Here is a 72089-nt window from a genome sequence, read left to right on the forward strand (position 1 = left end):
ACGATCCACTGAGTGCACCTTCCCAGAATCACTTGAACAGCCAAGTCGCTGCACTCAGCATTTATGGCCCCAGTTCAGCTCCCTTCCTACTCTCTGTTGCATCCACTATGGTCCCTTGCCCACAATTTCCTCGTGTAAACAGTCATTTATTACACATAATAAATGTAGTGCTGGGGAACACAGATATCATGACCTAAAATATCAACGTTTATCCGACTGACAATGTTGTTAGAGTGAGAGAGTGGCGTGCCATCTCTCAAGATGATGCAGTCATCGTGAAACTCTATTGGATGAATTTAGAGAACCTCTATTCGGCAAAGAAAGTGTTATACATTGTGGTGACACAATTGTAAATCTCAATCAGGGAATATGAGAATAAGATAAAAGGGACTCTGGGATGTACAGAGGTCATTCTCCACTTCAACAGATAAAACCGCAACAGCTCCCAACAAAGTAATTATTTATCACTCAATCACAACTAATTTTCTGACCACAAAGTCACATGTTCAGGTGAAAAACAGATGAATTTAAAGGAAATACGAAGTCAGCAATTGGAGCTAACCCAGCCTTATCTTGACTATATAGATACGGTGTCACTATGGACGTATGACTTGGATTTTTGCTGGTCTCTAGAAGTGGTTCCAAGTCGAACACATATGTGCCTCTCTCAAGTGGTAGATCCTTTACTGATTATCTGTAATCAATTTACTCTTGTATTTTACTGCCATGGACAAATGTGGGATGTTAGTTCACACATAACAAAATGGCTACTTGTTCTTTCTAGGGCTTTGTCTTCCTTTACGTCTTGTGCTATTTTATGGATGACGGGTTCATATTTTATAAGACAGCCTCAAGCTGGAAGATAAATGACGTTTATGATTCACCATCATGATGATTCACCATCATGATTTAATCACAATGTATGGTCCATAGTCCTCGACTGGTAATTGATACTGCAGCATTTTGACACATTCTAAGTAATTTTAGTTCAAATTCTGAACTTTGTATCATCCTTATGTTAAACTGTCTTTAACCTGAAGATGTGACATTATGGTCAAGAAACTAGCTGTGATTGAGTGATTAATAAATCTACAGGTGGTAGCAGTTCCAGATTTATCATCTGAAGTGGATTAGTAGAGCTGTGATTGCCCACATACCAGGTAATGTGTGAGTTATCATTCCTTTACTCAATACGGGACGGGAATGCGAAAGAAAATCGATAGTATTGTTGCAATGCAAACGCCACCTTGTCTTGTGTATTGACTTGCAGAGTATGTGTATGTAGACGTGGATGTAGGAAACTACGAACACTCTTCACATTCACGGATACTTGATACACGATTTTCAGATGGTAGTGGCCAATGTTTGTGGAGGAAGAAAAATAACAGTGTAGGATATGGAGCTAAGTCTTAGGTTTCCTGCAAACAATAGCATGTACCTAATCTTTTAGCTTCTCATTCCAGGTGCATGTCCCTTAGTAACGACACGTTGACGGTGGCCTCTAACATTGGATGCAGGAGAATATGGTAAATTGAAATGGAACTGGATAATTACTTGTCCCACTAAAGAGGTTTAAAGTGTTCTACTCGATAATTTAGACCGAGAGTCTGACAAAGACCCTCTAATGAACAAGAAAGAGCGAAGGAGATGGTACGAGTGAAGTGTAACTGTGTCGAAGCAGAGCGAGCTCAAACTGCTGCGTCGCAGAGTTGGCCAGACTGGGATCGCAACTCGCACCGCTGGAGGGCGTAATTGCTCTTTTCCGGCTGCGAATGGATCGCGCAACCCAGCCACTACGTTTCTGCCGGGCAGAAAGCCCTCCAAATGGGACGGCACTTTATCACTTCACACGCCTACCAACTGTTGCAAACGATTGCGAACACTAATTCCATCAGCTGCGGTGATAACTGAACAGCGCCAAACGATTTTCCTATTTATGGATAGAATGGGGCAACGGTTGCTTCTGTCTCTTCTCGCTTCGTTTCCCTGCGGCTTATCTACAAAAACAATCTGAACATCTGATCTATTAGATAGTAGGTAATGACAGGAGAATTTGTTGTAGGCCGAAGACTGCAGATTCCTGCTACAAACATAGTCCGGAATAGAATCATCATCATCATCATCATCATCATTTAAGACTAATTATGCCTTTCAGCGTTCACTCTGGAGCATAGCCCCCTTATAAAATTCCTCCATGATCCCCTATTCAGTGCTAACATTGATGCCTCTTCTGATGTTAAACCTATTACTTCAAAATCATTCTTAACCGAATCCAGGTACCTGCTCCTAGGTCTACCCCGACTCTTCCTACCCTCTACTGCTGAACCCGTGAATCTCTTGGGTAACATTGCTTCTCCCATGCGTGTAACATGACCCCACCGCCTAAGCCTGTTCGCCCTGACAGCTACATCTATAGAGTTCATTCCCAGTTTTTCTTTGATTTCCTCATTGTGGACACCCTCCTGCCATTGTTCCCATCTACTAGTACCTGCAATCATCCTAGCTGCTTCCATATCCGCAACCTCAACCTTGTTTATAAGGTAACCTGAATCCACCCAGCTTTCGCTCCCATACAACAAAGTCGGTCGAAAGATTGAACGGTGCACAGATTACTTAGTCTTGGTACTGACTTCCTTCTTGCAGAAGAGAGTAGATCGTAGCTGAGCGCTCACTGCATTAGCTTTACTACACCTCGCTTCCAGTTCTTTCACTATGTTGCCATCCTGTGAGAATATGCATCCTAAGTACTTGAAACCGTCCACCTGTTCTAACTTTGTTCCTGCTATTTGGCACTCAATCCGCTTATATTTCCTTCCCGAGGAGAACTCTAAATAAATAACATGGGGAGAGTTCCTTGAATTTTCAACGCGATTGCCCAACACTGAATCACAAGCATCTATTGCCACAGCAATCAGATAGGTCACTTATTTATTTATTTCATCTTACGTTCCTCCGGATTATTTTAGACAAAGTTACTCCATTAGCGAACGAGTAGCTACGTAATTCGTAGAACGCTGCAAAAACTAGAAGAAAAGACAAAAAAGGCCTTTAAAGTAGTATATACAAACAAAAAGGAATTACTGGGAAAGGCTCTTTCCTATTGTGAGGAATGCGTGTGCAGCGTAAACATTAGTTTTGATCATTACTTACATTCTTACGCTGGAAAGTTGCTGAAAACCGCAAAATAGAGCACTACCTTGAGGATAATGCTCAAAACACGTGTTATTAACCAACTGCATATCGTTTACAATTCACTCCTTTACAATAAGTCCATATAATTAGCCGGCCGGGGTGGCCGAGTGTTTCTAGGCGCTACAGTCAGAAACCGCGCGACCGCTACGGTCGCAGGTTCGAACCCTGCCTCGGGCATGGATGTGTGTGATGTCCTTAGGTTAGTTAGGTTTAAGTAGTTCGAAGTTCTATGGGACTGATGACCTCATCAGTTAAGTCCCACAGTGCTCAGAGCCATTTGAACCATATAATTAAACACAAAAACCGTGGCAGGTGGCTCTTGTTTGGTATTTTTAATATTCTCTATAATTTGTCTTGTACACCCTTCAGTTCGGTGCATCCCATGTAAAGCGGATATGAATCTGTGCTCAGTAAGATGAGGAGGAAAAGCGAGAAAAGTAGAAAACCATTGGTTTTTCTAAATAATACTTCTGTAGGATAAGTTCATCATTACCTAATATAGGCATTTTTACTTCACATTCCTTTCACGGAGCATTGGTCAGTGAACCTGGGAGGGATGCGAGAATCAAGCCTAGCCGTTCATTCACACAATTCAGCTCTTATGAACCCCAGTAATCTTTCATTTTCAAGGAAGGTTAGCATTTGCAGCATGAACACTACTGTCGCCTTTTCTTCGTTTACAGGTTGTAATATGTACACACGGACATTATCCACATGATGCGACTGGAAGTAAATCGTCGTTTATCAAACAAAAGTAAATGGTTTCCTTTTACTAGATTTTGGTGTTGTAACCTCCCCACCGTAATTTTAAAAGAAAGAAAATGGACAATACTTAATAGAAATGGGGGCCGAGTGTAACCTCCCCGCAAAATTTATAATAATTGACAATATTATTTAGGGATGCTAATGGACATTGCTCTATGCGTAACCTGCCCACAATGAAATGTACTGACAATGGCAACAAAAATGTGAAATACGCAATCTGACTCAAATATAAATTCTTCACAAAATCTAAAGTCCGTTCAGTGACAAGAAAATACAATTAAACCGAAATATCGGTCTTTGGCCCTGTGTAAAAACAATCAGAATTAAAGTCTTACCTCAGAATAAATGGATGTCACATATCTGCTCTTGTTGTTGCGCACCACTTGGAGGAACTACATTGCAAATAATAATATTCTCCTTTTTTTTTTTTGTAATTCTAGTGAAATTTTTCTTCAAAAAGAAGTGGAATGAAATGGGAAGTGCAACGAGATCTTTAGTTCAAAAAAATTAAACTTTTGAGAAAATGCTTTTGAAATAAAAAATTATTATTGGGAGACTTGTTGGAGAATAATTACAATAAATAAAATTTTTCATTATCTAATGATTATATTAATTAACAGTATACCTTATTCCTCATCTTGACCATTGTTGCCGACCGCCTACATCACACAACCGCACTGGGCTGCTACTACTGACCGACCGCTCTGCATGACGACTACAGACTGAGTACTGCTCTCAACTAGACAGAGCTACAGACTCGCAACGACTGACTGACTGCTACTCTGCATAGCGACAACTAACTCGCAAAGACCACTACTGACTGAGAATCGCTCGCAACACTCGCGCGGTCAAGCGCATACTCTCTGGTCACAGATGCTACAATGCCTCGCCATCGCTGCTGCGTTACATACGTGTTTCATAACCCTCCACTCGGGGGGCAAAAATTTGGCAGCGATGGTGAGTCATTTGGACTTGCCAAGCGCGGCTAAATTTTTCTTTAATTAACAAAATCCTACAACTTACAGAATATTTAAATGTTGTGCACACGCACTAAGTACAAAATATATCAGACAAGGACAAAATGTGAATACTAAACATAGTAGCAAATCAGAAAAGTATATACAAATTATTTGACAGATAACAAAGTGCACAGGCACTGAAAAAATTCTTTAGCATATTCAGAACAAATAAACAGACTGGCAAAAATAATTAGATGTAGTACATAAAGTATATGTTGTGCACACGCACTAAGTACAAAATATATCAGACAAAGACAAAATGTGAGTACAAAACATAGTAGCAAATCAGAAAAGTATATACAAATTATTTGACAGATAACAAAGTGCACAGGCACTGAAAAAATTCTTTAGCATATTCAGAACAAATAAAGAGACTGGCAAGAATAATTAGATGTAGTACATAAAGTAAATGTTGTGCACACGCACTAAGTACAAAATATATCAGACAAAGACAAAATGTGAGTACAAAACATAGTAGCAAATCAGAAAAGTATATACAAATTATTTGACAGATAAAGTGCACAGGCACTGAAAAAATTCTTTAGCATATGCAGAACAAATAAACAGACTGGCAAGAATAATTAGATGTAGTACATAAAGTAAATGTTGTGCACACGCACTAAGTACAAAATATATCAGACAAAGACAAAATGTGAATACTAAACATAGTAGCAAATCAGAAAAAAGTATATACAAACTTTTTGACAGATAAAGTGCACAGGCACTGAAAAAATTCTTTAGCATATTCAGAACAAATAAACAGACTGGCAAAAAATATTATGTTGACAAGTGTACATGCACTGAAAAATGTCTTTAGCATTTTCACAACAAATAAACATAATGGCAAAAAAAAAATTCATGTCCAAAGTGCACATGCACTGAAAAATGTCTTTAGTATTTTCACAACAAATAAACATAATGGCAAACATCATGTCGACCAGTGACATAAGTGTACTCACACTGGAGTTTAGCGAATCGAAAATTGTATAACCTATGAACATAAATGATGTTACCAAAAAAAAATTTTTTTCTTTACGTGACAAGAATCAGGATAGGAAAGGGAAGGATTGCATCATGGTTGTAGCACTTTAGATTGCACACAGCTGCTCTGAAAGTCCATATCTTTCCACAGTAGTACAACACCAAGTGACACAACTTGAAGTTCTTTTCCCATCAGAATTTATCAGTGTAGCCAAGACACTGAACTGTCGTAGTAATGTTCCATGTTTTCATTTTGGCAGTACATTAGGTACACCAAACAGTGGCACCATAATAATGTCTTCATCGCTCATGGTGGTGGACAGCATGTCGTGTCAACACCACACTCTTACAAGGCACACCAACGTAGAATTAGTGCAAAACCAAATATAGTGCTCCATGATCACTGGGATAAACAGGACAAATGGACATTGCAGTAATTCAGGGTAGTCAGCTTATGAGGTGAAGGACATCAAGTCACATAATATTGACAATTACAATCTTCATTGATAGTTCGTGGCATTCATAGCCCAGTTATTGAACATTTCTGTACCAAGTATGTAGTATTACAGAAAAATGTTCATTAATTGTTTTACATAGAATCAGTAGCCTTCTTTTCCTGGTTACAAAATATTATGAAATAATCGCATTCTTTTCAGTTACAGAGTATAATTAAGAATCATTAACCTTCTCCTAATTATAGTTAATTAATCATTTGTCATTAATTAATCATTTGTCTAATTACAGTTAATTAATCATTTGTATAATTACAGTTAATTAATCATTTGTCGTTAATTAATCATTTGTCTAATTACAGTTAATTAATTAATCATTTGTATAATTACAGTTAATTAATCATTTGTCGTTAATTAATCATTTGTCTAATTACAGTTAATTAATTAATCATTTGTAGCCTTAATTAATTACAAAGCATTATTAAACAGTACCATAGTTAATTAATTATGTGTCATTCCAATCTATTAAGAATCATTAGTCTTTTCCTAATTACAAAGCATTATGAAACAGTCACATTTATTTCCAATTACAAAGTATGAACATTGAAAACAAGAGTTAATTAATGGCATAATTAATAACAATTTCGTTGATTGACATTAATTATTGGCACTCAGTGGCCATCAAGTATTGAATAGAATAAAACATAGTTCATCATTCAGTATTATTCAGATCATTACAAAGTCATTATTAAAAATCAGTTAATTACAGTCAAATCATTAGTAATCACAGGCATTACAATAAACAGTGGCAGTTATTAGCTAGTGACAAAGCATTATTTTGAATATAGTCTCATTAAGAGGTCATTACTCGAGTGACATGCTATTCAGAGTTGATCAGTATTATTCAGAATTATCATAAACTAGTGACATTATGTGGGACTGGTAATACATTTTTTTGGTAGCAATGCATTGCGTTGGGATCGATAATTAATTGCTGAGGCATAATACTTTTTGCTTTTGACCTATTGCTGCAAATGAGGATAGGTAACGTCATTCGTCATGAGTCAGCTGTAGCAAGATTATGTAACAAGGCAGTACATGTGATCACATTTATAAATGATAAACACAAATGGGTAAAAAATATAAAAATGCAAGTACTAGAACAGGTATAATAAGTAACAGGTTTAGTAAGTGTCATGAAAAACTTCTCCTGGAAAAAATACAAAAACGGATTATTGACCTGAAAGAAGAAACGCACACTATGCTGAAAAGTAGTGAACTTCGAATTAACAAGTAGTGAAATGTGTATAAAATGTGTTCCATAGCTGTCCTTTCCAAAACTTTCCGTCATCCTACTATGCAATGTAACACCTGCTGTCAAAGCAAACCGCAACAAATACTTAAATAACTACATAACATAAATACATTACTTCAACATTATTCTCATCTGTAAAGAAAAAACTTCATTATTCATTATCCATATTATCATAACTTCATTATCATCATCACCTGTAAAGAAAAACTTCATTATTCATAACAGCATATTCTTCATCATTATTCGTCAGCATTCATTATCATCTGCAAAAATCACTTCATTACTCATTACATAACTATTCCTTATCTCTAGCATATTTCATCACTAAAACTAAGATGTGTAGTTCAGTCTGACAGCCTGCATCAATCACCTTGTATTCTGAAAGAAAAAATTAGTTAAGAGTGCTATTCTGTGATGAGTATAGTATATTCTTGTTAATGCTTGTTAATCCTGATCCATTTACTCTTCCTCATGAAGTTATTGCATCTCCTTTCGTTTATCCCGTAGGTGAAATTCCCATTTCTGTTGAATTTATTTCTTACATGCATCATTTCTTTCTGAAATTGATGAGCAGAGATTAATGTCTTGCATTTAAATCATATACCCACTAAATAATGACTGGTTTATGGTGACACAATTAACCATACAGCATAACATGACAGAAAACGTAATATGTTAAAGACGTTGACAGTGTTCAGATGCAAAAATGTACACAGAATAATACAATGCAGTGGCAAAAAAAATGTGAAACAGTCACGATGTTGAGATGTCATAAGGCAAAAAAAAAAATGTCAAAGTCGACTGGTGTGTGTTATATCTTAACTATTTCATAGTGCATACAAACAAAACTGGAGTACAGTCATATACACAAAAAAATGGAAAATGTGCACGGTCTGATGTGTAACGACAAGAAAAGCGACCTGCTAACCTTACCTTGCCGGGCACTTGCCAAGAAAAAAAATACGATAATCATCAATAAGTAGTCACATAAATATAATTGCAGAAATAGTCGTAAATGTGTAAATTCATCTGGAAAAATATGCATGGTCTGATGTGTGACGACAAGAAGAGCGACCTGCTAACCTTACCTTGCCGGGCACTTGCCAAGAAAAAATACGATAATCATCAGTAATTAGTCAGGTGAATTAATTGCATTAGTAAATGGCATCATAGTGTGTTGAATCATACAGTGGTTTCACTCAATAAACGGTTTAATGTTTGAGATATGGTGATTGCCTTTCGATTTTCTGGTTCTCAAAGTTTCGACGTGTACAACATTGGGGTGAGGGATGCTGCGAATCCGATACGGACCTGCGTATAGAAGTTCAAATTTACTGCACTTACCTTTTAATTTGCTGGATAAATAGTGTGTACGTACTAATATCTTCTGTCCAACGTGAAAGTCGCGGCGTGTACAAACCTGTTTTTGCTGTCTTCTCCGGCGCTCTGCGGCACGTTTGATGTTGTTCAGCGCAATGTCAATTATTTCGTGGTGTCGTAGGCGACGATTTTTGGGGAATTCTATTAATTCTTTAATTTTGTTCGGTGGTTCAACGTTTTTCAGTATAACAGTCGGAGATAGCATAGTGGATTCATTTGGAATAGAATTAATTACATCTTGGAATGAGAGTATGTGTGTATCCCAATCAATATGTCTTTTGTGGCAGTATATTCTGCACAGCTTACCAATTTCCTTCATTAATCTTTCACAAGGGTTCGAAGAAGCGTGGTACTTGGATATATAAATCGGAGAAATGTTTCTAGCTCGTAACATGCGTGTCCATATACTACTACGAAATTGTGATCCATTGTCGGAAATTACTTTCATTACATGCCCTACAGGAGATAGAAAATGTTTTATAAATGCATTTGAAACAGTTTTAGCAGTAGCTTTGCGTAATGGAGTGAAAGTAACAAATGTTGAAGTGAGTTCAACAGCGACAAAGATGTAGCAAAAACATGGTAGTGAGGTCGGACATGTTCTTTTGTGTTCCGATTCTACTTTGTTACTATCCGTAATAGTTTGCACGTGTCAAAATTAATCATTTGCTGAAAAACATTTGTTTGTGTTTTGTGAGTGTCGTAAATTGGTAGTGACAGCAGAAGACAACACAGCTGACGGACAGAAGCATTAGCTCGTGCAGCTGACCAAAGCATGTGAAAGAAAAAAAAGAATACTATGTCTCGTAATGACGACGAAATGAAATTTTCAAATGCAACTTGTTGAATGTACATGACGCTGAAATTTGCTTTGCAGAAGTTGGTTGCGATGTCTTGCTGATTGTTGCCGAGAGAACGCGATAGTGCGTCTGCTATAACATTTTGTGTGCCGGGAATATGAACAATCGTAAAATTAAATTCTTGTAAATATAGTTTCCATCTACTTAATCTGTCGTGAGTAAATTTAGCTGAAAGCAAAAATTGTATAGCTCTATGGTCTGTGTAAACGGTGGTATGTCTGCCATAAAGAAAGTGCCGAAATCTCGTAAAAGCCCATACAACACATAATGTTTCCAGTTCTGTAACGGAATAATTTCGTTCAGCAGGTGACAAAATGCGACTTGCAAATGCGATGTTTTTAATTACTGTAGAACCATCTTCTTCAATTTCCTGAAAAATATGTACACATAAAGCGGTGTTAGAGCTGTCAGTGGCAATGGAAAAATTTCTGGTGAGATCTGGGTGCGATAAAAGTAGAGCATTCAATAAAGCATGTTTCAAATAACATTCTCGTGAACAAAATTCTGCGTGTCAAAAGTAATGTTTGCGTTACTGTAGTATGCAATCTGCGCTGTATCTGGTTAAATTCTATCGTTCGTCCTGTTATTTACGGGAGGATGCTGTGGCATATCCACTATATGAACTGTTCTGTTATTTCTTACTGACGTGTTACGCTATGGATGACACCTATTGTCTGTTCCATTCATGATTATTTGTTGTTGCTGATGTTGTTGCTGCTCATAAGATCGACTGTTATTAAATGTACGCTGAAAATTGTGCTCATCATTCTTTTTACGTCTGTCCTAATAATCATTCCTATACGGTGTATTGCGATAGGAATTGAAATAGAGTGTTGTCTGTACGTAGTTATTTCTTTGCTGCCATGCGTTACTATTTGTTGGAGCTGAGACTATACATGCACGCGGCGAAACATTAAAGTTTGGTTGACCTTGTAGACTGCATTGTTGGTTAGGTATGCTAAGCGGCTGACTTTCATGCTATTGTGGTGAAAAACATCTATTGTTACAAAAATATGGTTCCGACTGCTCAAAATTTTATACATACTGATGATTACGATTTTATCTGTAATTAAAATTACGGCGGTACTGGAGTGCCTACTGAAAATTGTCACATTCGGTAAAAGATTTGTCATATCCGGTTTTCATTACATGTTTCTTAATACTAGGTAGAGCAATAGTTAAAGAGCAGTTTGGATAGATATAAAGGATAGTAGAAGAAAAGGCAGCAGTGCAGAAAACTAAAGATGAAACAGCACTACTACAGCTCGGGGCCCTATGCTCGCTACGGCACATATTCATTAAAGCGTAATGAATCCCCTGAGGTCTATTACGCACTGCAAATCAATTTTAGCTTTTGCGTTACAGGCAATAGCGGTAAAATTCCAAAGGCAAATTGTTGTAGCCGTGCTAATTCAAGTTTCCTCATTACAGGCAATGCTGATGAAAATGCAATAGCAAATTGTCGCATCAGGTTCAAAGCTAGTTTCTGCATTACAGGTAATAGCGGTGAATGTACAAAAACAAATTGTCGTATACAGCTCAAAGCGTGTACCTGTGTTCTGTCATTATTAAACTCTTTACATTTTCTTGCGGATAAAAATTGCACATAATCTATGTTCTCGTCACCGAATTTGAGAACACGTTCAGGTTTGTATGTGAATCTGTTCGTCTCTGTCATTTCGGTTTTCAAGTTGCGTAGCTTTTCAGATTTTAATTCGCGTGGCTTTTCGGATTTTAAGTCGCGTAGTTGCTGTAAATTGCTCACATTATACACGCTGCGTGAGTCTGATAAATGCTCGCAAAGTGGCGGATTCTGTAACGTATTGATGACTGAAATAGTTTTCAACTCTGTTACTGTAATACTTTCGTCAATTTGGTTGATCTGTCGTGCAAATTTCTCGTCAGCCTCCGTATTCGGAGTGTGTGAAACTTCCACTGACTCCAAATCAACTTCGTCGCGAATCTGTACTACGTTTTTAAGGCATTCTTCAGTGACTGCATTAATTTCGTGTATCAATGTTGAGTTTGCCGAACATTGTTCGGTGACTGCAATAATCTCGTCTTTATGTGATTCGGTTGTGCCTACACGTGTGCTACTGAATTCTTGTGCAACAGTGCCAACCTTTTCATTACTGTTATTAGCACAAGTCTTAGTATCATCACGTAGTTGTTCCTTACTGTCCTGACATTGCACGGTAACAGCTGTAATCTGCTCGCTAGCTTGTTTGTTCTGTTCATTCAGGTTATCGTGTTTTTCCCTCGGCTGTTTAATATATTCAGAAAATTGTTTGTTCCGTTCTCTAAATTGTTTGTTCTCTTCTTCCAGTCGTTTGTTCTGCTTATCAAGTTTTTCATGAAGTTGTTTACGCTGTTCATTAAGTTGTTTGAAATTTTTGTCCATTTTCTCATTCTGTTGTTTGATATCTATCAATATTGCCATAAATTGCTCCAAGGTGACATTACCTACTCTATTCTCAGTACTGTTTGATGGTGTTTCTACAATTGTCGCGTTTTGTATGACCATTTGGTCATTCTGTAATTTACAAAAAGGTTTGTCAGTCAAATGTATACTATCAGTCATTGTTTCGGAATTAAATACATCTGTCCTACTTTGTGTGATCTGTTCATTTTCATTAGACAGATTTGACTGTACATTACTTGAATTTTCCAAATCGGGTGTGTTAAGCTCTACAGCGCTCATTACCATAGAGCATTCTGCGTCATCAATTGTCGTCAAGTTAACAGACGAGACAATTGAGTTCGTTTGTTCATCATTAAGGTGAAAGTCATCATTAGTGGTTGGAATGCACTGATTGTTAGTGAACGCAGGATTGTCATCATTACGTTGCGTATCACAATTACTATCGGTCACGTTGTTTAAGTCGGTAATTTCATTCACAATACTTCGCGATACACTATTCACAGTCTTTCGCGGCATTTTTACAATAGTCAAAATTTTTCACAAAACAAATAAGCACAATGCAAAAGCAACACACAAATACAACAAAGCAACAAATTGCCGTTGACCTGTAGAGAGAAAGTCACAATATTATTAAAAGCGTTGCGCTAAATCCTAATTATATCTAAGCAAACAAGAGCAGATATCTGACTGTCGCTCAAAAGACTCTCAACGAAATTCGATCCTGGACTGGGTGTCGCCTAGTGTAACCTCCCCACCGCAATTTAAAAGAAAAAGAAAAGACAATACTTAATACAAATGGGGAGCCAGTGTAACCTCCCCGCAAAATTTATAATAATTGACAATATTATTTAGGGATGCTAATGGACATTGCTCTATGCGTAACCTGCCCACAATGAAATGTACTGACAATGGCAACAAAAATGTGAAATACGCAATCTGACTCAAATATAAATTCTTCACAAAATCTAAAGTCCGTTCAGTGACAAGAAAATACAATTAAACCGAAATATCGGTCTTTGGCCCTGTGTAAAAACAATCAGAATTAAAGTCTTACCTCAGAATAAATGGATGTCACATATCTGCTCTTGTTGTTGCGCACCACTTGGAGGAACTACATTGCAAATAATAATATTCTCCTTTTTTTTTTTGTAATTCTAGTGAAATTTTTCTTCAAAAAGAAGTGGAATGAAATGGGAAGTGCAACGAGATCTTTAGTTCAAAAAAATTAAACTTTTGAGAAAATGCTTTTGAAATAAAAAATTATTATTGGGAGACTTGTTGGAGAATAATTACAATAAATAAAATTTTTCATTATCTAATGATTATATTAATTAACAGTATACCTTATTCCTCATCTTGACCATTGTTGCCGACCGCCTACATCACACAACCGCACTGGGCTGCTACTACTGACCGACCGCTCTGCATGACGACTACAGACTGAGTACTGCTCTCAACTAGACAGAGCTACAGACTCGCAACGACTGACTGACTGCTACTCTGCATAGCGACAACTAACTCGCAAAGACCACTACTGACTGAGAATCGCTCGCAACACTCGCGCGGTCAAGCGCATACTCTCTGGTCACAGATGCTACAATGCCTCGCCATCGCTGCTGCGTTACATACGTGTTTCAGTGTGTAAATTAACTGTGCATCATAAGGCCACTATATTTGTGGTAAATGATGATTTATTTTGAGAGAGTATTAATTCCGACACGGGAGTTGAGAAACTTCGTTAATAAAATGATAAGCTGTGTATCAAAATCGGAAGAAAAGGAAAGCATTCTTCAAGATGGTAGGATGTTCATTAGCAGAAGCTGATTTGTTTCAGAAACTTGAGAACAGAGCCCGAGAAAGGCGTCTAAATATTATGACAAAAAGACAGTCAGTATCTCACTCATCAGCGATTGAAAGATGAGACAGGTCGCTGTACTTAGTCGTTCACCATTTATTCGACGAACAGCGAGTATCCGACCAAGCAGAGAGAGCCGTAAAGAGTCGAGGGTAAAGTGAATAAACATTTAGTCGTTCAGTAGCTTTTGTATTTATGCACTTAAAAATTTCATGCACAAACCTATTTCAAAATACACGAAATGGAAACTCAAATGAAGAAGGTAACTTTACACCTATTTCGGACCTTTGACATACTAAGGAAAATAGAAGTGAAGATTGTCTTTAAAAGTCTCACGGAATGGGGTTTTCGGTTCCATATTGCAGAATTAATTCTCAACACAACAATATCAAATACGGACAATTTTTGAGGTGTATGTGTTGTAGGGGAATTTTTTTTCGAAGAAGACATATTTAATACCTAGGCATCAGAAGCTCGGAATCATAATCAGACCCAACAAAGGTTAACTCTTAAACAGAAGATTCCAGCAACCACCCACTTTTTACACTTCTGTTTATTTATTTAAAAAGCGCCGTTACCGGTTTGGAATTGACAGGTTCATCTTGAGACGGCTAATTCACGTTTTACATTGGATTTCGCCTTTTGTTGCACCACCTGATGAAATTTCTTTGGGGTGGTGGTGCTGATGAAGAATCCGTGACATTATGTTCCAGAGCAGGTTGTTTATCATCTTGCACCAGCAAAACCTGTATAATGCACTTTTTGTATATATAATTTAATTCATCACTCACATACTAGGAAGTTTCATCCCATACCATTTTGAGACCCGTTTTTGAAAGGAAGGTGAGCTGCAGAAACATACACTCCTGGAAATGGAAAAAAGAACACATTGACACCGGTGTGTCAGACCCACCATACTTGCTCCGGACACTGCGAGAGGGCTGTACAAGCAATGATCACACGCACGGCACAGCGGACACACCAGGAACCGCGGTGTTGGCCGTCGAATGGCGCTAGCTGCGCAGCATTTGTGCACCGCCGCCGTCAGTGTCAGCCAGTTTGCCGTGGCATACGGAGCTCCATCGCAGTCTTTAACACTGGTAGCATGCCGCGACAGCGTGGACGTGAACCGTATGTGCAGTTGACGGACTTTGAGCGAGGGCGTATAGTGGGCATGCGGGAGGCCGGGTGGACGTACCGCCGAATTGCTCAACACGTGGGGCGTGAGGTCTCCACAGTACATCGATGTTGTCGCCAGTGGTCGGCGGAAGGTGCACGTGCCCGTCGACCTGGGACCGGACCGCAGCGACGCATGGATGCACGACAAGACCGTAGGATCCTACGCAGTGCCGTAGGGGACCGCACCGCCACATCCCAGCAAATTAGGGACACTGTTGCTCCTGGGGTATCGGCGAGGACCATTCGCAACCGTCTCCATGAAGCTGGGCTACGGTCCCGCACACCGTTAGGCCGTCTTCCGCTCACGCCCCAACATCGTGCAGCCCGCCTCCAGTGGTGTCGCGACAGGCGTGAATGGAGGGACGAATGGAGACGTGTCGTCTTCAGCGATGAGAGTCGCTTCTGCCTTGGTGCCAATGATGGTCGTATGCGTGTTTGGCGCCGTGCAGGTGAGCGCCACAATCAGGACTGCATACGACCGAGGCACACAGGGCCAACACCCGGCATCATGGTGTGGGGAGCGATCTCCTACACTGGCCGTACACCACTGGTGATCGTCGAGGGGACACTGAATAGTGCACGGTACATCCAAACCGTCATCGAACCCATCGTTCTACCATTCCTAGACCGGCAAGGGAACTTGCTGTTCCAACAGGACAATGCACGTCCGCATGTATCCCGTGCCACCCAACGTGCTCTAGAAGGTGTAAGTCAACTACCCTGGCCAGCAAGATCTCCGGATCTGTGCCCCATTGAGCATGTTTGGGACTGGATGAAGCGTCGTCTCACGCGGTCTGCACGTCCAGCACGAACGCTGGTCCAACTGAGGCGCCAGGTGGAAATGGCATGGCAAGCCGTTCCACAGAACTACATCCAGCATCTCTACGATCGTGACCATGGGAGAATAGCAGCCTGCATTTGCTGCGAAAGGTGGATATACACTGTACTAGTGCCGACATTGTGCATGCTCTGTTGCCTGTGTCTATGTGCCTGTGGTTCTGTCAGTGTGATCATGTGATGTATCTGACCCCAGGAATGTGTCAATAAAGTTTCCCCTTCCTGGGACAATGAATTTACGGTGATCTTATTTCAATTTCCAGGAGTGTATGTTACAGCTATACCTATCTTGGGAAGATTCAAAACGTTCGGTCCAGAGCCGACATCGAAAAGGTCAACGAACACATATACTAAATTTATATTTTTCGAATCCTCGAATTTATTTGTATTACATTAGAAGAAAAGTAAATTGAGGATAATATTGTAAATTTAGAATGAACTGCTGTGTCTATCGTCGAAGTACCATCTCAAGAACCACACTTCCGTCGTTCAGGTCTTATTCATCACGCAAGGCGAATAATCAAAGCTATCTATTGGTTGAAAATTGTTTCGTGATTAATTGGAATCATGACTACATAAGGTGACTGCGTTTTGTGATTTTTGAAATTCTGAAATTGTGGAAGAGACTATGGTACTGTGTCCCTTGTCAGGAGGGAGTACAGTGTTTATATTTCAGTATTGTTTAAAACGTATCAGGAAGTCGAATGCGATATCTTTCACGTAAATTTCACCCCAAAATAGCAGTGACCCTCCATCTTGTTACACTCACTGGATAGTTTGTCTAAGGCGTTCAGCCTGACCCGGTTGCCTCCAAACACGTCTTTAGCTATTTTCTGGTTGAAGGCGAAAGCGACACTCATCGGTGAAGAGAACGTGATGCCAATCCTGAGCGGCCCATTCTCCATTTTGTTGACCCATCCGTACCGCGCTAGGTGGTGTCGTGGTCGCAAAGATGCACCTCGCCATGGACATCGGGAGTAAGTTGCGATGCCCCTTGCGGGGCAGGTCAGGCCGCCTTGGTGTAGGTTTTGATTACATTCGACGCCACATTTTGGGACCTGCGCGCCGGATGCAGTAAGTTGCGCATCATTTAGCCTACTGAGCACTGTTTGAGTCGTAACACGACGTCCTGTGGCTGCACGAAAAGCGTTATTCAACATGGTGGCGTTGCTTTAAGGGGTTCCTAAGAGCCGTAATCCATAATTATCGGACATCGTCTGCAGTAGTAGCCCTTGGGTGGCATGAGCGAGGCATGTCATCGACAGTTCCTGTCTCTCTGTATCCCCTTCAGGTCCGAACAACATCGCTTTGGTTTACTCCGTGACGCCTGGACACTTCCATTGTTGAGAGGCCTTCCTGGCACAAAGTAACAATGCGAACGAGATCGAACCGCGGTATTGACCGTCTAGGCATGGTTGAACTACTGACATTCCTGGTGGAATTACTGAAACTGATCAGATGTCGGACCCCCTCCGTCTATTAGACGCTGTTCATGCATGGTTGTTTACATCTTTGGGCGGGTTTAGTGACATCTCTGAACAGTCAAAGGGACAGTGTCTGAGATACAGTATCCACAGTCTACGTCTATCTTCAGGAGTTTGGAAACCGGGGTGATGCAAATCTATTTTTGGTGTTTGAATTACTGTACCTATCGTCATCAATAAGGGGACCTAGAACCCATAATTTAAATGAAAGACATTGATCCTGCCAAAAGCAGATAAGCGATTGTTCTTGGTGTTGTAGTTCTCTGAGACAGTCACAGTACGTCCCTGGTGACGGTAGCTCTTCTGCGCAGCTCTGTCGCGTGATTTAGCGCAACACAGTGCTGCCATAACGTACGGCCAGCTGCTGTAGCAGGCGATTCGAATCGCCCTCTGCCGAAATGTAGACAGGATGCATAAGTATTACAATTCGAATTTTTGCATTTCTACTGACAATACTTGGAGCTGAGATGATACTGAGACAATTAGCCTCATTGTAAATGAGTGCCGTAACATTTTTTCCCCCAGTGGCATTAAGAGTCTGCGTATGGCAGTGGCGCCCAGTGTATTGAGACTTCGAATATTTGTAGGTAGTCTGGTCCTTTGAATATTCATATAGTGTAAATCTTTGCGTAAGAGTGTTTTTTTTTTTGTTAAATAAGTGTAATATTTCCTAGGCTATAACCCGACCATGTGTTATGCGTCAAATGCATATTATACTGATTAAAAAGAAACTCCTAGCATGAATTCTCAAAGCCTGTGACTTTCTACGAACAACACTGGCATTACTGTAATGCCTTAGGCGTACCTTTGTTGGTTGTAGCACTTTGTAATGGCCATAAGTCACAAACATATGTTAGCGAACGAATTTTCATAATACCGATGTTGTTCGAACAGATAGATAACGGACTACAATGCTTAAATAAAAACGGAGAAACGCCACTTAGAACAACTGTGCTGCGTATAGAGCTATCGGAAAGTTCAGACAAAGAAAATTATTAAAAAAAGGTGACTCTTTGAATTGTTATCATTGCCAGCAGACAAGCAATAAAATACAAATCACAATTTTTAATAACTTATTTCTGTAGCTCGATGCATTCAGCTATCTGCAATAAGGCTAAGACTTCGCATAATCGTCACGGAAGAACCATGTCTAGTTTTAGTCAGCAGTGTGTGCATCTTCTTATTCGGACGGAACACATGCACTCCTCAGATCGAAATTAATTCTGTATAAGACAAAAAATGTGGATTACACTCGAGTTGTACTGTCCGCGAGTCATTTCCTGAGTCACATTCCTTCCTTTTAGATTTTCGGTACCGTTATGTGTACACATTAAGATTCAGGCAGGAATTTAATTTTTGTTTCTACGACACATCCTCTTCTTAAAGTAATGAATTCAAAATACAGTATATTAATGCTGTTTATAGTGACATGCACTCAAGAAATAAATCGGCTACACGTGTCCGTAAGCCGCGTGCACTATCAGCAACAATCCGGCGAAATTCGAATGCAGCCAAACCTCGTCATCCCCGCGCGGAAAGGGCCAAGTCAGCGATCGGAACGAGAGACTTGGAATAGTAAAGCTGATCGGGCAGTGCTCGCCAGGAAAAAAAGGGAAGAGAGGAGGGTCCAAATAAAGAGATTCCCGGCAGGGAGAGCGGTCCTCCGCAGCAGTATTACGTAATCCCGGGACTGGGCGGGCTCTGCCGTGCAGAGCTTTTACTGAGGGCCCCCGGCTAGGACCAGTCCTAGGGGCGGGCGGAAGAGGTGGGCGGCCGCCGCGTGTATATTTGACGACGGGGAGGGGAGTCGAGGCTATTATCGGAAATGGAATTACATAAGGAGCCGGCCGGCGGAACATGACCAGCTTTAGCCGGCCTTATTGATGATTGAAGGCAGGATTATTAGCGGCTTACAGGCCAGAAATTGATAGCTCCCGATACAGTGGCCTAGCCCCGCAAGGAGATGTTGCAGCTCCTCGCCCAGCCTCGCCTATCGCCTTAGGATAATTCGGCGCGGGTCGCAACAGCTGCCCCGTGCGGCGGTAGCTGTTGAATGGGTTACGTGAGAAAATTAACTCCGTACCTCCTAACACTTTGCTCTGAATTTTTGCAATCCTTTCTTATAAAGGGAACTATAATGGAACTGATAGGTTGTTTGGCCGTGTTCTAAGAGACAAGAGACGAAATAGAGAGGACGCTGATGGGTGGTTAACGGGAAAGACGATCCTGGATGGAAGATCCTGTAAGGACAACATTTTTACCTTAAGACAACTAATGGAAAAGAGGCTGGAAAGGAATTTAATTAACCATTCACTGCTCATATATCTCGAGCAGGCGTATGACTCAGTGCCACTGAAGAAACAGTTTGAAGTACTGGGGAGGAGTGAACTTGGAAAGATGGAAAGACACACGTTGTAAGTATTCCATTTATTCAAGTGCGCGAAGTGTGTACTGAAAGAGGGAAATAAAATTTCGTCACAACCTTTCAAAATTTGAAGAGGATTGAAGCAAGGATGCTTCTTGCCTCCCACATACCGGGTGATCAAGAAGTCAGTATAAATTTGGAAACTTAATAAACCACGGAATTACATGGGGTTTTATTAGAACCACCCTATATTGCTGGACGCGTGAAAGATCTCTTACGCGCGTCGTTTGGTGTTTATCGTGTACTCAGCCGCAACTTTTGTCATGCTTGGCCTCCCAGTTCCCCACACCTCAGTCTGCCATTATTGGCTTTGGGGTTACCTGAAGTCTCAAGTGTATCGTGATCGACCGACATCTCTAGGGATGCTGAAAGACAAAATCCGACGCCAGTGCTTCACCATAACTCCGGACATGCTTTTCAGTGCTGTTCACAACATTATTGCTCGACTACAGCTATTGCTTAAGAATGATGGTGGACATATTGAGCATTTCCTGTAAAGAACATCATCTTTGCTTTGTCTTACTTTGTTATGCTAATTATTACTATTCTGATCAGATGAAGCGCCATCTGTCGGACATTTTTTGAACTTTTGTATTTTTTTGGTTCTAATAAAACCCCATGTCATTCCAAGCATGTGTGTCAGTTTGTACCTCTCTATCTACGTTATTCCGTGATTTATTCAGTTTTCAAATTTATACTGACATTTTGATCACCCGGTACATGTGACGTAGAAAATGTTACGTATATACACCTTGTGCTATGTAGATGAGCAAGCAGTGGTTTCTAGTGAAGAGAATGGTATCTGCTTTGAGCTAAGAAAATGATTAGAGAAATGTGATACGTGGGAATTGAAAGTAAGTTCCCAAAATACTGAATATCTATTCAATTGAGAAAATGGACGACGCATAACAATAGACGGCAAGAGCATCAGGGCATGAAGAAATTTAAATATTTGGTAGTATCCTAGCGCGAGACAGAACAAGTAACTGGAAAATCCATAAACGAATATCCCATGGGAAAACAGCAATCTAGAAGATAAATCCTGTATTATGATCTTTTCATAAGTAGGAATGTCAGAATATGCTCTACAGAAGTATTGTAGAGCTTATAAAAACTGAGGGAAGCAAAGTGTTGGGAACCTACAGAAAAAAATTAAAACAAACACATTTCTCTAAAAATAGGACTATCTCAGAAGATTGTGTACAATATCTCGACGAGACTGCGTACAAAATATAGCGACTGAGCGAGAGACCCAGAATTGAAGAACGTCATATCACCTGCTGTGATAATATAATGTGAATGGCAGATGACAGATAACTTAAGAACACCTTGCTGTAACATCCTGATGGAAGAAAGAGAAGAGGAAGATCGGAAGTTACCTGATTATACGGGGTAAACGAGGCCATGGAAAAGAAAGAGATGTCGATGAAGACGAGGAAGCATGAGAAGGTAGAAACCCATGGCGACAGACATGTGTGATGCAGCGACAGCTATATGAACTTCACGGGAGGTGTAAAAGACTCTCACAGTGTACGTAGAATGTCGCAGTTTCTCCTCCAGGGCTACTGATGCTGCGTTTCAATTAAAATTACCTTGAAAGACTGTCCACTGTTTTACATCTCGAAAGCAAGTGAGGTGTTCACAACTTCCCCAGATCTTAAGGACACAAGTTCATGTAGTCAATTGCCTTTAATAACTAAAATTTGTTGATCGGAGTTCAAATAATTTCTACGCCTGACACATACGTCGCGAATAAGAGGGAAAGATTTTGATTCCATTCTGTATTATCGCAGTATTTTTCAACTGCTTATCATCACTTATAACGCAAAATTTAATTTCTATCCTTCTAATGAGAGAAGTTCCGTTTCGACACTCACTTGGAGCTTGGTGCAACGATAAGCGGATAATAAGGGCGACTGTGACAGTTAGAAATCTATAGAAATGTATTGCCATAAATTGTCGATGGCACTAGGCGTCCTACCCTTTGTACAAATAATCCCGTCCTGGTATCACACCGAGCTCTTAACGTCTTTGGTGCTTGTCGCAACTTCGACTACTCACCGATTCAAACAAAGGTCTACCCAATAGAAGGTTTAATTTCACTAGCTGCTTACGAATTAAATGATCCCGACTGAGTTACTAAGGAAGTATTTGACATGGAGTGCTATTATTTTCCGATGTTTAGTTGTGAGCTTTACGGTGTGGCAAGTTCAACCAAACTCAATAAACCAATGCACGGTAGGAAGCAAAATAAACGAATTTTCGCTTTTAATTTGCCTGAAAGTTATTTGAACTACTCTGAGCGACCGCTACGGTCGCAAGTTCGAATCCTGCCTCTGGCATGGATGTGTGTGATGTCCTTGGCTTAGTTAGGTTTAATTAGTTCTAAGTTCTAGGCGACTGATGACCTCAGAAGTTAAGTCGCACAGTGCTCAGAGCCATTTGAACCCATTTATTTGAACTACTCTGCTGAATTTTTCGGTCTTTTCGATTTCTTCATCGTACTCTTGCGGACATTTCTCTTTAGCCATTATACATAATTATGATACCACTCGCGGCTCATGTAAGCATTCCTTTCTTTCGTAGCATGATTTCTATTTCGACGGTCTGTATAATTATTTCCTCCGTTTGCTAAGTTTTAGTCGGATATACCTTCCTGATGCCTATATTTTTCCGTGCAGCGTCAATGGGTACCCATTATAGAGATCAAACTCGCCTTCAACAGAACTGTCATCCATAGTATTTAGTACGGCAGTTTCTCTGTCTATAGAGTGTAATATTCAATATCCTACTTCCTCACACACTTAATTCTTCAGATGATTTTATTTTTACTTTTCATCCCAATCATCATCAATATTAATTTGTTACCTGGGTATTTATCTTTTTTCTAGACATGGTCTAAATTTATATATGATTTCTGAATCCTGAATTCACAATGATGTAACACATCTCACATCTACATCTATGTCCTAATCATTTAAAATATAGTCACTCCTCTTCTGATTCTTTAAGATCCTGGTTGATATTGCTAACTGAAACGTAATCTTCGAGATTTTTCTTTTCTCTTTTCACTACAGAGCATGTTTCCTTCCGCTATATGTTCTCGTTGCTCAGTCTGTCATTGGTTATTTTACTCCCTAGACAGCAGAATTCCTGAACTTAATCTACTTCGTGATCATCAATTCTGATCTTAAATTTCTCGCTGTTCTCATTTCTACTACTTCTAATTACCTTCGTCTTTCTTCGATTTACTCTCAACCCATATTCTGTATTCACTAGAATCTTCATTCCATTAATCAGATCATGTAATTCTCCTTCACTTTCACTCATTATAGCAATGTCATCAGTGAATCGTATCACTGATATCCCTTCACCTTCAATTTTAATCCTACTCCTGAACCTTTGTTTTATTTCCATCTTTCCTTCTTCGACGTACAGACTGAACAGTAGGGGTGAGAGACTGCATGATTGTCTTACACCCATTTTAATCAGAGCACATAGCTTTTGATCGTGCACTCTTATTATTCCCGAATGGCTCTCGTACGAATAGTTTATTACCCATCTTTCCCTGTAGGCTTACCCCTATATTTCTTAGTATTTCGAATATCTTACACCCCTTTACATTGTCGAACGATATTCCTAGGTTGACAAATCGTATGAACGTGTCTTGATTTCTTTTTAGTTTTACTTCCATTATCAACCGCAGCGTCAGAATTGCCTTACTGGTGCTAAAGCCCAACTGATCGTCATCTAAAACATCGTCAATTTTCTTTTCCATTCTTCTGTATATTATTCTTGTCAACAACTTAATCTGATTGTGCGATAATTCTTGCACTTGTTACCTCTTGTAATCTTCGTAATTTTGTGGATGATACTTCTCCGAAAGTCAGACGTATACATTCTGCACACCAACGTTTAGATCCCACTTCCCCCAATGATTTTAGAAATACTGATCGATTGTTCTCGATCGCTTCTGCCTTATTTGTACTCAAGTCCCTGCTTCTAATATTGGATCCCCTGTCTCTTCTAAATCAAATCTAGTTTTTCTTTATCACATCAAGGAAATCTTTCTCTCATAGAAGCCCTCAATGTACGCTTTCCATCTATCCGCTATTTCCTCTGCATTTAACATTGGAATTCCCGTGCACTCTTAACGTTACCACCCTTGCTTTTAATTTCACCGAAAGCTGTTTTGCCTTCCTACATGCAGAGTCATTCCTTCCGACAGTCATCTATTTTTCTATTTATTTACATTACTCATGTAGCCATTTTGGCTTCACATGCATCCCTGCAGTTCCTATTTATTTTATTCCTCTGTGGCTTGTATTTCTGTATTCCTGAAGTTACTGATTATTTTCGCACATCCTACTTTCATCGATCAACTGCAGTATTTCTTCTCTTACCCATGGTTTCTTCGTACTTTCCATCTTTAACCTACTGTTTCCCTTCCAACTTCTGTAATTCCCCTTTTTAGAAATGCACATTCCTTCCAGACTGAACAGCCTAATGAATTATTGCTTATTATTGTGTTCATAGCCTTTGAGAAGTTCAAGCGTATCTCGCCATTCCTTAGTACTGCTGCATCCCACTTCTTTACGTATTGATTCTTCTTGACTATACTCTTAAACTTCAGCGTACTCTTCATCACTACTACATTGTCAACCGAGTCAATATCTGCTCCTGGGTACGTCTTACGATGCAGTATTTGATTTCGGAATCTCTGTTTGACCACAGCGTAATCTAACTGAAATCTATTCATATAGCTCTGAGCACTATGGTACTTAACTTCTGAGGTCATGAGTCCCCTAGAACTTAGAACTATTTAAACCTAACTAACCTAAGAACATCAAACACATCCGTGCCCGAGGCAGGATTCGAACCTGCGACCGTAGCGGTCGCACGGTTCCAGACTAGCGCCAACAACGCCTCGGCCTCTCCGGGTAGGTCTTCCTGTATCACACAGCCTTATTGTGCCTCCTCTTCTTGTTTTTCTTGAACGGAGTATTCGCTATCACAAGATGAAGTACATTACAGTACTCAATTAGTCTTTCTCCTCTCTCATTCCTTGGGCCAAGTCCGTATTTTCTTGTAACCTTTTCTTCTACTCTCCATACAGATGAATTCCATTCACTGTCACTGAACTATTCATAGTAACACACCGTCTGCCTACTTTCCTATTCATAACGAATCCTACTCCCGTTATACCATTTTCTGCTGCTGCATGTATTACCATACACTCGTTTTGAGGAGAAATCGTTGTCTTCTCCCCATCTCGCTTCACTGGCTCGTACTGTATATAGACTGAGCCTTTGCATTTCCCTTTTCAGATTATCTGTCTTCTCTACCTCATTGTAGCTTCTGACATACCAAGCCCCAACTCGCAGAACGCTCTCTTTTCGTTGTTATTCAATGTTTTTCTTATGGTCAACTCCCCCTTGGCAGTCCCCTCCCGGGCATCCGAATTGGAGAATATTGCGGAATGTTTTGCCAATGGAGAGATCGTCGTGATGCTTTTTCTGCTACAGGCCACATGCTCTGTGGATACATGTTATGTGTATTTAATGCAGTGGTTTCCATAGTCTTATGCATTGTCATACAGTTGATCACTGGTCATTCTTACGCGTTAAGGGGCAGTATCCCACCATAAGGGCAAGATAGTGGCCCAAATCCCTGTCCGCTCATCCACCCTCTTTGACAAGGCCGTTGTGAGAATGAGGGCGACTTCATATGCCGGAAGTACTAAGGAACGAAGAGATACGCTTCAATGTCTACAATTCTGTAGATATTCAGATAATGAACAGCTCAGTAGGCAGATGTGTTGAAGTGGAATTGACATCTCTAAAAAGGACAATCAAAGGGGCTGGAAAGAAAAACATGAGTACAAAGAAGGTAGCTGCCAAGGAACCATAGGTAACTGACAAAATACTTCAGTAGATCGACGAAAGAAAGAAGTACGGAAATTTTCAGGGAAATTTCAAAATACTGCAATACAAGTCGTTTAACAATGAAGTAAATAGGAATATGCAAATGTGGTAAGGCGAAATTGCTGCATGAGAAATGTGAAGAGATCAGCAAATATAAGTCGGAAGGACTGATTCAGCATATAGAAAAGTCAAAACAACCTTCGTGGAAATTAAAAGCAAGGGCGGTGACGTTAAGAGCACAGTGAGAATTCCACTGTTAAATGCACATGGAGAGTGTGTTGGTGGAAATAATATATTGAATCCTTTTATGAGGGGCAGCAACTGTCTGATGAGGTGATAGAAGGAGAAACAAGAATTGTTACAGAAGAGAAAGGGGAAGGAATAAACGTTCGGAATTTAAGCTTTGGAAGGTTGGAAACCAAACAAGACGGAATCGAGAGATAATAATCCACATTAATATTTAAAATCGTTGGGGGAGTATCAACATACGTACTATTTATGTTGATGTGTATACTGTATTACTCTTGCAATATACCTTCTGACATTGGGAAAAACATCATCTACACAATTCCGAAGGTTACCTGAGCCAGCAGTATGAGAATTGTCGCACAGTCAGCTTAACAGCTCATACGTCAAAGTTACTTGTGAGAATAATACACATAAGAACGGAAAATGAAACTGATGTGTTAGCTGACGTTAAGTTTGGTTTTAGGAAAGAAAAAGGCACTAGTGAAGCATTTCTGAGGTTGTTGTTGATAACTGAAGCAAGACTAAAGAAAAATCAAGACACGGCCTAGGATATGTTGACCTAGAGAAACTCTACGACAATGTAAAATCGGAGCTAGGGTATGTCGACCTGGAAAAACTGTGCGACAATGTAAAATCGGAGCAAGATGTTCGAAGTTCTGAGAAAAATAGTGGTAGGGTAAAAGGAAAAACCGATAATATACAATATATACAAAATCCAAGAGGGAACGGTAAGAGTGGAAGTAAGGAACAAATTGCTTCGATTATAAAGGGTGTAAGACAGATTTGAAGTCCTTCACCCCTACCGTTCAGTCTACACATAGAAGAACCAATGACTTAAATAAAAGAAAGTTTCATGAGAAACATTAAAATTCAAGGTTAAAGGATATCAGTGGTAAGATTCGCTGATGCCATTGCTGTCCTCAGTGAAATTGAAGAATTACAGGATCTTCTGATTAGACGGAAATGCTTAAGAAGTACAGAAGATGGATTGAGAGGAAATCGAAGAAAGACGATAGTAAATGAAAAATAGGATAACTGAGAAGAACGAGAAACTTAACATCAGGACTGATGAGCAGGAAGTAATTGAAGTTAGGGAATTCTTTTACCTGGGCATCAAATTAAACCATGACTGACGGAGAATGTAGGGAATAAGAAACAGACTAGCACTGGAAAAAAGGACGTTTCTGGCCAATATAATACTATCAGCACAAATATAGGCATAGTATATGTATAACATAGTACAGAATATATATATATACATATATATATATACACTCCTGGAAATAAAAAAAAGAACACATTGACACCGGTGTGTCAGACCCACCATACTTGCTCCGGACACTGCGAGAGGGCTGTACAAACAATGATCACACGCACGGCACAGCGGACACACCAGGAACCGCGGTGTTGGCCGTCGAATGGCGCTAGCTGCGCAGCATTTGTGCACCGCCGCCGTCAGTGTCAGCCAGTTTGCCGTGGCATACGGAGCTCCATCGCAGTCTTTAACACTGGTAGCATGACGCGACAGCGTGGACGTGAACCGTATGTGCAGTTGACGGACTTTGAGCGAGGGCGTATAGTGGGCATGCGGGAGGCCGGGTGGACGTACCGCCGAATTGCTCAACACGTGGGGCGTGAGGTCTCCACAGTACATCGATGTTGTCGCCAGTGGTCGGCGGAAGGTGCACGTGCCCGTCGACCTGGGACCGGACCGCAGCGATGCACGGATGCACGCCAAGACCGTAGGATCCCACGCAGTGCCGTAGGGGACCGCACCGCCACTTCCCGCAAATTAGGGACACTGTTGCTCCTGGGGTATCGGCGAGGACCATTCGCAACCGTCTCCATGAAGCTGGGCTACGGTCCCGCACACCGTTAGGCCGTTTTCCGCTCACGCCCCAACATCGTGCAGCCCGCCTCCAGTGGTGTCGCGACAGGCGTGAATGGAGGGACGAATGGAGACGTGTCGTCTTCAGCGATGAGAGTCGCTTCTGCCTTGGTGCCAATGATGGTCGTATGCATGTTTGGCGCCGTGCAGGTGAGCGCCACAATCAGGACTGCATACGACCGAGGCACACAGGGCCAACACCCGGCATCGTGGTGTGGGGAGCGATCTCCTACACTGGCCGTACACCACTGGTGATCGTCGAGGGGACACTGAATAGTGCACGGTACATCCAAACCGTCATCGAACCCATCGTTCTACCATTCCTAGACCGGCAAGGGAACTTGCTGTTCCAACAGGACAATGCACGTCCGCATGTATCCCGTGCCACCCAACGTGCTCTAGAAGGTGTAAGTCAACTACCCTGGCCAGCAAGATCTCCGGATCTGTCCCCCATTGAGCATGTTTGGGACTGGATGAAGCGTCGTCTCACGCGGTCTGCACGTCCAGCACGAACGCTGGTCCAACTGAGGCGCCAGGTGGAAATGGCATGGCAAGCCGTTCCACAGGACTACATCCAGCATCTCTACGATCGTCTCCATGGGAGAATAGCAGCCTGCATTGCTGCGAAAGGTGGATATAAACTGTACTAGTGCCGACATTGTGCATGCTCTGTTGCCTGTGTCTATGTGCCTGTGGTTCTGTCAGTGTGATCGTGTGATGTATCTGACCTCAGGAATGTGTCAATAAAGTTTCCCCTTCCTGGGACAATGAATTCACGGTGTTCTTACTTCAATTTCCAGGAGTGTATATAGTATGTATTTTGAGCACAGATTTGTATGATAGTGAGACATATGGACTGTGGGAAAATCGCAACAGAAGAGAATCGAAGCATTTGAGATATGGTGCTATAGAAAATTAGATGAACTGATAAGGTTAGGAATGAGGAAGAGCTCTGCAGTATCGGAGAGGATAGGACAATTACAAGGAGAAGGGACAGGATGGTAGTACATCTGTTAAGAAATCAGTTAATAATTTCCATGATACCTACGGGAGCCGCAGAGGGAAAAAACTATAGAGGAAAACAGAGACTGGAATAATTGAGGCCATAGGTTGCAAGTGCTGCACTGAAATGAAAAGGTTGGCACGGGAGAGTAGTTCGTGGCGCGCGGTATCAAACTAGACAGAAAACTGATGACTGAAATAAAATGTCGCAGACGTTACCCTTAGACCATAGTGTGTTATGCTACCTTACATTTCCTGAATACTTTCGGAAATTAAGCTTTTTATTCTATGCCTGAAACTGCGAAAAATACAAAAAGGTTTTAAGTCAAAAAAATTTCAAATGTTACAGCCACGTTAGGGTTACTAATGTTTTCCCGCTATCTGAAATTCTCAAGTCGAGCTTGGTTTCAAATTTTACAGATACTTACAACAATGTAATGGTCACCATTCTCTTTCCCCGTATCAGATTTCCTCTTAACTCAAATGTCCTCACTGTGGGTGTATTGAGACCTAATACTGTTTGTTAATTATAAATAAAATATTTTTACTCCTAAAGTACTGGTGCACATTGCTGTGAATTCGAATTAAATGACATCCGCTATACTGGATGCTTAAAATATAATTCAAAGGATAGGTATGAAATATAAATCGAATATGATGTAAGAATATTTACGTTCGCTAATTTGCAAGTAATATGTAACTTATAAATACAGTTTAATCAGGAATGGGTGTAGAGATAGTAATTGTGTATATGAGGGGAGGGGGAAGAGTTAAACCATTGTATCTCACCATGCTACGGAGTATGTGGTGCATCATGGCATAGGTGTTTGCTGTGGTGCCAGCACTACATATACACTACTGGCCATTAAAATTGCTACACTACGAATATGACGTGCTACAGACACGAAATTTAACCGACAGGACGAGGATGCTGTGATATGCAAATGATTAGATTTTCAGAGCATTCACACAAGGTTGGCGCCGGTGTCGACACATACAACGTGCTAACGTGAGGAAAGTTTCCAACTGATTTCTCATACACAGACAGCAGTTGACCGACATTGCCTGGTGAAACGTTGTTGTGATGCCTCGTGTAAGGAGGTGAAATGCGTACCGTCACGTTTCCGACTTTGATAAAGGTCGCGATTGCGGTTTATCGTATCGCGACATTGCTCCTCGCGTTGGTCGAGATCCAATGACTGTTACCAGAATATGGAATCGGTGGGTTCAGGAGGGTAATACGGAACGCCATGCTGGATCCCAACGGCCTCGTATTACTAGCAGTCGAGATGAGAGGCATCTTATCCGCATGGCTGTAACTGAGTGATTGTGCAGCCACGTCTCGATCCCTGAGTCAGCAGATGGGGACGATTGCAAGACAAGAACCATCAGCACGAACAGTTCGCCGACGTTTGCAGCAGCATGGACTATCAGCTCGGAGACCATGGCTGCGGTTACCCTTGATGCTGCATCACAGACAGGAGCGCCTGCGATGGTGTATTCAATGACGAACCTGGGTGCACGAATGACAAAACGTCATTTTCTTCGGATGAATCCAGGTTTAGTTTACAGTATCATGATGGTCGCATCAGTGTTTGGCATCATCGCGGTAAACGCACATTGGAAGCGTGTATTCGTCATCGCCATACTGGCGTATCACCTGGCGTGATGGTATGGGGTGCCAACGGTTATTCGTCTCGGTCACCTCTTGTTCGCATTAACGGCACTTTGAACAGTGGACGTTACATTTCAGATGTGTTACGGCCCGTGGCTCTACCCTTCATTCGATCCCTACGAAACCCTACATTTCATCAGGATAATGCCGAACGCATGTTGCAGGTCCTGTACTGGCCTTTCTGGATACAGAAAATGTTCGACTGCTGCCCTGGCCAGCACATTCTCCATATCTCTCATCAATTGAAAACGTCTGGTCAATGGCGGCCGAGCAACTGGCTCGTCACAATACGACAGTCACTACTCTTGATGAAGTGTGGTATCGTGTTGGAGATGCATGGGCAGTTGCACATGTACACGCCATCCAAGCACTGACTCAATGCCCAGGCGTACCAAGGCCGTTATTACGGCCAGAGCTGGTTGTTCTGGGTACTGATTTCTCAGGATCTAAGTACCGAAATTGCGCATAAATGTAATCATATGTCAGTTCTGGATTAATATATTTGTCCAATGAATACCCGTTTGTCATCTGCATTTCTTCTGGGTGTAGCAATTTTAATAGCCAGTAGTGTAATATATATTTTATAAGTACAGTTTTATCAGGACTTAGTGTAGGCATAGTAGTTGTGCATATGAGGGAAGGGGGAAGAGTTTATCCATTGTGTCTCACCACGGTACGGAATCTGTGGTGCTTCATGGAGTAGGTGACTGTTGTGGTGCCAGGACGGCATATAGATTTATTGGCTCTTACGGTGTTGCCTCGTCGTTGATTGACAGCCAAAGAGTTTTAATCTCGCACGTCTATTTATCCATGGATTTTCGAGCAGCGCAAACGGCCGCTTTATGTGGACTTTGTCCAATTACTCCTGCTTAATCGGTCTCCAAGTAAAACCACATCCCAACAGTCAGCGCCACGTTATTGCCCCCGAGTCACGGCCCTTTTGCTGCGTCCGTTTGCTCATGCCGCATTTTTCGTCTAACAAAAATGCCAGAGATGCCATCCAAGTTTGGAAGTGCAGATCAGGCAGCAGAAACGCAGACGAATATTCATGGACCTGAACATTTACATTGCTCAGGGAACTTCGGATGTCACCAAATGACGATAGGCGTGGTATGAATACTAGATTCTGATTCAGTCTAGAAAAGGATCAGAAAAGAATCTGAAATTACTCCAGTATAGAAAGTCAGAATTTCCTTCACAGAGCACCGTAAGAATCACTTAAAAAGCGATCGAATCACCCCAGAGTGGGAGTTTTGTTCTTGTGAAAGGGAGTTTCATTCTTGTTTACCTCACGTTTTCCGGGGCGTTTAATTTCTCGTCGTAGTGTTAATGTTGGGCTCAGTTTCCAATGTGCCTCGAGCGAGGCATTTCCAAAGCCGTTTCAAGCTGTTCCGAGTGAAGGTGCCAGCATCTATCCGCTGCTTACGTAAAGGATTTTCTAGAGAAACATCTTTGAAAGCATCTAGGAGTCGGTTCTCTTTATTCCTGACACACTAACAAGCCTGAAGCTTAACGACAGGTCCGTTTGTAACGGTATGACTTTTAGGTCACCCGCTCGAGTGCCTCGGATGTTCGGGAAATGGGCGGCTTACCGCAGCTCCTTTCCGTCTTAAAACGGGAAGCCCCTTCTTCGGTGATGTAGAACCTTTGTAAACTGCACTTGGCTGTCGTCTATGGCTTCGGGGAAAGTCTCAAATTAACAATCAAAATAACAGTCATTTAGTTAAGAGCGTTGGACCGTGAAGCACACTACTGGCCACTAAAATTGCTACACCATGAACATAACGCGCTACAGACGCGAAATTTAACCGACAGGACGAAGACGCTGTGATATGCAAATGATTAGCTTTTCAAAGCATTTACAAAAGGCTGGCGCCGGTGGTGACACCTACAACGTGCTAACATGAGGAAAGTTTCCAATCGATATCTCATACAGAAACAGCAGTTGACCGGCGTTGCCTCGTGAAATGTTGTTGTGATGCCTCGTGTAAGGAGGAGAAATGCGTACCACCACGTTTCCTACTTTGATAAAGGTCGGATTGTAGCCTATCGCGACAGATAGGGACGTTTTCAAGACAACAATCATTTGCACGAACAGTTCGACGACGTTTGCAGCAGCATGGACTATCAGCTCGGAGACCATCGCTGCGGTTACCCTTGCCGCTGCATCACAGACAGGAGCGCCTGCGATGTTGTATTCAACGACGAACCTGGGTGCACGAATGACAAAACTTCATTTTTTCCGATGAATCCAGATTCAGTTTACAGCATCACGATGGTCGCATCCGTGTTTCGCGACGTCGCGTTGAACGCACATTGGAAGCGTGGATTCGTCATCACCATACTGGCGTATCACCCGGCGTGATGGTATGGGGTGCCATTGGTTACACGTCTCGGTCACCTTTTGTTCGCATTGACGGCACTTTGAACAGTGGACCCTTCATTCGATCCCTACGAAACCTTACATTTCAACAGGATAATGCAGGACCGCATGTTGCAGGTCCTGTACGGGCCTTTCTGGATACAGAAAATGTTCGACTGCTGCCCTGGCCAGCACATTCTCCAGACCTCTCACCAACTGAAAACGTCTGGTCAATGGTGGCCGAGCAACCGAGCAACTGGCTCGTCACAATACGCCAGACACTACTCTTGATGAACTGTAGTATCGTGAAGCTGCATGGCGGCTGTACCTGTACACGCCATCAAAGCTCTGTTTGACTCAGTGCCCAGGCGTATCAAGGCCGTTTTTATGGCCAGAGGTGATTGTTATGGGTACTGATCTCTCAGGATCTATGCACCCAAAATGCGTGAAAATGTAACCACATGTCAGTTCTAGTATATTTGTCCAATGAATACCAGTTTATCATCTGCATTTCTTCTTGGTGTAGCAATTTTAATGGCCAATAGTTACTCTTATGACAATACAAAGAGGTTGCATAAAAACGTGGGAATGGCGCGAGAAATGCATGCTTGAACGTCAATGCTAGCCAAGCCTATCTAGTTTGCGCTGTTGTATCTGACCACGAACATAAACTGTGAAGTGTAAGCCGTGGTGAGAAGTGTGTTCTGTGCAGGTGTGATTCCGTTATTTCGAAGCCAAGTGAATACAAACGCGGGGGCTCCAAGAGACATCTTATCGAAGATCCATACCACGACCAAGAAAAACTGAAAAACATTGTCCGCTAAGTCACACCACGGGCGAAAACGCTTGGTGGACGGTCATTGAGAAGGATTGTGACCAAACATAAGGGAATGGCAGTTGGAAAAATCACTGCAGGACTTAATGTCGCGTTCGCGAATCCTGTCAGCACCAAAGCAACACGAAGGGAGCCCAGAAGCAGGGAACTGCAAGGAGAATAAGAATACCAAAATAACACGCTACGGGGAAACATGATGCCAAAGCCATGAAAACTGGACTTTGCAGCAATGGACGAAAGGTATGTGGAGTTATGTGGTCGGTTGTGTCGTTCTGCGCCTGTAATCAAATTATTGCCGAGTTTACGTCCCACGAGTGGAACGTGACCGACGTTCGGTGATGATTAGGGTAGCCACATACCATGCGCCCCAGTTTCCTCTGCTAGCTAATATTATTTCTGAGGATTGTGTAACCATTTTGGCTGATCAGGTCCATACCACTTTACAATGTTTGCTCCCAAATGGTGGTGCTGTTCTAAGACAACAGGGCCCCTGTTAACACAACTCGCATCTTCCGCGATTGATTTTGTGAACACGAGGATGAATTGCCACACCAGAGTCACCAGATCTCAATGTTATTGAGCCTTTGTGGTCTACTTTGAAGGGAACTTGCTGCTACAGTTCTGTTGGGAAAAATGGAGAACACCTTGAACGACTAAAGATGGGACATGTACATTAGCATGTTCTGCAGGAATGATTAGAATTTCGGCCACCTCGGTTCAGCATGTGTCCTGTTGGCTAGTAGGGCCCTAGTAACTTCTTCCACGCATTATGGAATCGACGCGTATGAGGCGCGAATGGCGTCGTGTGGTACACCCATCCATACTGCATTGGCCTGCTTCCAAAGTTCATCTTTGGATTCGGTACACACTTACGAATAGCGACAAGTCTGTTGATCAGGCAGACCAGGGCAAAAGACTGACATCCTGTGACACCAAGAAGGCACGTGTTAGTGCAAAAACATGGTCGTACATTGTCTTGCAGAAAAATGGTGCCTGTGTTGTTGCGCAGAAAGGCTGTGGCTACGGGCCGCTGGATGTCTTTCACACTGATCATATTCGTCACAGTGTCTTGGACATGCACCGACTGTGATTTGTGGTTATACCCAACAGCACCCATCCAATAAGCGCTTAGGTTGGCGCTGCATGTCTCGTGCAAATGGAGTCACTGTGATGCAGCTTCCCCTGTCTGCAGCGAACCAGTACGCGGTCATCATTTTCTAACAAACAGAACCTGGATTCGTCCGAAAAAACTATCTGATACCTTTCTCGTCCACAGTGACATCTTTCCACGCATAATTCTCGTCCAGTGTATTTCTGCACATTCGTCAAAAGTAGGCGGAGAAGTGGATTACGCAGACATAAGCGAAGCCGTAATAAACGTCGATGTACTCTCGTCTCTGACATTGTACGATCTGTTACACTGTTATACTGTTGCGCTAGAGCCGAGGTGAACGCACTTTAGTCCTGCAATACCATTCGGATAAGGTGTAGATTTTCTCGAGGAGGAGGTGGGGGGGGGGGGTTGCGGAAGGGATGTCTGGCTGGGGTGACCTGACCCTTCTCGTCGTGTTCAACAGTCTTCCGTGAAGTATTCTACACACACGGGATGCACTGCCGAAACACTTCGTCCAACACGAGCAGCAATATCCCGGATGGACGCGTCACATTCATGGCGCATAGCGACAACGGGAGCCGCAGGCACATTTTACTGGTAGGCTGTGTTGCGCCGCGATATCGATATTTGCCTTGAACCTGCTGGCCGACGTGGTTAAAATGCTTATCATTTCTGCAGAGCATACTTATGTACAAGTATTGTGAATATGAACGTCTTACCTCCAGCCGTTCAAGGCGCTCTGTTTATTCTGAACATTAATGTTATTTCGCAAAAAGTGATATGAAATTCCCTTTAAACCCTTTCGACATGACTGCAAGCTGTTGTGAATGCCAACGGTTTTCCTACACCCTTTTGGCGTGACAACATGTTGCGTTTCTGGTCCACCTCTCGTACACAAACAGGATGATTCGGCTAAATAATTACGCACTCCAGGAAACGATCCTGACAGGGAGCTAAAAAGCATCTTCTGGAGGCAGAACCACTTCAATGTGTAGATGAAAGATCTTGGGCATCCACACCAGTATCATCGCCGGGCAGGTGGCCTGCCAGAAGAGAGCAAGCCAGAGGGTAGTGTGCAGCATTCTTCACAGCAACCACTATAACTTATTAGCAACAAACATGTATCTGTAGAGACTGGTTGTGTCGCCGGTTCGTGAAACAGGCCACCACGGTGCAAGGGTCAGCCATTGTGTTCAGACACGAGGCTACCGTTACGACAGCTGTTTTCGTCAGCCTCCATATCACCCACCCGCATGCTATGGAGAATCCTCATGGTACAGTGGCAGCAACGGTTTAGCCTCAATTCGTGGGCAGAGTTTATTGTCCACTACCTCGCAGAATCACTCATCCTTCCACAACGCCTCACAGGCGTGGCATATCGGCACAACCTGCAACTAATCCTGCGTCCACTGCTGCAGGACGTGTCTTTGATGGTATGAAGCGTAACGTGGTTACTATGTGATGGTACTCTAACGTGAGTTAGAGCTAAAACTCGTACCGGCAGAACATTTACTCTGGCCTGGGGTTTTCTCACGTGAACTTCCAGTTTGAAACTTACTATTTCAAGGATCTTTTAGCTGGTATTGCTCCTCGTCACGTTATTTGTTTCTTTTCAGTTTATTGGTGTGATTGTCGGACTTCCGGACTCAAGTAGAGGAGCTTTACATAGAGAATACGTTTCGTTACGAAATAAATGTGACAGTATGTCTAATACGCAAATGTGTTTCTAAACCTTTTCAAATGTTAAAGTCATTAGTCGAAAAATGCGTAATGTCGCTTTGAAATCATGAGAATAAAAATCCAATTACTTTCTTTTATTATCCATCTAGTTCGTAAAACTCTTCCCTACCAGAACCTACATTCATCCACTCTCCTTAAACAGATCTGTTTGTTTTACATCCTCCCTGTAGCTTTGCTCACGTCAATTAAATCATTGATCACAGAAACTTCATCATTTACATTCCACTTTCAATAAGTGTCCCCACAACAATTACTAGTTCTCATACACGACACACTACGCAGTGGTTAACACACTGGAGTGGCATTTGTGAGGACGACGGATCAAACCCATGTCCGGCCATCTACGCTTAGATTTTCCGTGATTTCCTCCGCTTCAGGCAAACGCGGGATGGTCCCTTTGGAAGGGCACGGCCGACTTCTTTCTCCATCCTTCCCGAGTCCGGTAAGACCGATGACCTCTCTGTTTTGTCTCCTCTTCCGAATCAGCCTACCAATGACACTGTACCAGTCATAAAACTCTTGATTAATCCGAAGCGCCATCCCGATCAATAACTGAATTAGTGGAATACTTTTCTTCTGGAAATCGATGTAACGCTTTCAACAATTTATTCCACTTTCTACCAGATTCTTGTTACTACTTTTCCTTGACAGGACTGGGCGTGACCTCTCTGCAATGCAGCTCAACACCAGATCCTCTGCACATACCAAGACGGCGTGTGACCACTACTGCTGGGGCATAGTTGTCATGGTACACCAATACAATGGTCCCTCAAAGAAAATGGAGCGCTTGCCTGCGAAACTTCCAGAAGCCAGCGACGAGTGAGGAATACACTATCGACTGTTAATGACATCAAATACAGCAGTACCCTTGGGAACCTCTCCTTCAGACGGATTGCCGTCCTCAGGGGCCCAGGTTCGATTATCGGCTGGGTCGGGGATTTTCTCTGCTCAGGGACATGGCGTTGTGTTGTCTTCATCATCATTTCGGCCCCATCCGGTGCGCAAGTCGCTCAGTGTGGCGTCGAATGCAATGCACCAAGGCGGCCGGACCTGCCCCGTAAGGGGCCTCCCGGCCAGTGACGCCGAACGCTCATTTCCATCTCCATGGAAATAGTGCGCTATGATTGAGACTTTCGATTAATGTGCAACTTGTTTCACATTCCTGATTTCTTCATTATGGGATTTACGTAACACGTGGATTCACTGAAGTGTGGAACTTCACTTCGCCAATTCACAGCCATATTGTCACCAGTCAAGCAGATATAGACCTCAGGCTATCCCGCAGATCAGTATATCGTCACATTTAATACTTCTTACATTTCTTTTTACTTCGCCAGATCACAACTGTCAAGTACCACACTCACGTAGACCTCGAGCAATGCTACATCCTACCAATTACTGCGTCGTTTGTGTAGTGATCAAAAACTACCGAAATGTAGATTTGGTAAGGCGCAACTCTAGTAGTGACTCATGGAGTATTCACACACGATGAAAGTAGAGTTTCATCATTGCGTCAGTAGGACTACGTTTTTAATATACACAGGCAAACATGAGCTCATACTTGGTATTCTCTGCGTGCCAATAAACGATGGACCGCAGAACACACACTTGCGAACGTGGCGCAACGTGGCGTGCGCCTAGCGGCCTCTGGTGTGCCCAGGACGAGCGAGAACGCGGCTCGGCGTATTTATTTCGGCGGCCATTCGGTAATCACGCGTCGGCCGTTGTTAATGAATTCGCTGTCACGTAAAAGTAATTAATCGGCCAGTGGAGCGGCTGTGTGCACGGTGTAGCGTGCAGGGGTCACACAGGCACTGGCTGGGCAGCCCGCTGCCACGGGGGGCGAATGTGCTCTGAACACAATTGCGCCGCAACCGGCCAGGCTCGGCGGACACACACACGGGCGCTTCCCCCTCCTGCGGCCTTTTTCGTGTCCGCTTGTCACGACGGCTGACAGTCCTTGGCAAATTTCACAGCTGCGCCGAATGCCCCTGGGCTGCTTTCAGCCGCCGGGGTCCTCCTCCTGGTAACGTGCACTCTCCCGCTTTGCTGTTTAATTACATTTACGCCGAGTGTGCAGAACACGTTGCACGTTCTTTTGTTGATCTGTTGACACATTTACTTGACACATTTACATACAGGTGGAACGGTGGTCTGATCATTTAATATTAAAAGACTATGACCAAGGTTTGGACGGGGCCAAGGAATTGGTATATCAGACGCGATTTAACATACAAATAATTTACTCAATACACAGTACATAACACCAACTACGTAAATCCTGCTTCGATGCTTACAATTGCCCAAAACGGGAGGGCCACTACTTTTGAACTGAAAAGGTTTTAATTTAAGAAATTAAAACGCCTAAAAAATGTTTTTAAAATAATAATAATACACCACATAAGTAAGCGCTAAGTGAACGCGCTCTTAAATCTTTAATTATTATTCACAATCTGTGGGTTTACCACATTTAAATTCTCATTGCAATATAAAACGTAAATACATGAATTCACAACACAGTATGGCTTCATAATTTCTACCTGGACAACCTATGGTCCTAAAACTTTCCTATTACATTCCAGCCAATCACATTAATGACATATAAACACGGTTGGTAAAATACAAACGTTTGCACTATAATCAATTTTAATAATTCACAATCACTCAAAAAACAACGTCAGAAGTTCGATACGGAGCATGTAAGCCTGTTTATACAATCTTTCTGAAGAAAAAAAGGCACGAGCGCCACCATAACACAAGTGCGCTAGTTGCTTTTAGGTTAGGTGCTCCCATTAGCTTAATCACTGAGCAGATATTTACTTAAGCGACAGGTAAGATAGTTAATGCAAATAGAAGGTATTTCTAAAGTTTTTTTTTCTTTCCTCTATTTTATCAAAGGGGTTTTAGTAAGGTGGAAACTACACTTTGGGGAGACGCAATAGCAATCTAGCGGGCACGCCTTCACGAGGACGCCATGCCACTACACACGTACTAAACTAGCCGCGTGTCCGCTGTTCAAGCCAAACATTAACAACACAGTTCCGTGTTCCTGACACTCAAATAGTCGGGATCAAACCAAAACCAAAAATCCCAAGAACGTAAGAACCAGCATAGCTTCAGAACAGATCTTACTTCATGCGGTTGCCTTCACAAATACAGGTATCGAAATGAAAACAAGAACGTGTAACAACATTCCCTAATCAGCACAATGTTCTTCTTTAGGTCCCGGAGGCGCTAGATAACGCTGACATGCCAATGTTAACAAACCTCTGAGGCAACACCTTCCAACTGACAAGCGAAACCAATGTGACCCTTTATAAGTTCCGTGACAGGACCTGAAACCCCAACTACTATCAGTGCAACTCACTTAAAATAAATACAGCCCAAATAGTATGGTGGACACATATACCCAGGGATTAACAGAACACTAGACTGAACTAGAATTAACCTCAATAATACAGCACTAGATCTTGAGAGACAAGGAACTAACTCCCCACCCGAAATTCTGCAACCACAGGGCGGGAGAATGAACTACCAAAACATAGAAGTGCAAACGTACAAAAATAGCGACCAAAATTCACCACTACACCGGTTATCAACGATGCGTGAAGGAATCTGCACTATCAGAATTGCACCAGTGAACAGAACAGAGGATTGCCACAGCGGTGGGCACAAGGTGGGAAAGACGACTGAATGAACCCAATCCCAACTTGAAACATTCACACTTCTTTTCGCCTTTCCCTCGGCGGACTTCGTCGTTTGTCCAGGACTGCTGTGCACAATTCTGAGCCGCCCCAGTCGTCCCGGCAGACAGCGACCCAGCCGAACTGCTCCCGGACTCAAACCCTCGCCGAACGGCGGCTCCACCGCACCATGATGGTTACTGTTTGTTAGCCTTCGTCGAGGCAGGCGATGATTAGACTGCCATCCGCCTCCCGCGGACAACCAATGAAGAGCGGACAGAGGGGCCCAACCAGGCCGGCGTTCCTCCACGGGTAGAAGTGCGGGTTCGATAACAACACCCGTACGCGGAAGGCAGGATGTCGACGTCACCAGAGCAGACACGAAGGCCACTGCGCGACAACCTCCTCCAGCGTGACCGCGCTCGCCTATAAATAGTACAGGCCAAAGAGTCGGCTGCAATAAACACGTGAGTCGGTCGTGTTACCAACCTACGGTTTCTAAGTACACCAAAGACAGAACTCGCAATCGATAGTGGGTACACTACGGGCGGGAGTTCAAACGAAAGAGCTTCATAAAAGACCAAACCTGAACAACGGCGGAAAAACGAAATAGAAGCGAAGCAATTAAAGACAGCAACGTGATGCTAGAGCCCGATCGCGCCCAAACACTGTCGATTACCGAAAATATTGGTTCCACTCGACGCTCAGGAAACGAGCCGTGGAAAGATGGAAGTACACACGGCTCAACAGGAAACTAAATAAAAGTACACGAAATAATTAGTGGTACGTTATGCATCGGCATACTTATATGATCATGTATGCATCTAAATGATGTTTCAACAAACTCCGGGTTGTGGTAGAACAATGATACAATATCAAAGCTCATTTTAGTATAACCTGACGAACGAAAAAGATCACTAAATGGTATTAAATAGAACTATGGATTTTGTGCCCCGAAACAGCAGTTTTCGCGCTGTAATTCTTTTGCTGATAAAAGAAGTAATTACGGACAAAAATACATTAAATGTTTCAGAGACCTCTTGTGTCGAACGAACGGTGTAACGTAGTGCTTAGCACGCTGGACTCGCATTCGGGAGGGCAGCTGCACAACGGTTCAAACCCGAGTCCAGCCATACCGATTAACGTTTTCTGCGATTTCTGTGAACCGGTTGGTTCCTTCGAAAGGTCAAGACCGCTTTCCTTTCTATACTTCCCTTACCCGATATTGCGCCCCGCCTCTAATGACCCTCTTTTCACTGTGACCTTAAACACTAATCTGCTCTACATACCCTTCCTCTTGCTATAGCTGTACGATATTTACAGAATTTTTCTCATACTTTACTGTATCTTTTTAAAACAAAATGTTAGTTTCGTTGCACTTCATTAAAGAGTTATTCAAGTGGATTTTCGCTGCTTGCATAACGTTAGCGTAGCTCATAGTCTCTACAGAAATTGACGATTGCCAATTTCGTTGCATCCAGGGCAACGGTGCATGATGTTTTACAGCATTCTCTCATATATCCCTGGTGTCTGACGTCTGTTGTAACAGGAGACAGATAGCGTGGACCCCGGCAACTACGTTTTGATACAGAATGAGATATTCACACTGCAGTGGAGTGTGCGCTGATGTGAAATTTCCAGGCAGATTAGAACTGTGTGCCGGGCGGAGAGTCGAAATCGGGAACTTTGCCTTTCGTGGCCAAGTGCTCTACCATCTGAGCTACACAAGCGCGACTTACGCCCCAGGAAGTTTCAATTCAGCGCACACCCCGCTGCGGAGTGAAAATCTCATTCTGGAAACAAATCCCCCGCTGTGGCTAAGTCATGTCTTCGCAATATCCTTTCTTCCAGGAATGCTAGTTCTGCAAGGTTTGCAGAAGAGCTTCTGTGATGTGTGGAAGGCAGGACACGAGGTACTGGCAGAACTGAAGCTGTGAGGACGGATCGTGAGTCTGGCATCTGCTTTACCGACGATCAACTTTTTATGATCATTCCATTTTAAATCACTCCTATTGCGTACTCCCAGATAATTTATGGAATTAACTGCTTCCAGTTGCTGACCTGCTATATTGTAGCTAAATGATAAGGGATCTTTCTTTCTATGTATTCGCAGCACATTACACTTGTCTACATTGAGATTCAATTGCCATTCCCTGCACCATGCGTCTATTAGCTGCAGATCCTCCTGCATTTCAGTACATTTTTCCATTGTTACAACCTCTCGATATACCACAGCATCATCCGCAAAAAGCCTCAGTTAACTTCCGATGTCATCCACAAGGTCATTTATGTATGTTGTTAATAGCAACGGTCCTACGACACTCCGCTGCGGCACACCTGAAATCACTCTTACTTCGGAAGACTTCTCTCCATTGAGAATGACATGCTGCGTTCTGTTATCTAGGAACTCTTCAATCTAATCACACAATTGGTCTGATAGTCCATATGTTCTTACTTTGTTCATTAAACGACTGTGGGGAACTGTATTGAACGCCTTGCGCAAGTCAAGACACACGGCATCTACCTGGGAACCCGTGTCTATGGCCCTCTTAGTCTCGTGGACGAATAGCGCGAGCTGGGTTTCACACGATCGTCTTTTTCGAAACCCATGCTGATTCCTACAGAGTAGATTTCTAGTCTCCAGAAAAGTCATTATACTCGAACGTAATACGTGTTCCAAACTTCTACAACTGATAGACGTTAGAGAAGTAGGTCTACACTTCTGCACATCTTTTCGACGTCCCTTCTTGAAAACGGAGATGACCTGTGCCCTTTTCCAATCCTTTGGAACGCTACGCTCTTCTAGAGACCTACAGTACACCGCTGCAAGAAGGGGGACAAGTTCCTCCTCGTACTTAGTGAAACTTCGAACTGGTATCCCATCAGGTCCAGCGGCCTTTCCTCCTTTGAGCGATTTTAATTGTTTCTGTATCCCTCTGTCGTTTATTTCGATATGTACCATTTTGTCATCTGTGAGACAATCTAGAGAAGGAACTACAGTGCAGTCTTCCTCTTTGAAACAGCTTTGGAAAAACACATTTAGTATTTCGGCCTTTAGTCTGTCATCCTTTGTATCAGTACCATTTTGGTCACAGAGTGTCTGGACATTTTGTTTTGATCCACATACCGCTTTGACATAAGACCAAAATTTCTTAAGATTTTCTGCAAAGTCAGTACATAGAACTTTACTTTCGAATTTATTGAACGCCTCTCCCATTGCCCTCCTCACACTACAATTCGCTTCGCGTAATTTTTGTTTTTCTGTAAGGCTTTTGGCTATATTTATGTTTACTGTGAAGTTCCCTTTGCATCCGCAGCAGTTTTCTAACTCGGTTGTTGTACCACAGTGGCTCTTTTCCATCTCTTACGATCTTGCTTGGCACATACTCATCTAACGCATATCGTGCTAGAGTAGCTCAGTTGATAGGGCACTTTCCCGCAAAAGGCAAAAGTTGGAGTCTCGGTCCGGCACACGGTTTCAGTCTGCCAGAAATTTTCAGGTTTTAATACGTTTCTACTGGGGTTTCACATTCGAATATCTTAAAGCTACCCCAGAGGAAAAAGTCCAGACGTGTCAGCTCCAGTGATCGAACTGGCCACGGAACAGAACCTCCTATGCCAATCCAACGATGAGGCTACGTGTTGTTCAGATGCTCGCTGGCGTTAACGTCGGCGTGGACTATAGCTCTGTCGTGTTGAAAGTACATTCTTTGGTAGGCAACAAGGGGAAGGGTGTACAAAAACCGCGGCAGCACGTCTTGCAGGAGCAGAATCTAATGTGGATCAGTCAACTGGGGAGGCTGCAAATAAGGTGGTATTCTCTGATCTTGGGCAAAGACAGTCCATAATTGACAGACAAACATTTCTGGTGACCAGCGATGAGGGTGTCGTGGGTAATGTCCTTGTCCTCACTCCAGACTTAGCTGTTGCAGCTTTTGAAGACATCATCAAGAGTGACTGAGTCCTTGTCAGTGGACAACACAAACTATAGGAAGTTCGGCACTATAACAGTGCAGTGGATAAGCCATTGACAGAACTCAATGTGGGGCCAAAATCCGTTGATCCCAGTGCTTGCGCACATTATTTATGATATATGTGTAACAACTGTTCCTCCAGTTCTCTACACACTGTATCACCTGAAGTGTGCATTTCACGTGAAAATTGACGGGTGCTATTTTCTCAGCCCCACAATCCAACAGCATCTCCTCAATGTCTGATATTTGGACATGTCTTTGGCAAGAACCTTGGCTAGCTCTCTGTGGCTTGATGACCCTGTCTTTTGTACGTTTGTAGTCACGGAGGTACGCTTCTTCCAATTACGATGATATTTGTTGGAAAATCGTTCTCTTTTCGTTTGTGCTGCTTTATGGGCACTACATCTGGCCACACCATATATTAAATGCATTTCAGACAACTCTAGTGATGGGTAACATTCCACCTTTGACTAAATGTCATGTGATCTACGCAGGAACACAGCTCACCATGGACATATCACAAGCTGTCTGATACAAAGAACAACTGACGTGGTGCACAGATTAATGTATATGTGCGATGCTTGTGGCCATCACATGCTGCACGTGCTGTGAGCTAGGTTGTGTGTAGTAGGTCTGTTTGGTAGTCAGGGGGGGGGGCGGAGGGGTGTATGCTGTATACCGCCCACTCTTGTTCCAGTGCACAACAGCCGCCCAAGATCTTGGCGAGAGTGTGACAGAACTGCATGCCTTTACAAAACGTACATTGAGACCAGTGGTCATCGCCTTGAACAGTTAGTATGCGCAATGATTTGCTACGTGCTGTGCGCTGTGTATTTCTGTCCATAGATTCCTTAAGATAATCATTTGTGGACCATCTGTCACCTTCCCAATGTAACCAAAAAGCTTTGAGACACTTTATATATAGGCTGTGGTGGAAGGTTTACATGATGGAACCAGGTTGAAAGAGATCAGGGAACTTCACCACCCTGGGCAGAGTAGCAGTGGAACAGTAACTCAGTACCTAGTAGGCATCCGACGTATCGTCATAAAAACGGCGTTAGTAAAACGTTCATGTATTGCTCAGGATACCATAAGAGGCGTGAGACGCCAATGCGCCCCAGGGCACAATCTGTTTATGGCTGATGAAGAGGTACAGCCAACAGCAGGCAGCCCAATGGCATGCAGTCTCGTAAGACTGGTGGAGTGCTGGTGTCAGTGACTCGGCAAGCAGCTGATCACACCAGTGGATGGGGCCTACTACACTCAGTGGTGTGCTGGGGTGCACAGAAGCACACTATGGAACCAGCATGGTTGAGATGGCATACAGTAGCAGCTGTGTCCTCCTACACAAACAGTAGTGCTCAGTAAGGAGATTGCCCACTCTAGCGAAGGTGACTGAGTAGCTGCACTATCCCGAGCTTGAGCTGTGGATCACAAGGTCACGAGGCCAGATGAGGTATGCCTGCAGGTGGTCCAGCAGTTGACGGGCACGAAGTTGACAGCATTCGACTAACTGCAAAAAGAGAGTTTGGAGCTTACAGTAGCAGAGATGGAGACTGGTAGATCCATGTAGATCGGCAAACTCGTAGACCATTAAAGGTTCTCACTTCGACTGGGTCCTTGGTAGTCTGCAATACCTCTGAAGAAATGATGAGTATTCATAAGGATCTTGCTTGTTTTGATAAAACGTAGATTTCTATCACGTAAGCCATAGCGGGTCCATAGTTCAGAAAGTAGTCATCGATGTATCATCTTTCCTGGTGCACATTTATTTCGTTCCTGAGATCCTTACGGGTGCTATGAATATTTTATTTAGTAAGTTTTACGTATTGGACAAACTAGATTGGAGCTTTATTGTTATAGGTGAAGCATGTACTCCATATGTCGACGAGACTGATGTGAAATTATAGTTCTGGGAGGTCTGAGAACCTGAGTATGACTGCAGATTACTGTTTAAATTATGAACTGCAACAATACATCGCCACTACAAAATGTGTAAATTGGAGTCGTAAAACTGCCTAGGGGGTAAGTTGTCAAATGAGTGCAAAGATGTGCAGCCATCACACAAAGTGCGGTGGTGTGCGCACCGTACAGCTGGTGCAGTGAAGATGGCTGCGACTCGACAAGGAGTTGACCATAGCAGTGCACACAAGAGAATGCCTCGCTGCACATGACAGAATGTGCGGATATGCACACAATCACGCCATTGACCGGAAGTGGATGAGATGGCACAGAGTAGCAGCAGTTTCTGCCCACACTAACAATGCACATAGCACGGAGTCCGTCCACCAAAGCGAAGGTGGCTGAACGGCTGCCCTGCCTGGTCAACAGGCAGGAGGCTGGCAGTGGCTTAGGAAGGCCCGCATCTGGCCCACTGGTTCGTGGGCGCTGTGTCGGCAGAATTGGACTCAGCGTAAACATCAGGGTGGCTAATAGCGACAATGTCCGGACGCGGAGGCTGGTTAATCTATACAGACTTGTAGATTCGCAGACTGTCGTAGATCCTCCATCGGAGTTGGTCGCTGGCAAACTGCAATACTTGTGACTATAAACGAGGAGTACTTAGAAGAGCATGGTTCATCCTTTTACTGAAGCATCTATTTATATCACATAAGTCATAACAGAGACGTGGCTCTTGCGTGAAGGAATCAGGTGACGTTCACTGCAACGGTTTTGTCTTGGTGTTGGGCCCATATTGTTAATGCCTCTGGCACCTCGGTTTAGCCGTAGCGACACTCCGGAGACAATACTTCTCACACTCGAAAACGAAACCTCTGTTCCTATTTACTTAAGAAGTAATTTTTAATAACAGAGGCACTGCAGTTTCGTATTTATTTGCCAATACCAGCCCCTCGACTTTCCATAAATACAACCTTCCTAGACAGGAATATACGTGACATACGAGTGAGGGCTGCGAAGCATGGGTGACGATATATTGAAGTTTGGGTCTGGCAATGATTGGCGCTCGTATTACTGAAGAGGGAAATCTGGATTCGAGTCCCAGTCAGGTACAAATTTTCACTGTCGTCATTCCAATGCACAGGCGAAGGAGGTTCACATTGGCAACTGTGAGTATATTTGCGGTAGTTGTCACAGCATCAAGCGGCCCCCGATATATCTTCGGCAGGCCGCTTCTATTGTCTCTTTCATTAGCCGTTGAAAGAGTCCTCATTTTATTGTAAATTTATTGCGTTGCATATATATGGTATATCTAAAATGAATGTAGAAAATGAAAGGGTTGATAGAGTGGGACAAGCATCCGATGTCCGCATGTCTTACTGTACGGCACTAGGCGTTGTTGAACAGCGTCGTCGACTCTCAACAGGGTGAGCACACAACATGCCATCCGAGCCGTCGTGGCAGCAGGTCTGCACGGAAAGGTAAATAGGGAGTCGGGGTGAAGCTTTATAACCTTTATTTGAAACAGTTTCAAAACAGCTGCAATTACACCCTCCCTTCCGCACCCTGTTAAACACTCCCAGCAAAGTGGAAATTGCATCGGAGGCTGCCATAATGTGTGCTATCAGCTCTTCATCAGTCTCAATGAGTGTTTCGTAGAGCTGGAAAGAAAAATCTGTGGACGTCAAGTCCGGGGAACGTGCAGGTCAAGACACTGATCCACCGCGCGCTATCTAATTCTCACCAGATGTTTCAACCAAACGCATTCAGACTGCAGGTACGAAGTGCGGAGTTGCGCCATCGTGTTAGTGCCACAACCGCTCTTGCACATTGAGTAGAACATATTCCAACACTCTGGCAGAGTTTCTCGTATCATGATTAAGTTTCTGTTTACGTTCAGTTGCCGGTGGAACATATCTTAACCGATTATATTATCGCCAACCAAACCGGCCCAAATTTTGACACAGAAGCGATCTTGGTAACCAGGAACAAAGGTGGCATGATGACTGTCCAGTGTCCACACGTGTTGATTGTGGCTGTTGGCCATATCCACTTGTGTAAGGGATGTCTCATCCGTAAAAAGTACGCGATTCAGAAATTCCGGTACAATGGCACACCTCTGCAAAAATCACTGCCAGAGTTCAGTTCGGCGTGGAAAATTACGTGGGTTAAGGGCGAGAACCTTCTGAAGGCGGTAGGGGTGCAAACCATCTTCATCTCACACACGACACATTGTTGAATGGCTTACACCCGTTTCTTGTGCAACACGCCACCAACCTGTCGAGGTGCTGTTTCCAGCAGTGCTAACGCCTCCTCTTCAGGCCATGGTGTACAAACTGTGCACTGATGACCGCCCCAATCAGGCCTTCGTACCTGTACCACAAAATGTGTACACCGTGTTTTGAAGCAGGCCTCAAATCCATATGTACCCTTCCGAAAATGTGCCGATGAAAAACACAAAACAAGTAAACCTATTGCTAGTACGGAGTGGAGATGGCAGTAAATCTGCTTGAATCTGGCACTCGACCATTCGGAAACCGCCGAACGTACAAACTTTGGGCAGCGTGAGCATTTTCTTCCGCCGTCTCTTAAGCACAGTGCAAGTTTGCGCTTTCCTCCCAAGAACAGCACTCCAATTCCAGTCCGCTCCACGCAGTAACAAACACAAGACGGTCCCCGTCTGATGACAAACTGACACGGTACGAACCAGACTCTGCACTGTGCACTGGTGCTATGCTGCGCTCATTACAACACCTAACGAACAGGCAGTTGCACAGCCAAATCAACATTTTCTCGTCAGTAACAGGAGGAAAACCCGTAGTGCTGTCCCCAACTATATCGACTACAGCGTTGGCAAATGGAGGTCATAACTCCAGCCCGACTCTCTTCTACTTTGAATCACAAATACACTGACATCATTCTCCTGCAGACCTGCTTTCGTGACAGCTCACATGAAATGTTAAATGTGTGCCTACCCTCCTGGCGGCTCGCGACGCTGTTCAACGACGCCTAGCACCGTACGCTAAAGGATGAGGACATGGGTTGCTGTGTTGAATGTGCTTGTTTTGACCCACTCATTGTCTTCAGCCGATTCAGATACACGCTACATTTGTTCTGATGAAAGCTGCAAAGCCGAAATAATTTGTCAACAATACACAGGCGTTCATAATATCCAAAAATCACCAGTCTCTGCAGGAGGCCCTGCGTGCCGTTTCCAAGAACATGCGCCAAATTAAACCTTAGAATATGTGTGTAAGTTTTACACACACACACACACACACGCGGTGTAAATGGTAACTCTTTACAATGTTATAAGTTATATGAATATGTGGTGTCTGTTCTTTCCGTCAAATCCGAAAAAACCTTCAGTTTACGTATAAAGTTCACAATGTGCCACTGCAGCGAAAGGGATGTCGAGGTGAACAATTTGCTATAAGAGACTTGCGGCTCATCGGGTAGACAAACGAGCTTAAACTGGCCTACAAAAGCCACTTACGGTACAGCGCATACACACCGCACCAGATTAATCGTCCATGGGTACTGAAAAGCCCATATTTTTGCACTTACAAAATGTAAAACTGGTGTTTGCCTAAAATTTACCAACACAATGTAGTGGCTTCTAAGGACGTAATATTAACAAGTAAACCGTATAACACCGCTGGTCTTCTCACTATGAGACGGCTGTCCTCTTAGCGTTAAGGTAAGATCGAATTTGTTTCAGCATAACTTATTCAAAAACCTTTTCCCTACGTGAACAGCAATAATTTCCGCGATATCTGGTGGCATAAGAGGGCGGGAGGATATTAAAAATATCACGCGGTGCTCATGCGCTGTTGGTTACCTGTCTTTTGTAGGCCAATCTGACGTTGTTTCCCGACTTGTTTGCCCTACAGTGTATGCTCATGATAGTTCGTCGCAGCTTCCCTTACACTACTGTGGTAGTTGATAGTAGTTGTCGTTTACACTCTGTATAAATACTATTTAATTTTATATAGTTGTTTCTCGCATCCTAGGTCCAAAATTCATGTCACCCATGGCAATATGAAACGTGAAAAGCAGCAAGCCATACAACTTATCTTTTTTCGATCATATATTGTAAATAATTACACAGTACGCCCATTGAGTTAGAGTGGGTCTGATAATATCAATTTTGGTATCGATTAACGCGATTACAGTGGTTGTAAGTGAGGATTTCATCTCGGTTTTTTAACAACCTTCAGTTTAACCTGGTGTTCGACATTTCACTTGCTTTCCCGGGTAAGCCTTTGCGCTGAGACGCATTGAGGAAACGGAACAGGAGTCACCAGAGTGTCACGTCGTAACTGACCCTCTGAGGGCCGAAGGAGTGCGTCCTTCGCAGAACTGCTGCTTGGAGGATCGACGGTAGGGGCTGCCACTGCGCTGTCTTGGGGAAAGTCGCCTTGGCTAGAGTCTTACTGGAGCCCAGCTGAGCTGGAAGCATTCATTCCACTTGGTGGAGCTCAGCCTCGTAGGAGTTGGGTGTCCAGGCCATGCTGGAAAAGTACAGTCAGTTCAAAAACATTTCCCGGCTGCAGAAGAAATTCACTAAATGGCTCTGACATACTACAGGTTCAGAAGATACCGCACAGTGGACCGAAAGGCTTCAGCTCAGATTTTTATCTTTTAACATTGAGAGGACAGCGGTTGCTGAAATTCATGTGACGTCTGAACGTATGACGTTGTGTGAAGGTCTTAGCTAAGTGGGTAGTGGCTCGAGATTAATGGTTTCTAAAGGTTCACCTCTGCTGCTGAGAGACTGTGTCCATTGGTGGACTGGTATAACTTTAAGAGGACTGTTTTCTGAGATTCTTGGTTGGAATTAGTGAGCAGTCACTTCCTTACTGACTAGAAGTTAAGCACTTCATATATGGACTTCTTAAGTTCATTCACATACACTTGGGGTTTCACAAATGGTGTACTTGAGAGCTACGACTGATAGAAATTTAAGGTTCTGTAAGGTAATAACTACAGACAACTCGCAGTTCTAAAACAAGTCATGATTAATATTAACCATCAGATAATATAAGTGAAACACTCTACAAGAAAATTAAAACAAAGCATTATTCCGTAAAATCTGCGAATGCACAGAATAATGACGCCTCTAAATATGCAAATGGGGAGGAAGAACGAATGTCGCGATAACCTACAATGCAAGAATATCGGGTGAAATACCATAGAAGCTACATAAACGTCAGATTACTCTGTCTCGAACACACCAGGGAACAAACTTGAATATAATGACAAGTTTTCGAGCTCAGGAGAGTAAAGGCTTTATTTCAGAAGCTGCGACATAGACTATTTCAGCCAACAGGCAGGAACTTCTTTGTACTAAATAAGGATCTCAATTAAAAATAGGCTAACAAAACCACATATGGTGAATTATGAACGCCATCAGGTATACTATGAATGCCATCCACTCCTATTTAAAAGTTCTATAACGAGAACAAAAAGGTTCTCTACACAGTGCAAGGTAGTAATTGAAATATGTGCTAAACGGAAGGAAAAAGCCGCATGAACTTCGTAGGCGAGCATTAGGAATTCCGCCATGTCTTTTGAGGTTTGCTAGCTGGCTGGACGACAGCTCCTCGGAAGTGAAACTGCCATTTTTATTGTGAGAACTATTTTTCACGTCGATACAAACCTCGCAGCCCGCCAATGACAAGCCTAGAGATTGTACCGCTACTGTCACCTATGGTGAGCCTGAGCCGATCCGACTCCAGATGTCACCTGTACTTCTTCGGATACTCTTAGAGTCGTCGATTTTACTTCCTCATTTACATCACCATCTCTTTCTTACATTTTTATTCCAGTCACCTTACATTCATATCTCTTTCGTTCAAGCTTATTTGAAATAGTCTTTACTTTCTATGTAACAACGTACACTGTATGGTATCACGTATGAAGCTATGTGGCAGCTGTAGTGCACTGTACTGATTTTCTAGCAATGACTTTGTTGTTCAGCTGTATAAATAAAGCCTTCAAGCAGCTTCTAAAATGTCTTTATATTTTTAATGGCAGTCTTACATAATACGTTCTTTCATTACTCATGTAGCAAGTTGATCTTCAGTTTTTAGAAACATTGAAATCAGTAACTATCTTTAAATATACCGATTACGGCACATTTTGTAAATAACACAGGTCCACAGACGATTTCTCTGCAGAGCTAGAAGTAGACGGTCTCTATAGATTAAGATGCACAGAACGCGAATATCGTGCTGAAAATTCTCTCCCATCTCAGATTTAGAAGTAAGCGTGGCCTATATGTATATTGCGACCGTAATCAACAGTTTATGTTCATTAACTTGACTTACCTGGTTTATTCGCGCTATTTCCTTGCCTACCCCTTGTGAGTGATGTCTGAAACGTGCCTCTGTCGCTTCTAACAGCAATCAGCCGAAGTAGCCGTAGTTCACTGTCCTTGTGTACCGTTGTTCCATGAGAGATATGTCCTAGTGGAACTGTTCGCTTTTCGCTTCACACAGTGCCTCACATTTGGGGTAAAAAGTGGTTCAAATGGCTCTGAGCACTATGTGACTTAACTGCTGTGGTCATCAGCCGCCTAGTACTTAGAACTTAATAAACCTAACTAACCTAAGGACATCACACACATCCATGCCCGAGGCAGGATTCGAACCTGCGACCGTAGCGGTCGCTCGGCTCCAGACTGTAGCGCCTAGAACCGCACGGACACTCCGGCCGGCATTTGGGGTAAATGCAGGGTCTGTGCCACTGGCGGATGATTGTAATTTCTGGGCTGTATGTCTCGGCTCAGCATCATCGCCGTCACTGCTTGATCGTGGAACAGGACCTGACAGTCCTTCGTCATGAGCCACAGAGCTAATGACAGACGGGATGTCATGGTGTGGAATATTTCTCTTTCTCTAGGAATTGTCGCTTTTGCTCAAGGGAGGTACGATACAAAATTGCTATTCGATGCATGATTTGTGGATTCGCGCCAAATAGCAGACGCAAAAAACTTCATGGAGAAATTTTTATCATGCTTCGAGCATGCAGCGCAGAGGAACACGAGGTGCAACATAATTGTGGAGCCAACGAATTATCATGGTCTCTAAACCCACACCCAAATAACAAGCATGTGCTTATTTAACTGCTGTAGTCAACGGTCTACTTCTGGAACTGCAAATAACATCTTTAAAAATGCAACAGAAGTTGTGAGATTCTGTATTACAGGTGCCGGGCATTTTTGTGAAAGCGTATACATCTACAATACCATACTCTTCAATTTCAATATTTCATCTCACATCTAACATAGATTTTGCTGGCTCGTTTTCCGATCTGTTACATCTTTCCTGTCAGGCCACCGTGTTGTGTTTTGGACTTATTGTAATGGCTCTGTGGTTACAGGGGTTTGGAGGTAGGTTGTTGACGGATAGTGGTGCAGTGAGACAGAGGAATGTGTGACGAACGGTAAACGTGCCATTAAAGGGTCTGACTGGCAGTCGCTCGTCCAAGAGAGCGGCTGATGGTACTGGGCTGTGTCGGTGTGGAGTGTTGGGCTCTACGCTGTTGCACCCGATTGAATATCTGGATTTGGGAGTGACCGTCTGCTGATGTGGGCGTCGTGTTCACGTTGATTTTTCCCTGGTAACCGCCCGTCCTACCATATTTTTAGGTAAAGTGCTTCTATTTATGCTTTTTGGAACATGTGCTCCGGTGCTGGACTTCATCCCGTTAAGCAGGTTTTCCCACTGTTGTCAGTCGCTGTGTACTCAAGCTACTAAATTCGTCCCCCCCCCCCCCCCCCCCACCACCTATGGAAGATATATCTGAGTGTATTGCGTTTTTCTTGTTATTGCAATTCATGCAGCATTTCGGTGATATTTGTCACAACTCCTTGGGCATGAAATTAATTTGGTTGTTATATGTTCTAAGGGGTCACATATTTAGTGATCATTGAGGTCGAATATCAAATCTGAGCTTTAAGATAGCAAGTTCTTACTTCTCTGACTTGTCCATGTATTGTAACATAGGGCTTGGTAGTGACAAGGACTTCTCTTAAAAGAATGAATTTATTGTCTATTGTGGTATATTTCATTACTACTGTGATCGTGTGCTTAGGTATCTGCACTCAAGCAGTTCTTGTTGCTTTTAAGTTTACTCAAGTGAATTTGTGCTTTTGGGGGGTCTTGTGAACAGTTGGCTGTTTAATCAAATTAATTGTTATGTTTGGTCATTACTGTTCATCGATTAACTTGTTAATCACCATAATTATGCAGGCATTGCCCCAGACACTCAACTGGTGACAAAATAAATTCGTGGCACAACCAGTCAAGAAGAAGGAATAGGTTGATAGGACACATTCTGAGGCATCTAGGGATCACCAATCTACCACAGGAGGGAAGCGTGGTGGGCAAAAATTGTATAGGGAGCCCAAAAGAAGAATACAGTTAGCAGATTCAGAATGATCGAGGTAGCATTGAGGCTTGAACATGTTAGAGTAGCATGGAGAGCTGTATTAAACCAGTCTTCGGACTGAAGACCATAACAACATCTGACATACTAGCGAAAATGTCAAACGCTGTAATAGTAAAACTTAATTTTATGTGAGAAGCACTGCAGCTCGTATGTTATTCAACATAAGTAGCAATGGTATTTATAAAATCGTTTACAATTATTGCGACAGACAGTACATTGATCAAACAGGCACGGCTGTAGCCCTAGATTGACTGAACACGAAGTCAGCTGCTTATTACGTAAGTTAGACTACACATATGTCAAACAAATGCTGAAGGAAGGATACAAATACCAAGTCCACACAGAAGCGCTACATACAGCCAGCAAAGGAAGAAAACAAAACCGGCTAGAAATACTTGAGGCAAACCAACGTTTAGCTCAAAATCCCTAGTTCGTTCTAAATGATCAGTTACAACTGAGTACGTCCCCATATCTAATCTTCACATGGTGCAATCAACCAGCTACATACCCACAGGTCGTCATAATGACACATTTTGTAACACAAAATCAGAATGGAATAAAATTTCATATTCCTTAGCTTGGTTACCTCACAAAGATCGACATTACAATAATAGAACTTTTTACACTGTAACATGGCGTAAACTGTAGTTTACAAAATGTTGTTGTACAACGCTAGTGACTAGTTTCTCAACCAGACAACGTCACAAATTGCAGCATTGTTGTTGTTGTGGTCTTCAGTCCTGAGACTGGTTTGATGCAGCTCTCCATGCATTTCAGCATTATAACCACATAACCTGTAATACCACAACATTGTGATATTTAATTATTTATTGCGTTCCATATTGTCCATTGCGAAACGTGTAATTTACAACGTTAAAAAAAATTGATGCACAACATTCTGTGCAAGTGGATTGTATCTTCGCTTAATATGTTTAGTTACTTAAGAACTAGTGTCCCTTGCAGACACCAGTCAGTTGTCTGCTAAAAATAGCCCAATATGACGCGGACTATTTAGAAATTAAAAAAAAATCAGTAGAACAAAAGCAGTTTACTTGTTATTGAACCTCAAATATGGAATTTTCCTATCAAGGGATGACGAAAGGGTCCATAAATAAAAAGAAAATCAAAAATGGAATAATGTGTTGTTTATAGATTGAAGATTAGTGAACTCGTCAAGATTACTTCCTTTGTGAAATTTATGAAAGTAGTTTGACAGGTCATGATAGGGAATCTATTTTTTCGCTAGTTTCAGATGGAGCGACCGGATGACAACGCATACAGTGCCGCGGACTCAGTCAGCTACGGTCGAAGGCCTGTGCTCGCTGGGTTATGAGTTCCACTATTAGGACGATCCCCTTACGGTTCGGTCCGCAACGCTGCCGCCACATTACGGCCGTCTGGATTAGCCCAGCCCGAGCGGCGCTAAACACTGAATCAGCCTATTTCACAGTTGTGGCGGCTAAAACCACCGCCTCGAATCGGCGGCAGGCAGGCCGAGGCAGAAGGGAGAGGGCGCGATGCTTGGCCGAGCACTAAGGGAAGGATTGCGCATGCAGCCGGAAAGGGTTGAACTCGGGGAAAACACTTGGGGCCCTCCCGTCCTCTCCCCCCCCCCCCTTTCAAGCGCTCGGAACTCTCTCAGCAGCGAATTACCGTGGCCCGGGACACCGGACGTCAGCCAAGAGGCGCCTTTATCGCATCAGTCTGAGGCGTGACTGACTCCTGGAACTCGCACGTACTTTTCTTTCCATTCGTGGCATAGGCTGGAGTTCATGACGATCAATTGACGTAACTATACCGGGTGAAAAGTATTTAAACCGAAAAACTCTGGGAGGTTGTAGGGGGCATCAAAACAAATATTTTTCCCTAATGTCATTTTTTCCCATGAGGAGTATTTAAACCGGTAGAGGACGATTTCTCTGGCGGCATATTAATTAAACCAACAAGCACTTTTCCATTTTTTTTTGACCAAGACACAACACATTAACACAACCCAATTTTAATTACAGTAGCTTTTCACAAATGCCTCCATTGACACTAAAAAAAGGTTACAACGTCGGATCATTTTCAGTCTGACATGGGCAAAAACCACAGGAGTATCCTGAATTGTTCCTGCTGGTGCTACTATCCGGGCAACCAGATCCTCTTCTGATGCAACAGGAGTTGCGTAGACAAGGTTGCGCATCTCTCCCAACACAAAAGAGTCCAGAGGGGCATATCTGGGGATCGAGCAGGCCATGGTACAGGACCATCTCTGCTAATCCACGTTTCTGGGAACCGTCGGTTCAGGAATCGAAGCACACGACGACTGAAATGTGCCGGCGCCCCGTCATGTTGGAACCACATGCGTTGTCTTGTAGGGAGCGGGAAGTCTTCCAGCAATTCTGGCAATGCTCTGGCGAGAAAATTGTAAGAGTGCCTGCCATTTAATGACCTAGGCAACAGATACGGCCCAATTAAACAGTCCCGAACAACACCGACCCACACATTAACGAAGAACCACGCTTGATGAGCGCTAGTAGCTGTGACATGTGGGTTATCCTCACTCCAAACATATGAATTGCTCATGTTGAAGACTACATCACGCCCGAACGTTGCTTCATCGGTAAACAACACACAGGACAGAAATGTAGGATGCATTTCACACTCTTCCAGGTACCACTGCGAAAACTGTGCTCTGGATGGATAATCAACTGGTTCCAGGTTGTGGACATGCTGTAAGTGAAATGGACGTAACAATTTCTCTCGAACAACTGTTCTTACACTCGCCTGATTCGCCCCATATTACGTGCTATTGCACGAGTGCTGATTGAAGGTTCCCGCTCCACATGCTGCAAGACAGCTTCCTCAAATTGCAGCGTTCATAGTGTGCGATTGTGTCCCTGTCCAGGTAATCTGCTAAATGACCCTGTCTCACGCAGACGTTGGTACACAGCAGCAAAGGTCGTAAGATGCGGGATACGGTGATTACGATATTGTTGTTGATAAACCCACTGTGCAGCTCGTCCGTTGTGATGCGCTACGTAGTACGGCCTCCACCGGTTTAAATAATCCTCATAGGTAAAAATGACACTAGGGAAAAATATTTGTTTTGATGTCCCCTACAACCTCCTAGAGTTTGTAGGTTTGAATACTTTTCACCCTGTATTTATATTATTTCCGTCAATGATCACAAAACTTTTATATCTCTGACTACTGGTTTCGGTCAGCGGTGAGCACTTTCAGATCAGTTTTACAACATGTCCTAATACAAGGAAGCCATTGTGACATTGTCATGAAATACACACAAAATCAGCTCAGCTATGTCGCACATATTTAAAACAGGTACAAACTAGGCAACAGTAATGGTAGAGTCAGCTTGTTAACAGCGCTGTTGTTCAAAACAAACTTTTTGTTTCGAAAATTAGTGCTAACGTGATGAACTGCCGGCTTTGTGGCCTGGTTTACAGGATATTTTAAATATGTGCGACAAAGCTGAGCTGATTTTGTTTGTATTTCGTGAAGATGTCATAATGGCTCCCTTATACTTGGACACATTGTAAAACTGATCTGAAAGTGCTCATCTCTGAGAAGCAAAAGGTTTTGTGATCATTGACGGAAATAAAAGAAATTTATTCTACACTTCCTGGAACACTCTTTTTATTCCGTGACTACGTTGCAGCTTGTGAACTGACATAATGCTTTCACTTGTTATTATACACTCCTGGAAATGGAAAAAAGAACACATTGACACCGGTGTGTCAGACCCACCATACTTGCTCCGGACACTGCGAGAGGGCTGTACAAGCAATGATCACACGCACGGCACAGCGGACACACCAGGAACCGCGGTGTTGGCCGTCGAATGGCGCTAGCTACGCAGCATTTGTGCACCGCCGCCGTCAGTGTCAGCCAGTTTGCCGTGGCATACGGAGCTCCATCGCAGTCTTTAACACTGGTAGCATGCCGCGACAGCGTGGACGTGAACCGTATGTGCAGTTGACAGACTTTGAGCGAGGGCGTATAGTGGGCATGCGGGAGGCCGGGTGGACGTACCGCCGAATTGCTCAACACGTGGGGCGTGAGGTCTCCACAGTACATCGATGTTGTCGCCAGTGGTCGGCGGAAGGTGCACGTGCCCGTCGACCTGGGACCGGACCGCAGCGACGCACGGATGCACGTCAAGATCGTAGGATCCTACGCAGTGCCGTAGGGGACCGCACCGCCACTTCCCAGCAAATTAGGAACACTGTTGCTCCTGGGGTATCGGCGAGGACCATTCGCAACCGTCTCCATGAAGCTGGGCTACGGTCCCGCACACCGTTAGGCTGTCTTCCGCTCACGCCCCAACATCGTGCAGCCCGCCTCCAGTGGTGTCGCGACAGGCGTGAATGGAGGGACGAATGGAGACGTGTCGTCTTCAGCGATGAGAGTCGCTTCTGCCTTGGTGCCAATGATGGTCGTATGCGTATTTGGCGCCGTGCAGGTGAGCGCCACAATCAGGACTGCATACGACCGAGGCACACAGGGCCAACATCCGGCATCATGGTGTGGGGAGCGATCTCCTACACTGGCCGTACACCACTGGTGATCGTCGAGGGGACACTGAATAGTGCACGGTACATCCAAACCGTCATCGAACCCATCGTTCTACCATTCCTAGACCGGCAAGGGAACTTGCTGTTCCAACAGGACAATGCACGTCTGCATGTATCCCGTGCCACCCAACGTGCTCTAGAAGGTGTAAGTCAACTACCCTGGCCAGCAAGATCTCCGGATCTGTCCCCCATTGAGCATGTTTGGGACTGGATGAAGCGTCGTCTCACGCGGTCTGCACGTCCAGCACGAACGCTGGTCCAACTGAGGCGCCAGGTGGAAATGGCATGGCAAGCCATTCCACAGGACTACATCCAGCATCTCTACGATCGTCTCCATGGGAGAATAGCAGCCTGCATTGCTGCGAAAGGTGGATATACACTGTACTAGTGCCGACATTGTGCATGCTCTGTTGCCTGTGTCTATGTGCCTGTGGTTCTGTCAGTGTGATCATGTGATGTATCTGAACCCAGGAATGTGTCAATAAAGTATCCCCTTCGTGGGACAATGAATTCACGGTGTTCTTATTTCAATTTCCAGGAGTGTATTTCCAACGACATTCCAGCCTTACAGATATCTGTCATTCTGTAAAAAATTCAATGCAGTCATGCACACGAAAAATGACAGATTACAAATTTGGCACTTACCTGCTTGTATGTTGGCACGATTGTCTTCTCTGGGGCATAATTGCTGGCACAACTTTGATAGTTCCAAGACCTTACTTAGAAAGTCCAAGCTGCACTACAAAGCTAGCTCCTGCTCAGAAATACTAGAACTTCCCATAAGTTTTGTTTTCCGTCTTCAGTATTCTCCATAGTTAAGAAGTAGACTGTTTCAAAGTAATAAAGAAAAGCTTTCACAGAGATACAATTCCCTACCAATGTACATATAAGTCTCTGTTTTCCAACCGAAACCAAAGGCTCGCTGAAACATCTCTTCCAGTCAAATGTGAGATACTACAGTTGTAAGTAAAGAATACAAATGTTTACGTAGCTAGCAACCAAAGATTGTAAATTTGTTTGAATGCACGTTGTAATGGTACTTGAATTACGTAACCATTACGACACCTCACCTCAACCTCTCGATACCAGCAATATTCTACTGTGTTTCTGTAAAATAGTTCACATATTTCTGTGACAACATTCAGATTTGATTTCATTAATGTAGAAGTACTTCGATACATCGATATGTACATATTGCAATGATATTATTCCTATGTGTATTCTTTCGCCGGCCGAAGTGGCCGTGCGGTTCTAGGCGCTACATTCTGGAGCCGAGCGACCGCTACGGTCGCAGGTTCGAATCCTGCGTCGGGTATGGATGTGTGTGATGTCCTTAGGTTAGTTAGGTTTAATTAGTTCTAAGTTCTAGGCGACTGATGACCTCAGAAGTTAAGTCGCATAGTGCTCAGAGCCATTTGAGCTTTGTATTCTTTCTTTTGTCACTATGATGATTTTCGTACTTGTAACTCTTATTTTTGGGCGCGTAAGCGGTTATTAGAGAGTCAAGCTTTGGTCGTCATGTTAAAAAGACGCAAATTGTAGTCTGTTTATGAAATGTGAACTTTAACCGTGAAGAAGAGATTTTCAAGTATGTTTTATACTGTGAAGTGATGTTTTGGAACGAGTTACGTGATATTGCAACAAAAGTAATTAAAAAGGAGTGTAACTTAAATTCGGAGTGCTGATTACTTTTTTACATCTCCACGGTCCTAACTTACAAAAGTTTAATCTTCAAGAATGGTTTATGAAACACATCTATAAGACTTTTGAATATCGCAGAATAACGCCTAGGCCTCTTTGCATCCGATCTTGGAATCATCACTACCTATATTTTCGACGATTGAGCCATGAGTTCACTACGAGACCAGCGTGGGAAACACGAAAAGATGAATGCCTAGTTTATCCATTATTTCAAGAAATGACTTCAGTAACTGTGCTCTAATGACACCTGGCACACAATATAACTTTGCTGTTGCCCGAACATGCAATATTTAGCAGCGTGAGCAACACTACAATCATAATTAATTTCTGACATTTGTTGTGGTTGGGTTGTTAGAACGTGAAACACTATATGTCAGTTGAAGAGAGATCACTGCTGTCAGCTGCAGCGGGACATTATGCGGAATCACCGACGACGAACGAAAATATGTACCGGATCGGGATTCGAACCCGGGCCGTCCCACTGCTGCTGATGTCAGTGTTCCACTTCACTTTACATGCACTTAAATTTAGTTCACGAAAGCTTTTAAGTACTGATTACAAACTCTCTTGAATATATTGTTATCAATAACTTTAAAAAATTGAGACATATTTTTGATCTTAGCTAATTAACTATAAAGTTGTTGAGTTTATACCAAATGCGACCATTAGTTCACAAAGTGTATCACTTACATGGAAATCGATTTACACAGTTACTATTTTTTATATATAAACTGATCGGTACCCAACGGTGTCAAAGGTTTCCAAATGTGCATTAAGCTTGATTACATCACAGACTACAATAGGGCAGTGCTCATATTTGTTGTTGCATATATAATCTTTTTGATAATTAGGCCGGTTACGTTGCGTCACGTTCCTCTGCTGGGATTTTCTTCAGGATCATCTGGTGCACCTGCTTAGTTGAGTCTGTCAAATACCAGTGGCACGTACAAGTGCGCTTTCCCGCGCTTATTACGAAGAAGTGAGGTTCTTGGATGAAACTTTTCTGTCTACCGTCGTAATTGGACAAAACTGCGAAATAGGCAGAGCAAGAGGCAGGCATTTCTGTCAAAATACTATTGTCCTGTCTCAGAGCTGGCTTCCTGGTCGCTGTTTCCATTCCTCGCATACCATGGATGTCGTTTCATTTCTATGATGGCGAGAAGCCACGAAACTAGAAGCCTACAACCGTCTTCGCTATTGAAATTCCATTCTCAGATGTTTCTATGGATTCTCTTTTACGAATCACTATTTATTAGTCTGCAGACGCACATTTTTGAAATAAATTTCTTGCAGCATTTCCCCTGATGCTCCGCTATCGCGGGCTTTCACACTTTGTTTCAGCCGTATCTGGTGTTTTGCGCTCTTAAATGATTTGCTTTTTTGTTCTTCCAGTTCGTTACATACACTATATGATCAAAAGCATCCGGAAACCTGACTTAAACTGACATACAACTTCGTGGCGCAATCTATCGGTAATGGTGGAATTAAATGTGGTGGTGGCCCACTCTTAACCTTGATGACAGCCTCCACTCTTGCGGGCATACGTTCAATCAGATGCTGGAAGGTTTCTTGAGAATTGGCAGCCCATTCTTCTCGGAATGCTGCACTTAGGAGAGGTATCGATGTCAGTCGGTGAGGCCTGGCACGAAGTGGGCGTTCCAAAACATCCCAACAGTGTCCTGTAGGATTCAGATCAGGACTCTGTGCAGGCCAGTTCAATACATGGATGTTATTGTCGTTTAACCACTCCGCCACAGGCCGTGCATTATGAACAGGTGCTCGATCGTGTTGAAAGATGCAGTCGCCATCCCCGAATTGCTCTTCAACAGTGGGAAGCAAGAAAGTGCTTAGAACGTCAATGTAGGCCTGTGGTGTGATAATACCATTCAAAACAACAAGGGGTGCAAGCCCCCCTACACAAAGACCACGACCACACCATAACACCATCGCCTCCGAAGTTTATTGATGCCACTAAAGACGCTGGCAGGCGACGTTAACCGGGCATTCGCCATACCCACACCCTGCAATCGTATCGCCACGTTGTGTACCGTTTTTCCGCTCTCAATCGTCCAATGTCCACACTCCCTACACCAAGCGAGGCGTAGTTTCGCATTTACCGGTGTGATGTATTGCTTATGAGCAGCCGCTCGACAATGAAATCCAAGTATTCTCACATCCCGCCTAACTTTCATAGTCCTTGCAATGGCTCCTGATGCAGATTGTAATTCCAGTGTGATGGTCTGAGCAGATGTCTGCCTATTACACATTACGACCCTCTTCAACTGTCGGCGGTCTCTTTCAGTCAACAGACGAGGTCAGCCTATACGCTTTTGTGCTGTACGTGTCCCTTCACGCTTTCACTTCACTATCACATCGGAAACAGTGGACCAAGGGATGTGTAGGAGTGTGTAAATCTCGCAAACAGACGTATGACACAAGTGACCCCTAATCACCTCAGCCCGCATCTCGTGGTCGTGCGGTAGCGTTCTCGCTTCCCACGCCCGGGTTCCCGGGTTCGATTCCCGGCGGGGTCAGGGATTTTCTCTGCCTCGTGATGGCAGGGTGTTGTGTGATGTCCTTAGGGTAGTTAGGTTTAAGTAGTTCTAAGTTCTAGGGGACTGATGACCACAGATGTTAAGTCCCATAGTGCTCAGAGCCATTTGAACCATTTAATCACCTGACCACGTTCGAAGTCCGTAAGTTCCACAGAGCGCCCCATTCTGCTCTCTCACGATGTCTAATGACTACTGAGGTCGCCGATATGGAGAAGCTGGCAGTAGGTGGTAGCACAATACAACCAAAATAAGAAACTTATGTGTCTGGATGCTTTTGATTCCATAGTGTATATTTCGCAACCGTTTTAATGGCATTATATTATAATGTCTCGAGCGCTCAGTAGTTTCTACCTTTAGATCTGAAGAAGGGGGCAACTCCAAGCACTCTGCTATCATCCCTGTTTGTCGATTAAAAGCCCACTTAACAAAACACTTGAGTGTTCTCTGGAGACCTGTAGCCATCATAAATTAGTAGATCGAGAAACATTTCTTGTCTGCTCAGTCTTTTTTAGTGCTCTGCAGGCTAGTGTGCTTATGTACTCAGCAGATTAGATGAACCGAGGTACTACCCTTCTCCTACAAAGAGAAAAATAAAGGAGGCGGGTCTCTGCTGGCAACACGGACACGTTCGGATCGAAGGGAAGGATACACACAGCTAACAGAGCTGCTAAGGCAATCAGCGTGGCAGACTCAAGGTTCAACCTCAATACGACGCTTCTGCTCATTCTCCGAAAGTTACTCCGATGTTTCTGCTAAATCTGAAATTCCGTCTGTAATATTCCCCTCTAGATAACCGGCTTTTGCGAAAATACAGAAAGTAAAATTTGGCAAGACTACCGTTTCCGAAGGATGATGTAAGACCCGTTAGTGGGACGGGGTCAGGATGGAGGTTTGCTACAAGTTAGCTCTGAGTATACCTTATTTCACTTACTCTAACTTTCAGTTACATTTAGTTCATTTATCGGATATTGTTGAATCATTCAGGTATTGTTTCAAAGAAAAGAGGTGCCACAAAAGTCAGGACACCAAACAATAAGCTTTCAATTCTGCAATAATTCACGTATTGTTCCAGCAGAAGAGAGTGCGACAGGTTTAGGGATTCAGAACAATACTCTTTACTACTACCTTTGGAATGAATGGAAAACGGTCGACATCCCAATTGGGCACTGTCCAGTAGGTAATTAAAATTACGAACAGCAGTGAGTAAGGAGTAATCTGAATACGTGCGACAACAGAAGGCCACACACTTTTTCAGTAACACAACACGTCATGAAATAATAATGAGAAAAATTTACAACACTAGTAATTAAACACAATTAAATTATTTTGGAATAAATAAATCTCACACTGAATAACTGTTATCGCCCTACTGTTACGCTAAATAGTTGCGAAACTACACAGTACTATTTACCCACTGTTGCTAACTTGGGAATTAAACACAAAAGAAAGCTTCTGTTGACTTTAGAATTATTTAAATGAAATAAGTATCGCTTTATGACAACACAACTGCAATGCCGAAATACGAACCAGGCTAACACACAAAACAGTATCACAAGTTTGCGGAAAATTAACGGGTATCAGTAACAGTTTTTTTTTTTTAAGTACCGGGATTTAATTTGCTTTCAGGTAGCCGAATTTATTTTTGATCTGCAAGAATAACTTTGCATCTAAACAACATTTATATCTGTAGTGAAGTTATTGAGACGCAGTAAAAATACTTTAGTTCTGTTTTCAAAACAATTTAAAATATGTAAACGAACTGGTTCTGAAATTAATTTAGATGTATTTCTTCCTTTTGAAATAAACGACACTCGGATTGTTTCAGTAACAGGAATGGGCATGGGACCTTCTTGGTAATAATGACTTGGGATGGTTATTAGCTTAGATATAGTTTATAAAAGAAAAAAATTAAATACTTGCATCCGTATTAAAGTGTTACACTTCGACCTCCGCTGTTTTGTGAACAGTTACTTTTTTGCTGCAAATCAAACTTTTACAAATAATTACTCGATGCATACATTTGTCTAGCTCTCGCAGTTACATGCCTTATAGGTAATCATTCGTCTTCTACCGACCTACTTATAGTGGAAGTCCAACTTCATTGGAGGTTGTTTCTTCCTGACGGTTTTGTCAAACTTGACGCTATTCTTCATTATGATTAAATTATGTAGTGACTATGTATATTGGCCTGAGTGTGCCCTGCATTCAAGTATCTAATTTAGAAATCACTGACCTTTCACAAGTAATCAGAAATTTGGCGATTAAAAATAGGCACACAGATACAATTGTGAAGACGCACTGAAGCGTTGAAACTGGTAGCGATAAAATAAAATAAAATCGTAAGGACGACTGTAGATGTTTTTATTTACTTGTCACCATAGTAAACGGCCGTCGTCCCAGAGACCTCCTGCTAAAAGGTTGGACATACAAACAATTGTGAAGAGTCCGATGCGGGGAAACAGATGCAGGTCTCAGCTCGGAACAACTATATTCATTCTAAATCGGTTCTATGTCCCACAAAAGGGAATTGGCTTCACAGAAAAGAACGAGATACGCGAACTATGTTTACCTGATCAAAGGATTTGCATAGTAGAAGATTCTCCAGAATCAGGGATAGAAGAAACCTGTTTCTTTCTGTTTCATTCAAAAAAGGATAAAATCTATAGTTATGAGAGGAAATGTTGATTCAAGGAGGAGACGTTCCCAATGAAACTAAGAATAAATTAATAAAGTATTAAATGAAATTAAAAACTAAGGCTCGTCCGTTGAGATAGCATTAAAATATGTAAGAGTCGATGCTTGGTAGGAAAATATTTTCCATCTAGCAATTTCAAGGTGAACATCGGTTACGCAAGATGCATGTCCTATGCCTATAGCTCTCGAGAAGCTACGGCTTCCATCTTAAGAACATATTTTCGATTTTCTGTTATCTAGATTTGGAAACTGAGTTTTCATTAAACTTTTAGAATAATGTAAGAGAAAAGTGTTTTTTGAAAACACGAAGTGATAAAAGTTGGATTGACATAAGTTGGAGATGGCGACTAATGAGTGGCTTATTAAACAAAAAGAGCTATGAAAATAGAAATGGAAAAGTCAATAACTCACCAATTTCTCTTCATCTGGCTGCTTAAAACATTCGAGCCGTTAAGATATACCTTGTCAGAGTACGATAGAACACGGGACGTTACGTCACCATGAATTATCGCGTTTGCGCTGGGATGATATTGCCTAACTACTATGTCTTGGAATTAAGAGACAAACATTGCTTCGTCACACATGCTGACGAAGTTCTTTTAATCTGTTCCCTGATAAGGGATCTCTGACATTTGAATTGTCTGTGTCAATTACTAGTGCGCATACAGGTTTCGCCTCAACGTTGACGCCCATCCATTCTATGAATAAGAAATTGCGTTTTCGCCACAGACTCGCTAACAGTTCAATGGTTTCAGTGTTGCAGTATTATTGCGTTTCCCACAAGAACATTATCACAATGAATAAATCACTATTACACTCCATTTACTTGTGTTACCGGTAGTCTTTAACGTGAGACGTCACCATGCAACGAGATCAACTTACAGCTCAAATCATTCCAGGAAGTCTTAAAAGTTGAATGAGCAAATTACCTGGTGTTACTAGTCTGTCCTGTGTGGAGGGGATAAGACACAGAACTTCGGTGTTTGTTGTGGAACTAAGCTGTGTTTTGGCTATTCTTGAATTGATATGTTAAACGGCAGTAATTATTATGTGGATTACGGCATAAAACGCGTCTGAAACGCCCATTCTTCTATTGTCACAGTTGCGGTTTTTATGGATTGATCTCCATACAAGCTACATTGTGCGTGAAGGACGCAGATATTTGGAAACATCTCAGCTCATAGTCTATGATTACACCGAGCACGTAGCTCACTTTGGCTGTCAGGGACTGCACTATACGACATATATGTCGAATTTCCTGCGAATGCAGAGCAGAACAATAATTAATATAAAGGTGTTAGAAGAAAGTCTTACGTATTTTTAGAGGTAGTGGTATAGAGCAAAACAAGGAAAAAGTGTTCGCCAAACACTGGCGCTAAAACACATACCTTAAGAGCTACGAGAACTTGTTCATCTCTACTACCGTGAAACAAATCTGTTCTACTGGGAGCTCTATTTTATGAGGAACGACCTGCAGAATGTAGTGAACAAATGAGTAAACAAAAGTGAACACATTTTTACTGTGGAACAGCGGAGCTGCTCATGTAAACTGCTTGCTACTGCATTCGACCTGGACTTGTGAGCCTTCGCAACAGGATGTTCATTCATATTAAGGCATCCTTCTGTCCGATGCCTTATGGAATCACGCGCTCTGTGAAAAACTCCAGGTTGTTCATGGATGTGTGTTGGCGATGTGTTCCTGCAGGTTTTGTAGTGAACATCGTTTATGGGGCTTGCATACATCACAGATTTAAAGTGTTTCTATTACCAAAAATTGTGAGAACTAAGATGGGCGAACAAGCTATCCAATATGCTGACCCTCCTCGAGCAACACATTGACCATTAAATGTCTATGTGAAATTTTCACGGACATTTCGGAGAAAATGGCCTGGTGCTCCTTCATGAATGTTGCTGGGATGGTACCTCCTATAGCAGGACAGACGAGTGACATCATCTGACGATACTTTGCACCAGTAAAGTGTCTGGCAGAACGTAAGGTCGTATTAGTTTACCGCCGATAATTCTTGCCCATACATTAACTGAAAATAGGCGCTGATGTCTTGCTTCCTCAAAAGCATGTTTTTTTGCATCAGCCCACAAGAGTCGGTCATGAAAACTGATAATCCCATCTCGTGTGAAACCAGCCTCATCTGTGGACAGTATCATTGTCGTGAAAAGTGAATCCACCCATTCATAGAAGTGCAATATGGAAGGCTGATCTTAAGGCCCAATGGCTTGGACTCGCTGAACATGATAGGTGTATAGCAACTGTAGATGTAAGATCGTCCAGCCTATTGGATGACTACCCAGATGGATGCTTGAATTCTACGCACTTTAATGTCATCATCTTCCTCCACTCGTTGCAAATTCCACAACAGGAGAAGAAATGGTGGGAGATCTGCGACGATCTGGCGTTCTTGCAGCTATGAAGTCGACAGTCTGCTAGTCAGCGGAAAATGAGGCTGAATCGTTGAGCAGATGGTACTCTACATTTTGATTACCTTCTAGCATTGGAAACAAGGGCTCGACTGTTGCTTCCGTTCAATACTCTTCTAGAGGAGCGAGATTCGTTGAAGTGAGACATACACGTTGCAATTACAGCTGCATCTTGCGTCAATTAAGCTAAATACGGACTCTGAGAATAACATCTACGAAACATGAGAACAGTAGTGTATTGAGGAGCAAGGAAGATTAACGACACAGTCCCGCGAGACGGGTAACTCGTAGGCAGTCTCTTGATGAGCAGCAGGTACTGTGGCGACACGGTCCCATGAGGTTGAGAGCTCGTAGGCAGTCAGCTGGTTACCACACGGTGCCACAACTCGATGAGCAAGAGGCCAAAAACAACAAATATTGCGAAACGGTGCCCTCGGAGCGGCTGGTGGAAGCTCAAGGTCGGACATAGCTCAGGACGAGGGCGACTCGCCACCTCGACGGGCAGCGAAGTTGCTGCAAACAGGCGGTGTCCGTAGCGCAGACTTGAGGCGGCTGTAGGTTGTTCGGAACTCGGGACGTAACTGGCTCTACGTTGGAGGAAGGGTACATGTGTGGTATCACTTGAGGTTGTGACAGTGGGGACGTAAATTAGTGTCCGCGACTGCAGTGGTGTGGGATACGACTTGCACAACCCGGACGCTACGGTGACTGCTCGTAACTTCATTGCTCACAGTACCTTGCCTCTCGTGTTTATAAATAACCTCCTGGGTGAGGCAAGGGCGGCACTTGGCCTGATAAATATAAACGCAGATCTGGTGGCTGAAGTATGCAGAGGTCATCCCTACATAGTCAACAGCTTCAATTGTTGTTGTTGTTGTCTTCAGTGCTGAGACTTGTTTGATGCAGCTCTCCATGTTACTCTATCTTGTACAAGCTTCTTCATTTCCCAGTACTTACTGCAACCTACAGCCTTCTGAATCTGCTTAGTGTATTCATCTCTTGGTCTCCCTCTACGATTTTTACCCTCCACGCTGCCCTCCAATACTAAATTTGTGATCCCTTAATGCCTCAGAACATGTCCTACCAACCGGTCCCTTCTTCTTGTCAAGTTGTGCCACAAACTTCTCTCCTCCCCAATGCTATTCAATACCTCCGCATTAGTTATGTGATCTACCCATCTAATCTTCAGCATTCTTCTGTATACCCTTAGGGATATGGCAGCAAGACAGAGGAAGAAAACCAATGTGCACTCCGTGTGCATACCGGGGGGAGTCATTCCAGATGTGGAAAGGGTCCTTCCGGATACCATGAAGGGTACAGGGTGCACCCAGCTGCAGGTGGTCGCTCATGTCGGCACCAATGATGTGTGTCGCTATGGATCCGAGGAAATCCTCTCTGGCTTCCGGCGGCTATCCGATTTGGTGAAGACTGCCAGTCTTGCTAGCGGGATGAAAGCAGAGCTCACCATCTGCAGCATCGTCGACAGGATTGACTGCGGACCTTTGGTACAGAGCCGAGTGGAGGGTCTGAAACAGAGGCAGAGACGGTTCTGCGACCGTGTGGGCTGCAGATTCCTCGACTTGCGAAATAGGGTGGTGGGGTTTCGGGTTCCGCTGGATAGGTCAGGAGTCCACTACACGCAGCAAGCGGCTACACAGGTAGGAGGGGTTGTGTGGCGTGTACTGGGCGGTTTTTTAGGTTAGATTGCCTCGGGCAAGTACAGAAAGGGCAGCAGCCTCAAAGGGTGCGGGGCAAAGTCAGGACATGCGGAGGCCAAGCAGCAATCGGTATTGTAATTGTAAACTGTCGAAGCTGCATTGGTAAAGTACCGGAACTTCAAGAGCTGATAGAAAGGTACAGAAAGCTGGCTGGAAATAAATTCTGCCGAAATTTTTACAAAGGCACAGACGGTGTTTAGAAAGGATAGATTGCATGCAACCGATGGTGGCGTGTTTGTCGCTGTTAGTAGTAGTTTATCCTGTAGTGAAGTAGAAGTGGATAGTTCCTGTGAATTATTATGGGTGGACGTTACACTCAACAACCGAGCTAGGTTAATAGTTGGCTCCTTTTACCGACCTCCCGACTCAGCAGCAATAGTGGCAGAACAACTGAGAGAAAATTTGGAATACATTTCACACAAATTTTCTCAGCATGTTATAGTCTTAGGTGGAGATTTCAATCTACCAGATGTAGACTGGGACAGTCAGATGTTTGGGACGGGTGGTAGGGACAGAGCATCGGGTGACAATATACTGAGTCCACTATCCGAAAAATACCTCGAGCAATTAAACGGAGAACCGAGTCGTGGAGATAACATCTTGGACTTACTGATAACAAACAGACCCGAAATTTTCGAGTCTGTAAGTGCAGAACAGGGAATCAGTGATCATAAGGCCGTTGCAGCATCCCTGAATATGGAAGTTAATAGGAATATAAAAAAAGGAAGGAAGGTTTATCTGTTTAGCAAGAGTAATAGAAGGCAGATTTCAGACTACCTAACAGATCAAAACGAAAATTTCTGTTCCGACACTGACAATGTTGAGTATTTATGGAAAAAGTTCAAGGCAATCGTAAAATGCGTTTTAGACAGGTACGTGCCGAGTAAAACTGTGAGGGACGGGAAGAACCCACTGTAGTTCAACAACAAAGTTAGGAAACTACTGCGAAAGCAAAGAGAGCTTCACTCCATGTGTAAACGCAACCAAAACCTCTCAGACAAACAGAAGCTAAACGATGTCAAAAATAGCGTAAGGAGGGCTATGCGTGAAGCGTTCAGTGAATTCGAAAGTAAAATTCTATGTACCGACTTGACAGAAAATCCTAGGAAGTTCTAGTCTTACGTTAAATCAGTAAGGTGGCTCGAAACAGCATATCCAGACACTCCAGAATGATGATGGCATTGGAACAGAGGATGACACGCGTAAAGCTGAAATACTAATCACCAATTTCCAAAGCTGTTTCACAGAGGAAGACCGCATTGCAGTTCCTTCTCTAAATCCTCGCACAAACGAAAAAATGACTGACATCGAAATAAGTGTCCAAGGAATAGAAAAGCAACTGGAATCACTCAGCAGAGGAAAGTCCACTGGACCTGACGGGATACCAATTCGATTCTACACAGAGTACGCGAAAGAACTTGCCCCCCTTCTAACAGCCGT

The sequence above is a fragment of the Schistocerca americana genome, chromosome 1 (assembly GCF_021461395.2).
Source record: "Schistocerca americana isolate TAMUIC-IGC-003095 chromosome 1, iqSchAmer2.1, whole genome shotgun sequence".
NCBI lineage: Eukaryota > Metazoa > Arthropoda > Insecta > Orthoptera > Acrididae > Schistocerca > Schistocerca americana.